Source organism: Fistularia commersonii, chromosome 24, assembly GCF_037954325.1.
Source record: "Fistularia commersonii isolate RoL2024-O1a breed Wild chromosome 24, RoL_Fcom_v1.0, whole genome shotgun sequence".
Lineage (NCBI taxonomy): Eukaryota > Metazoa > Chordata > Actinopteri > Syngnathiformes > Fistulariidae > Fistularia > Fistularia commersonii.
In genome coordinates, this window is record NC_141307.1 from 14,106,739 (window position 1) to 14,178,827 (window position 72,089).

Sequence of the window (72,089 nt, forward strand, 5' to 3'; positions counted from 1 at the left end):
TAATAAGACATTTTACTAACTTTTCACTTTTCCTGAACTTTTCCCTTTGGTCAATCATTTTTTCAATACTATATGATTTTCACATTTTTTTGAACGTCAGTGACCTTTGACATTTTTGGTCAAAATTTTCATGAATACATATACTTTGACATTTTACAAACTTTTATTTTTTCCTAATATTTTTCACTTTTCAATCATTTTTTCAATACTTGATGATTTTCAGTTTCTTTTGAACGTAAGTGACCTTATACTTTTTTGGCCAAAATTTTCATGAACACATGTACTTTGACAATTTACTAACTTTTCATTTTTCCCAATATTTTTCACTTTGTCAACCATTTTTTCAATACTTTATGATTTTTAAATTTTTTGAACGTTAGTGAAAAGTCAACCATTTTTTCAATACTATATGATTTTCACATTTTTGTAAGTTCGTGACCTCAGACATTTTCGGTCAAAATTTTCATGAATACATATACTTTGACATTTTCCTAATATTTTTCACTTTGTCAATCATTTTTTAATATTTTATGATTTTCACTTTACTTTGAACGTAAGTGATCTTTGACATTTTTGGTCAAAATTTTCATGAACACATGTACTTTGACATTTTACAAACTTTTCACTTTTCCTAATTTTTTCATTTTGTCAACCATTTTTTTAATACTTTATGATTTTGATATTTTTTCCGATATTTGTTAACTCAGACATTTTTGGTTAAAATTTTCGTGAATATACATACTTTGACAATTTACTAACTTTTCACTTTTCTTAATATTTTTCACTTTGTCAACCATTTTTTCAATACTTTATGATTCTCACATTTTTTGAACGTTAGTGACCTTAGACATTTTCGGTCAAAATTTTCATTAATACATATACTTTGACATTTTACAAACTTTTCATTTTTCCTAATATTTTTCACTTAGTCAATCATTTTTTCAAAACTTGATGATTTTCACTTTCTTTTGAATGTAAGTGACCTTATACTTTTTTGGCCAAAATTTTCATGAACACATGTACTGTGACATTTCACTAACTTTTTACTTTTCGGGATATTTTTCACTTTGTCAATCATTTTTTCAATTTTTTATGATTTTCACTTTCCTTTGAACGTTCGTGACCTTAGACATTTTCGGTCAAAATTTTAATGAATACATATACTGTGACATTTTACTAACTTTTCACTCTGTCAATCATTTTTTCAATTTTTTATGATTTTCACTTTACTTTGAACGTAAGTGACCTTGGACATTTTTGGTCAAAATTTTCATGGACACATGTACTGTGACATTTTACTAACTTTTCACTTTTCCTAATATTTTTTACTTTTTCAATCATTTTTTCAATACTTTATGATTTTCACTTTCCTTTGAATGTAAGTGACCTTAAACATTATTGGTCAAAATTTCATGAACACATTTACTGTGACATTTAACTAACTTTTCACTTTTCGTAATATTTTTCACTTTGTCAATCATTTTTTCAATACTTTATGATTTTCACTTTCTTTTGAACGTAAGTGACCTTAGACATTTTTGGTCAAAATTTTAATGAACACATGTAATGTGACATTTTACTAACTTTTCACTTTTCCTAAACTTTTCCCCTTGGTCAGTCATTTTTTCAATACTATATGATTTTCACATTTTTTTGAACGTTAGTGACCTTTGACATTTTTGGTCAAAATTTTCATGAATACATATACTTTGACATTTTACAAACTTTTCATTTTTCCTAATATTTTTCACTTTGTCAATCATTTTTTTCAATACTTTATGATTTTCACTTTCTTTTGAACGTAAGTGACCTTAGACATTTTTGGTCAAAATTTTAATGAACACATGTAATGTGACATTTTACTAACTTTTCACTTTTCCTAAACTTTTCCCCTTGGTCAGTCATTTTTTCAATACTATATGATTTTCACATTTTTTTGAACCTAAGTGACCTTAGACATTTTGGGTCAAAATTTTAATGAACACATGTACTGTAACATTTTACTAACTTTTCATTTTTCCCAATATTTTTCACTTTGTCAACCATTTTTTCAATACTTTAGGATTTTCACTTTCCTTTGAACCTAAGTGACCTTAGACATTTTGGGTCAAAATTTTAATGAACACATGTACTGTAACATTTTACTAACTTTTCATTTTTCCCAATATTTTTCACTTTGTCAACCATTTTTTCAATACTTTATGATTTTCACTTTCCTTTGAACGTAGGTGACCTTAGACATTTTTGGTCAAAATTTTCATGAATACATGTACTGTGACATTTTACTAACTTTTCACTTTTCCTAAACTTTTCCCCTTGGTCAATCATTTTTTCAATAGTATATGATTTTATCATTTTTTTTAACGTTTGTGACCTTTGACATTTTTGGTCAAAATTTTCATTAATAAATATACTTTGACATTTTACAAACTTTTCATTTTTCCTAATATTTTTCACTTTGTCAATCATTTTTTCAATATTTTATGATTTTCACTTTACTTTGAACGTAAGTGATCTTGGACATTTTTGGTCAAAATTTTCATGGACACATGTACTGTGACATTTTACAAACTTTTCACTTTTCCTAATATTTTTCACTTTGTCAACCATTTTTTTAATACTTTATGATTTTCATATTTTTTCCGATATTTGTTAACTCAGACATTTTTGGTTAAAATTTTCGTGAATACATGTACTGTGACATTTTACAAACTTTTCACTTTTCCCAATATTTTTCACTTTTTTCAACCATTTTTTCAATACTTTATGATTTTCACTTTCCTTTGAACGTAGGTGACCTTAGACATTTTTGGTCAAAATTTCATGAACACATGTACTGTGATATTTTAGTAACTTTTCATTTTTCCCAATATTTTTCACTTTGTCAACCATTTTTTCAATACTTTATGATTTTCACATTTTTTGAACGTTAGTGAAAAGTCAACCATTTTTTCAATACTATATGATTTTCACATTTTATGAACGTTCGTGACCTTAGACATTTTCGGTCAAAATTTTCATGAATACATATACTTTGACATTTTCCTAATATTTTTCACTTTGTCAATCATTTTTTCAATATTTTATGATTTTCACTTTACTTTGAACGTAAGTGATCTTATACATTTTTGGTCAAAATTTCATGAACACATGTACTGTGACATTTTACTAACTTTTCATTTTTCCTAATATTTTTCACTTTGTCAATCATTTTTTCAATATTTTATGATTTTCACTTTCCTTTGAACGTAAGTGACCTTATACATTTTTGGTCAAAATTTCATGAACACATGTACTGTGACATTTTACTAACTTTTCATTTTTCCCAATATTTTTCACTTTGTCAACCATTTTTTCAATACTATAAGATTTTCACTTTCCTTTGAACGTAAGTGACCTTAGACATTTTTGGTCAAAATTTCATGAACACATGTACTGTGACATTTCACTAACTTTTTACTTTTCGGGATATTTTTCACTTTGTCAATCATTTTTTCAATTTTTTATGATTTTCACTTTCCTTTGAACGTTCGTGACCTTAGACATTTTCGGTCAAAATTTTAATGAATACATATACTGTGACATTTTACTAACTTTTCACTCTGTCAATCATTTTTTCAATTTTTTATGATTTTCACTTTACTTTGAACGTAAGTGACCTTGGACATTTTTGGTCAAAATTTTCATGGACACATGTACTGTGACATTTTACTAACTTTTCACTTTTCCTAATATTTTTTACTTTTTCAATCATTTTTTCAATACTTTATGATTTTCACTTTCCTTTGAATGTAAGTGACCTTAAACATTTTTGGTCAAAATTTCATGAACACATTTACTGTGACATTTTACTAACTTTTCACTTTTCGTAATATTTTTCACTTTGTCAATCATTTTTTCAATACTTTATGATTTTCACTTTCTTTTGAACGTAAGTGACCTTAGACATTTTTGGTCAAAATTTTAATGAACACATGTAATGTGACATTTTACTAACTTTTCACTTTTCCTAAACTTTTCCCCTTGGTCAGTCATTTTTTCAATACTATATGATTTTCACATTTTTTTGAACGTTAGTGACCTTTGACATTTTTGGTCAAAATTTTCATGAATACATATACTTTGACATTTTACAAACTTTTCATTTTTCCTAATATTTTTCACTTTGTCAATCATTTTTTCAATACTTTAGGATTTTCACTTTCCTTTGAACCTAAGTGACCTTAGACATTTTGGGTCAAAATTTTAATGAACACATGTACTGTAACATTTTACTAACTTTTCATTTTTCCCAATATTTTTCACTTTGTCAACCATTTTTTCAATACTTTATGATTTTCACTTTCCTTTGAACGTAGGTGACCTTAGACATTTTTGGTCAAAATTTTCATGAATACATGTACTGTGACATTTTACTAACTTTTCACTTATCCTAAACTTTTCCCCTTGGTCAATCATTTTTTCAATAGTATATGATTTTATCATTTTTTTTAACGTTTGTGACCTTTGACATTTTTGGTCAAAATTTTCATTAATAAATATACTTTGACATTTTACAAACTTTTCATTTTTCCTAATATTTTTCACTTTGTCAATCATTTTTTCAATATTTTATGATTTTCACTTTACTTTGAACGTAAGTGATCTTGGACATTTTTGGTCAAAATTTTCATGGACACATGTACTGTGACATTTTACAAACTTTTCACTTTTCCTAATATTTTTCACTTTGTCAACCATTTTTTTAATACTTTATGATTTTCATATTTTTTCCGATATTTGTTAACTCAGACATTTTTGGTTAAAATTTTCGTGAATACATGTATTGTGACATTTTACAAACTTTTCACTTTTCCCAATATTTTTCACTTTTTTCAACCATTTTTTCAATACTTTATGATTTTCACTTTCCTTTGAACGTAGGTGACCTTAGACATTTTTGGTCAAAATTTCATGAACACATGTACTGTGATATTTTAGTAACTTTTCATTTTTCCCAATATTTTTCACTTTGTCAACCATTTTTTCAATACTTTATGATTTTCACATTTTTTGAACGTTAGTGAAAAGTCAACCATTTTTTCAATACTATATGATTTTCACATTTTATGAACGTTCGTGACCTTAGACATTTTCGGTGAAAATTTTCATGAATACATATACTTTGACATTTTCCTAATATTTTTCACTTTGTCAATCATTTTTTCAATATTTTATGATTTTCACTTTACTTTGAACGTAAGTGATCTTATACATTTTTGGTCAAAATTTCATGAACACATGTACTGTGACATTTTACTAACTTTTCATTTTTCCTAATATTTTTCACTTTGTCAATCATTTTTTCAATATTTTATGATTTTCACTTTCCTTTGAACGTAAGTGACCTCATACATTTTTGGTCAAAATTTCATGAACACATGTACTGTGACATTTTACTAACTTTTCATTTTTCCCAATATTTTTCACTTTGTCAACCATTTTTTCAATACTATAACATTTTCACTTTCCTTTGAACGTAAGTGACCTTAGACATTTTTGGTCAAAATTTCATGAACACATGTACTGTGACATTTCACTAACTTTTTACTTTTCGGGATATTTTTCACTTTGTCAATCATTTTTTCAATATTTTATGATTTTCACTTTCCTTTGAACGTTCGTGACCTTAGACATTTTCGGTCAAAATTTTAATGAATACATATACTGTGACATTTTACTAACTTTTCACTCTGTCAATCATTTTTTCAATTTTTTATGATTTTCACTTTCCTTTGAATGTAAGTGACCTTAAACATTTTTGGTCAAAATTTCATGAACACATTTACTGTGACATTTTACTAACTTTTCACTTTTCGTAATATTTTTCACTTTGTCAATCATTTTTTCAATACTTTATGATTTTCACTTTCTTTTGAACGTAAATGACCTTAGACATTTTTGGTCAAAATTTTAATGAACACATGTAATGTGACATTTTACTAACTTTTCACTTTTCCTAAACTTTTCCCCTTGGTCAGTCATTTTTTCAATACTATATGATTTTCACATTTTTTTGAACGTTAGTGACCTTTGACATTTTTGGTCAAAATTTTCATGAATACATATACTTTGACATTTTACAAACTTTTCATTTTTCCTAATATTTTTCATTTTGTCAATCATTTTTTCAATACTTGATGATTTTCACTTTCTTTTGAACGTTCGTGACCTTATACTTTTTTGGCCAAAATTTTCATGAACACATGTACCGTGACATTTTACTAACTTTTCATTTTTCCCAATATTTTTCACTTTGTCAACCATTTTTTCAATATTTTATGATTTTCACTTTACTTTGAACGTAATTGACCTCAGACATTTTTGGTCAAAATTTTAATGAACACATGTACTGTAACATTTTACTAACTTTTCATTTTTCCCAATATTTTTCACTTTGTCAACCATTTTTTCAATACTTTATGATTTTCACTTTCCTTTGAACGTAGGTGACCTTAGACATTTTCGGTCAAAATTTTCATGAATACATATACTATGACATTTTACTAACTTTTCACTTTTCCTAAACTTTTCCCCTTGGTCAATCATTTTTTCAATAGTATGTGATTTTATCATTTTTTTTAACGTTAGTGATCTTTGACATTTTTAGTCAAAATTTTCATTAATAAATATACTTTGACATTTTACAAACTTTTCATTTTTCCTAATACTTTTCACTTTGTCAATCATTTTTTCAATTTTTTATGATTTTCACTTTACTTTGAACGTAAGTGATCTTGGACATTTTTGGTCAAAATTTTCATGGACACATGTACTGTGACATTTTACAAACTTTTCACTTTTCCTAATATTTTTCACTTTGTCAACCATTTTTTTAATACTTTATGATTTTCATATTTTTTCCGATATTTGTTAACTCAGACATTTTTGGTTAAAATTTTCGTGAATACACGTACTTTGACACTTTACTAACTTTTCACTTTTCCCAATATTTTTCACTTTGTCAACCATTTTTTCAATACTTTATGATTTTCACTTTCTTTTGAACGTAAGTGACCTCAGACATTTTTGGTCAAAATTTTCATGAACACATGTACTGTGACATTTCACTAACTTTTTACTTTTCGTAATGTTTTTCACTTTGTCCACCATTTTTTCAATACTTTATGATTTTCACTTTCTTTTGAACGTAAGTGACCTTATACATTTTTGGTCAAAATTTTCATGGACACATGTACTGTGACATTTTACTAACTTTTCATTTTTCCCAATATTTTTCACTTTGTCAACCATTTTTTCAATACTATATGATTTTCACATTTTTTGAACGTTCGTGACCTTAGACATTTTTGGTCCAAATTTCATGAACACATGTACTGTGACATTTCAATAACTTTTTACTTTTTGTAATATTTTTCACTTTGTCCACCATTTTTTAAAAACTTTATGATTTTCACTTTACTTTGAACGTAAGTGACCTTGGACATTTTTGGTCAAAATTTTCATGGACACATGAAATGTGACATTTTACAAACTTTTCACTTTTCCTAATATTTTTCAATTTGTCCTCCATTTTTTCAATACTTTATGATTTTCATATTTTTTCCGATATTTGTTAACTTAGACATTTTTGGTTAAAATTTTCGTGAATACACGTACTGTGACACTTTACTAACTTTTCACTTTTCCTAATATTTTTCACTTTGTCAACCATTTTTTCAATACTTTATGATTTTCATATTTTTTCCAATATTTGTTAACTTAGACATTTTCGGTCAAAATTTTCATGAATATATATACTGTGACATTTTACTTACTTTTCACTTTGTCAATCATTTTTTCAATATTTTATGATTTTCACATTTTTTGAACGTTCATGACCTTAGACATTTTCGGTCAAAATTTCATGAACACATGTACTGTGACATTTCACTAACTTTTTACTTTTCGTAATATTTTTCACTTTGTCCACCATTTTTTCAATATTTTATGATTTTCACTTTACTTTGAACGTAAGTGACCTTGGACATTTTTGGTCAAAATTTTCATGGACACATGTACTGTGAGATTTTACAAACTTTTCATTTTTCCTAATATTTTTCACTTTGTCAATCATTTTTTCAATATTTTATGATTTTCACTTTACTTTGAACGTAAGTGATCTTGGACATTTTTGGTCAAAATTTTCATGAACACATGTACTTTGACATTTCACTAACTTTTCACTTTTCGTAATATTTTTCACATTTTTTGAACGTTAGTGACCTATGACATTTTTGGTCAAAATTTTCATGAATATGTATACAGTGACATTTTACTAACTTTTCACTTTTCCCAATATTTTTCACTTCGTCAACCATTTTTTCAATACTTTATAATTTTCATATTTTTTCCGATATTAGTTAACTTAGACATTTTTGGTTAAAATTTTCGTGAATACACGTACAGTGACACTTTACTAACTTTTCACTTTTCCCAATATTTTTCACTTTGTCCACAATTTTTTCAATACTTTATGATTTTCACATTTTTTTGAACTTTTAGTTACCTTTGACATTTTTGGTCAAAATTTTCATTAATACATATACTTTGACATTTTACAAACTTTTCATTTTTCCTAATATTTTTCACTTTGTCAATCATGTTTTCAATACTTGATGATTTTCACATTTTTTTGAACGTTAGTGACCTTAGACATTTTTGGTCAAAATTTTCGTAAATACATGTACTATGATATTTTACAAACTTTTCACTTTTCCTAATATTTTTCACTTTGTCAACCATTTTTTCAATACTTAATGATTTTCATATTTTCCCGATATTAGTTAAGTTCGACATTTTTGGTTAAAATTTTCGTGAGTACATATACTGTGACAATTTACTAATTTTTCACTTTTCCCAATATTTTTCACTTCATCAACCACTTTTTCAATACTTTATGATTTTCACAGTTTTTCCAATATAAGTCACCTTACACATTTTTTTTCAAAATTTTCATGAATATACATGTATTATCACATTTTGCCATTTTTTTAGCTTTTCCAATAGTTTTTACATTTTCAATATTTTTCCAAAATTCATGTTTTTTACATTTTATTCCAATATAAGTGAACTTAGACATTTTTGGTTGAAATTTTTATGAATACATGTTCTGTGACATTTTACTGACTTTTCATTTTGCCCAATATTTCTCAGTTTGTCAACAATTTTTTCAATACTTAAAGATTTTCACATTTTTTCCAATATTAGTGACCTTAGACATTTTTGGTCAAAATTTTCATGACTATACATATTTTTCACATTCTGCCAATCTTTAAACTTTTCCCAATATTTTAACTTTGTCTACAATTTTCGTCATACCTTTCAATTTTTTTTTCCAATTTGATGCCCTTTGACAATTTTTTTCAAAATTTTCATGAATATTTTCATGAATATACATGAATAAACTATAAAGTATGTCAAAAGTTCAAAAAATGTCAAAGGTCACTAACATTGGAAAAAATGTGAAAATCATAAAGTATTGCTCCCGACAGAGAGCTGCGTTCCTCCAATACAAACCTACTAGCAGTACCTATAGCTCGCTCTAAGCGATCTCAGGCAAAACTGTTCTCAGTTCTACTACCTCAGTGGTGGAACAAACTTCTGGAAGCAACAAGACTAGCATCATCTATCTCAACCTTCAAGATACAGGTAAAAACTCTTCTCTTTCAGGACTTTTTACTGCGCTGATGCCCCAGATCAGGTCAGGCAGCAAGTTAGGCTATACAGTTTGTGTTTGTGTGTGTGTGCGTGTGCGTGTGCGTGTGCGTGTGCGTGTGCGTGTGTGTGTGTGTGTGTGTGTTTGTGTGTGTGTACGTTTGTGTATGTCTTTGTCAAAAAAAAAAAAAAAAAAAAAATTACTAACCCAAGCTTACTGTTCTGTATATTTTCTGTACATCGTCTATTTGCAAGTGTATTTGCAGTCCCTATGTCCTCTATTGTAAGTCGCTTTGGATAAAAGCGTCTGCGTAATGTAATGTAATGTAATATTGAAAAAATTGTTGATAAAGTCAAAAATATTTGGAAAAGTGAAAAATTGGCAAAATATTACAATAAAGATATCCATAATTTTTTTTTTTTTAAAAGTCGAATGTCAGTAAAATTGGAAACAAATGTGAAAACCATAAAGTTTGGAAAAAAATATTGAAAATATAAAAAGTATTGGAAAACTAAAAAATTGGTAAACTGTGACAATATGGATATTCATAAATTAAAAAAAATGTCAAAAGTCATCAAATTGGAAAAAAAAAATGAAAATGACAAAAATTGTAGACAGAGTGAAAAATAATGGGAAAAGTTTAAAAATTGGCAGAATGTGAAAAATAAATGTAGTTATGAAAATTTTGACAAAAATGTTAAAGGTCACTAACAATGTAAAAAATGTGAAAATCATAAAGTACTGAAAAAATTGTTGACAAAGTGAAAAATATTTGAAAAAGTAAAAAAAATGTCAACATTGGCATATTCATAAAAATTTTGACAAAAATGTCAAAGGCCAGCTTCTTCTTCTTCTTTCGGCTTTTCCCGGCAGGGGTCGCCACAGCGAGTCAACTTTCTCCATCTAACCCTATTCTCTGGATCCTCCTCTCTCACACCAACTACCTTCATATCCTCTCTCACTACGTCCATAAATTTTCTCTCTGGTCTTCCTCGAGACCTTTTGCCTAGCAACTCCAATTCCAGCGTCCGTCTACCAATATATTCTCCATCTGCCTCCTCTGCCCATGACCAAACCATCTCAGTCTGGCTTCTCCGATCTTCTCTCCAAAACATCTAACATGTGCTGTTCCTTTGATAGACTCATGTCTGATCCTCTCCATCCTGGTCCCTCCCAAAGAGAACCTCAACATCTTCATCTCTGCAAACTCTAGTTCTGCCTGCTGTCTTTTGGTCATTGTAACAGTTTCTAGTGCAAACATCATCGCTGGTCTCACCACTGTCTTGCACACCTATCCTTTTATTCTGGCCGAAAGTCTTCTATCACATAGTACCCCTGACACTTTTCTCCACCCATTCCAACCTGCTTGGACCCGTCTCTTCACCTCTTTTTCACACTCTCCGTTGCTCTGGACTGTTGACCCTAAGTACCTGAAATCCTCCAGCTTCTTGAACTCCACTTCCTGTAGCATCACCGTTCCTCCCGAGTTCCTCTCATTCACACACATATATTCTGTCTTGCTGCGACTAACTTTCATTCCTCTCCTTTCCAGAGCATACTTCCACCTCTCTGGATTTTCCTCTACTTGTTGTCTGCTCTCACTACAGATCACAATGTCATCCGCAAACATCATGGTCCATGGGGATTCCTGTCTAACCTCATCTGTCATCACCATTGCGAACAAGAAGGGGCTCAGAGCTGAGCCCATGATGGAGTCCCACCTCCACCTTGAACTTCTCAGTTACCCCTACAGCACACCGTACCAGTGTCTCACAGCTAGCATACATGTCCTGCACCAGTCTAACATACTTCTCTGCCACTCCAGACTTCCTCATACAATACCAGAGCTAATACAAAGCTACAATACAATCGGTTCTGCAAATGAACTCTGTTTGAGAAAGAAAAGAGGATGGATTTTGTCTACAAATGATCCTAAATAATACTGCAGGTTTATCAGGTTATTATTGGCGTTTTTCATGTCTCGCAGCTGTTTGCTAGAAAGGCATTTATTGTGGCTACTGTCCGTTTGTGTGGCCAAGGGACCGGACTTTTGTTGTCCCGGTGTGTTCAGGAACTGATCAAGCAAGAATGGTTTATTCAAAGTCAGGAAATACACTTAGGAGATATCCCGGGCTAGAATGAATGTCACCCCGAGAGGATGGTTCACCCTCTGCACACCCTCTGAGACACGTCCAGCGGATGTGCAGGTGAGTAGGTTCTGGCCCCGAGCCGAGGAGGCGCCGTCATTTTATACCATCGCCTCAACGCTCAAGTTTATTTCCAACTAAGGACTTGTTTTACACACTCATGGAATTTGGGCACTTGGGGTGCCGGGCCGCGTCCCGGATAAAGCCGCGGGGTTCGCCATCGATTACGCTTTGGGGGTGTCAATGGAAGAGAACACAGTTGGGCATCCCTTTGTCGTCACGTGATGCTCTCGTGGGCGAATTTTAACACTACATGAGTTATCTATCTGCAATGCACCCCTCTTTATACTGCATTAGATGTTTGTTTTTTTTTATAGCCATATACTAATTATTGGGGGGTGGATTGATTCGGAGCACTACTGAAGGCCTCGGTGTAAAATGCACGGCCCGCCACTGAGAATCCGCCTGAATCCGGTCACCATCAGGGGTACAGAAGTGGACATTGTGGACACCTACAAATACCTGGGTGTCCACTTGGACAATAAACTGGACTGTAAACACCAACGCCATCTTCAAGAAGGGTCAGAGCCGCCTGTCTTCACAGCTGGAGTCTGTGGTGCAGGTGTCAGAGAAGCTCCTCAGCATCATGGACAACGTCCATCACCCCCTGCATGGACACTGACGTCCTGTCAGAGCTCTTTCAGTCATAGATTGATACCACCAAGGAGCTCCACTGAACGCCACAGGAGGTCTTTCCTACCTGAGGCTATCAGACTTTTTAATTCCCCTTCCTTCTGCCAAAGGGAATCTTATAATCTTTGTACTTTTTAAGACCTTAAAACACTTGATAGCCTTAACCTTGACAATTGATATTTTATTGTTTTTCGTATTCTCCCTCCTCCCTACTATTATCTATTACTCTTATGTTTTTGCTTGACACTCTGGCACAGCAATTTCCTTCGGGATAAATAAAGTTGTTCTCATCATCTCATCTCTCTCATATATATATATATATCCTTTTTTTTATTTTTTGACGTAACTATTACACTGCTGTGAAAAAGGAATTTCCCCTATGGAGATGGATACTTGATTGGTAATTCCAAGCAGCTGAGAGCGTTTAGTAAATGCTAACTGGTTGCGGTCTGCTATTGGTCCCTGCCAGGGCGCTGGCCGTGACGCAACTTCCGGATGACGTCAGAACTCTGGAGAGCCAGCTGAGCGCTGCACGTCTCTTGACGGGAGAATTGCTTTTGTGAGGGGAGGCACAATTTCGTCTTGTCTTTCAGATCCAACGCGTTTGGAGCGCGCTTTTGGTCTTGTGTTTTGCTTTTTTTTTTCTTCTCCATTTTTCTGTGATATAATTCTGCTTAGTGATGGGACGATGAAACCTCAAGGAGTGTGTTGACACACTAGACCAGGGGTCGGCAACCCGTGCGGCTCTTCCATCTTTACACTGCGGCTCCGAGTGGCTTGGTAAAATATATCATAAATATTTAATTGAAGAATATGTCATTCGTGTTAATTCCATTATTGTGATCTTAAAATATTAAATAAAATTATATTGTTTTTCGCCGCTCAAAATAACGTCACACCGGCGGAAGCCGGTAGACCCGCCAGCCGGTAAAGTCCCGATTTGCAGATGCTGTGCGCAGGAGTTCAGGAGCAGAAGTCCTATGAACCAGGTAAAATAAATATTAAGATATGTTGCAAATATTTATTTTTTGTTTACTGACAGTGTTTTTTTTTGCCCCCGATTTATTTTTAAAATTCAGGTCAAGGCTCCGCTCAACGCTCTGAAAGCCCAAAGCTCAAAATGACTTCATTACATAAATAAAATTTAATTTTCTCCGTAATACTTTGTGATTTTCAGAAGCAGCACACTTGTTTATACAAAGTATAGAGCGCGATTTCAGTGAAAGAAACCTAAAGATAGGACTAGTCAATGAAATCTTTGTGAGTGAAGCTCCAGCTGTATTTCCGGCTTTAGTTTCATCGGGGTCCCTGGAATCACCATGAGGCAGAATGGCGTGCCTCACTTGGGCGCTCTTTGCAGCTGTTTTATGATCGCTCAGCACAAGAAACTAATTCCCAACATGCAGTGGTTGCCAAAAACACTGTACATTCCAAATTAATAGTGCTTAAACATTTTAATAGTGACATAGAATTAAATGAAATCACTGATAAGTATAACCCTTTAATTCCTTTTTTTCCATTTTAGATTTTTCTCCAAGATTGCCAAGTGAGCCATAGCCTCGACTGCCTCCAAGGACTACACGTCACTGGTGTGTGTATACATACTACATGTATATACATGTGTGTGTGTGTGTGTGTGTATATGTAGGTATGCAAGGAAAAAGGAAAAGCCCAAAGGATGGAGATGTTTCCATATACATAAAGTGTGGGTGCACTTCTTGCTCATCTTCATAACAAACAGGACACATATGTATGTATGTATGTATGTATACACATGACCATCTCAGCCACCACGCCTGAGGAGACACCAACCTGTGGAGGAGCAAAAGGCCGTCTGACTGCGACTCAACATTTCCTTTGCAGTGTTCACAAGTCAACTGTTAACTGAAATAAAGTGAGACTGAATATAAAACAAAATGTGTTTTCTTTATAGAATGAGTCATGACTTGTGAGGGATACTCATGTTCAAGACAAACATCCAAAGTAATCACTGGAACTGAAATAAGTTCATCACTTTATTTTACAACACTAGTAAGAGCTCAGGTCAGGACACACATATGCACATATACACTGCTCGGAAAAAAAAGGGAACACTCAAATAACATGTCATAGATCAGAATGAAAGAACTATTGCTATGAAATGAATTTAACTGAATTTGAAGAATTCCTCTTCCCTCAGCCGCAGGGAATCTTCAAATCTTTGTACTTAAGACCTTCAAACACTTGATAGCCTTAACCTTGACACTTTATATTTCATTGTATTTCTTATTCTCCCTCCTTCCTACTATTATCTATTACTGTTATGTTTTTGCTTGAAACTCTGGCACAACAATTTCCTTCGGTATAAATAAAGTTGTTCTCATCTCAAATACTTTATTCTTTACATAGTTCAAAGTGCTGAGAACAAAGTCACACCACGATCGGGCTCGTTCGTATATGTCAAATATGACATCTGCACAAATCACAGTCGGGCGGCTCGGTGGCGCAGCGGTTAGAGCTGTCGCCTCACAGCAAAGCAACCCGGGTTCAAGCCCCACATCAACCACTGTGTGTGGTTGCCTCTGTGTGGAGTTGGCATGTTCTCCCCGTGTCCGCGTGGGTTCTCTCCTTCCTCCCACTGGCCAAAAGCATGCATTTAAGTTCATCGGCAACTCTAAAGTCTCCCTACGCATGAATGTTGTGTGACTGGCCCTGCTCCAATGCAGGGCGGCCCTATAGGCTGAGAGATGGGCGCCAGCCACCCCGAGCCACCCGCCCAGGCGGGACGCTCACGTGTGACTGTGGCCCCGATACAAAAGGAAACATTTACTTTTTACAACTAAAATACACATCACACACGCAACAAAAATACCAAAAACAAACTTTATTCAACATTTTACATACATTACATTACATTTCAATCATTTCATCATTGAAATTATCTTTAAACTTCAGACACCAAACACGAAAAACAACATATTTTACTTGCAATCCTACCCTCAGTAACCCTGAGTAATGCTTGCTACTCTATCACTCTCAACTTTGACATACATATTGCTGGGAAAAAAAAAAAAAAAAAAAAAAACAATAACCCACAACCCTCCAGACACACCAACAAAATGACTAACTTCACACCGTCACACCAACATTTACATAAACTGTCTCTTTCACAGCTCCGATTGATGAGAAACAATGATTTCCCACCACTCAATGCCAAGTGCTGGGGAGATAAACTTGCCCACTTTACCATTTCAAACTTTACCGCACTTTCGGTCCTCCTTCAATCCATCCATAAATATCCTCTTCCAAACCCTACATTGCTCTGCACTGTTGACAAGCGTACTTAGAATCCTTCTCACTGTCATTCACACACACATGTATTCTGTCTTTTGACAGCAAACCTTCACACTTCTGCTTGTTCCCTGGTCCCACTACACATCACAACCTAATCTGGGATTGTGTTGTCAAAATGCACACTCACATGCAAATACCTTGGAAACGTTTTGGCTACACACTGCTCCACAACGTCACTTCAGCACTTGCAGCATTTACATTCAATTGTCATCGATCCTTTTTGAATTGAACGTCAACAAGTCTGTCCTGAACTGACCACAGATAGCGAAGAAGCTCGATGCTAATGCTACTAGCCTCTCATCTGCTGTCCGCCGACGTCTCACCTTTGAAAGAAACAAAATTACGGTTACAAATTTCACTACCTCTCTCTGAGAGTTTGCTTTGTGTATCCGTTCATCGAACTGTAGCAATTTCATCAGGAAACACGTTGAAACGTGTTCGTCTCACGCGGGCGTTCCGTTCCACTGCTACTGCTAGCTCGCTCGGCTCCACTTCCGGTCCACGCGCTGGCCGCGCCCCTTATTTATAGGCTCGGTCGGAATAAATGCGTCATTTCCCGTGCCGAATTATTTGGACAAATGTTTGTTTGTATGTTTAAATTCCAAAGTGAAATGGAAAAAGTAGACATTGAATTGAGCTCATTCATTGTGACGAGGCAAATGTTCTGCTCAGTCAATTATTTTGAACAATTAAACGAAGGTTTAACTCATGGACACGTTTTGCAAATAGTATTATAGGAACCAACAAAATGGGATAACTTAGCAGCCACAGTCATAGTTGAGGATAAAGAACTTTCTTTTACTTCATAGACAGTGAGGAAATATGTATGTAGCTATGACTGAACCAGGAGTTATGACGGTCCTACATGAACGGTAAGAGTCAGACTGCCTGCCTGTCGGAACGAATGAACCACAAAAAGCATTTTCTCCTGTCTGATCAATAACAATGCGTTGTTCAGATTAACACTTAAACCCTGTTTGATGGTTTTAAAATGAAAACACAATATATGGAAAGACTGACCGGATTTCAATACATGTATGTAGGTATTCATGTGTGTATATATGTCTGTGTGTGTATACATGTATGATAATATATATATGTAGGTATATATGTGTCTATATATGTAAGAATGTTTCTTTAAATACACTGCTCAAAAAAATAAAGGGAACACTTAAAAAAACACATCCTAGATCTAAGTGAATGAAATAGTCTTCTGAAATACTTTGCTCTTTACACAGTTGAATGTGCTGACAACAAAATCACACAAAAATGATCAATGGAAATCAATTGTATCAACCATGGAGGTCTGGATTAGGAATCACACTCAAAATTAAAGTGTAAAAACAAACTCCAGGCTGATCCAACTTTGATGTAATGTCCTTAAAACAAGTCCAAATGAATCTGTGTTGCCTCCTGAGTGGACACTATGATTTCACACAAGTGTGATTGACTTGGAGTTACATTGTGTTGTTCAAGTGTTCCCTTTATTTTTTTGAGCAGTATATGTACGTATATATACACAAACATGTACGTACGTGCTCCTCTTTTTCAGACTCATCTTCTGCTGGCGGGGAAGAAACCCATGGTGTCGGCTTGGGCCGCAAACTCCTCCTCCTTCCTCGTTCGACCAACGGTTCCCTGCATCTTGTTGTAAATGGGCAGTACTTTTACCAATAGATGACGCTACTGCTCTATCATCATGCCACTTCTGCTCGGACGTGTCCAGTGAAGAACGGACATTCTGCGAGGATATGCCTTTAACCTTTAATGAAAATTGTGACAAAAATGTCAAAGTTCACTAACATTGGAAAAATGATGAAAATCCTAAAGTATTGAAAAAATTGTTGTTAACAAAGTGAAAAATATTGGGAATAGTGAAAAATTGGAAAAATGTCAAAATATGTATGTTCATAAAAATTTCTACAAAAAATATCAAAGTAAGTAAATTTGGAAAAAATGTGAAAACCATAATGTATTGAAATAATTGTTGACAAAGTGAAAAACATTCCGAAAAGTTAAATATTGGCAAAATGTGACAATATAGATATTCATGAACATTTTGACAAAAAATGTCAAACATCATTAACATTGGGAAATAAGTGAAAATTGCAAAGTATGATGTAAATTGTTGATAAAGTGAAAAATGTTTGGAAAATTGAAAATTGGAAAAAATTCAATAATACTTATATTCATGAAAATTTTGACAAAAAATGTCAAAGGTCAGTAAAATTGGAAAAAAAAGTGAAAACCATAAAGTATTGAAAATATTGTTGACAAAGTGAAAAATATCGGGAAAAGTGAAACATTGGTAAAATATTACCATAGAGATATTCATGAACATTTTGACAAAATATACCAAAAGTCAGTTAATTGGAAGAAATGTGAAAATGATCAAGTATGGTTGTTTCTTCAGAGGTGGGTGAGTAACACACCTTCCAGATTTTGTTGGAAATCGAATGTATAATCCCGCTGCACCGAGGACGAGTCGTGACGACACCACGCAGACGGAGAGAGAACAAGGAGTTGATACGCTGCTGATTTTTCAGCTTTTCCCACTTGCAAAGCATGTAGAGGTCTAATTTTTATCACGGGTACTCCTTTAACCGTGAGTGACGGAATCCAAAAGAAAAATCCAGAAAAAGACATTGTATGATTCGAAGTAATTCATTTGCATTTTATTGCAAGACACCAGAAAAACAAAAGTTAATATTTGTTCCAGAGAGCTTTATTGGCAATGACAGAGATCATAAGTTTCCTGTAGTTCTTGAGCAGGTTTGCACACACTGCAGCAGGGATTCTGGCCCATTCCTCCATCCAGACCTTCTCCAGATCCTTCAGGTTTCGGGGCAGTCGCTGGGCAATATGGACTTTCAGCTCCTGATGTCCTTTCACAGCTCTCTGGTCTTGGCCATTGTGGAGAGGTTAGAATTTGTTTGATTGAGTGTGTCCAGGTGTGCTCTATACAGGTAACGAGTTCAAGCTGGTGCCGTGAAGCCAGGTCATGAGTGGAGAACAGGAGGGCCTCTCAAAGAAGAACTCATAGATCTATGAGAGCCACAATTCTCACTGGCTGGTAGGTGATCAAATACTTATTTCATGCAGTAAAATGCAGAGCTTCTTCTTTCGGCTTTTCCCTTCAGGTGTCGCCACAGCGAGTCGGCTTTCTCCATCTAACCCTATTCTCTGGATCCTCCTCTCTCACACCAACTACCTTCATATCCTCTCTCACTACGTCCATAAATCTTCTCTTTGGTCTTCCTCCAGACCTCTTGCCTGGCAGCTCCAATTCCAGCATCCGTCAGAATCAGAATCAGAATCATTTATTAATGGCCACACAACAGCGTTGGTGGAATTAGTTTTGGGTACAGCGCATAATGCTCACATCTCTCCTGTGTCAGTTCCATTGTCAACAATACATACAGAAAATCATGATCAGCAGACACGATACATCAAGACATTGATTGATTCAGAGTCCGTATAGCGATTGGGAAAAAGCTGTTTTTGAATCTGACAGATTTGGTTGTGAGACCTGTAGCGCGTCCCGGAGGGCATGAGTGTGAACAGGTGACGTGCAGGGTGTGTGTGGTCTGAAGTGAGTTTGACTGAACGTTGTGTGATGCGTCTTTGATACAGAGTGTGTGTGGAAGGGAGAGTGTGAGCCATGATTCTAGATGATTTATTGATGATGCGTGAGCGACTATCCAAGTTACCATACCAGACCATTATTGATGAGGTCAGGATACTTTCAATTATGGCTGTGTAGAGCTGGCGGAGGGTATTGTGTCTCACATTGGATTTTTTTTAGTTGTCTGAGGAAAAAACTGTCTTTTGTTGGCTTTTTTGTAAACTTCCTCTGAGTGCTGTTTGAATCTTAGTGTATTATTGATGTGTGTCCCAAGAAATTTGAATGAGTGTGTGATGGCTGTAGGATCAGAGTTGATGGAGATGGGTGTTTTGGGTGGGCGAGCGGGAGAAATCAATGATCGGTTCTTTTGTTTTTGATGCGTTTAGCTGCAGGTTGTTGTTCTGGCACCAGGTGACTGCCTGGGTGACCTGCTCTCCATAGTGTTTCTCATTATTTTCAGTGACGAGTCCAATTATTGTGGCGTCGTCTGCATATTTGAGGATGGATACTGAACTGTGTGAGGATGTGAGCGTGTTTGCGTACAAAGAAAACAACCAGAGTACAAACAAATAAAATCATATTGAAATCTACTGGGATAAAATCCCTTCTACAACAATAATGGTAGTGAAATGTGTTGTGTTTGTATCAGTTCGGACACATCGACTGCTTACTTTGAGGTTTTCACTGTGAATTTGATACAAGAGCTGCAAACAGTTGTGTCCACAAGCCCCCCGTCAGAGAAGGGAAAAGTTATTTGGCCCTCGCAGGAAAAAGTTTGGTCTAGAGGAAGACCAAAGAGAACATTGATGAACATAGCGCGAAGATATGAAGGTAGTTGGTGTGTGAGAGGAGGATGCAGTCGATTCCCTGTGGCGACTCCTGAAGGGAAAAGCCCAGAGGGGGGAGAAGAAGAAGAATGTAGATATCTATCCATATGTATGTGTATATGCATATGTTTGTGTGTATGTATATATATATATATATATATAAATAAACACAAACACACAGATGTATGTGTTTATATATGTATGTAAATATGTATACATGTGAATTTATGTATGTGTATATACATTTGTATATGTGAGTATGTCAATATGTATGTGTGTATGCATGCACGTATGTGTGCATGAATGCATGCGTGCATGGAGGCGTGTATGAATGTGTGCATGTTCGTATGCAAGTCTGCATGCATCAATGCATGAGTGCAAAAGTGCATGCATATGTGTGCGCATGCGTGTGTGCGCTTGTGCGTGCGTTTTTGTGTGAGTGCATGCGTGCAGACACACATTCACTCATGCAGGCATGTTTGCATGAAATATGTGTTTATAATTATGCGTGTGTGTGTGGGGGGTTGTGTATTTATGTGATGTTTTAATATGTATGTATTTATATAGGTGTGTATGCAAATGTGTTTGTATACATTTGTGTGTGTCAATGTATGTACGTATGAATGTAAGTGTGTTTGCATACATGTATCGATGAATGTGAGTTTAGAGAAGTATATACATGTATGTCTGTATATATATGTATGTGTTCACAGATGTATGTATGTATGTATGTGCTCATACATGTATGTATGGGAACTGTGCACTGACTAAGGGAGCAGTTGAAGATGTTAGTGAATATTGGGCCTCGCTGGTGTGCACAATGATTCAGGACTACCGAACTGCATGTTTTGTTTTGTCTTTCCTTATTGCAGCCCTAAGTTGGTATTTGGCTGCCCTGTGTTGCCCCATGTCTCCCTCAGTGAAGGCACCGCATGTTTTCCTGCGTAATGCCTGAATGTCCTTTGTAAACCACGGCTTGTTATTGCCATGGATTTTCGCAGGTTTGATGGGAATGCACGTCCCGACGCAGAAGTTGATGTATGACATCACTGTGTCTGTCAGCTCGTCCAAACTGTCCGCAGCTGTGCGAAATACGTCCCAATCAGTCCATTCGAGGCAGCCTCTGAGCGTGTCGATAGCCGCTCTCGACCAGCACTGGACAACTTTGGATTGTACGCAGTGGGATTTAAGTTTTTGCCTGTATTTTGGGACGAGCAGCAGCGTGGCGTGGTCCGACCTGCCCAGCGGTGCCCTCGGAAAACACCGGTACGCATCGCTTATGGCAGGGGTGCCCAGTGCGTCGAACGCGATCGACCGGTCGATCGCATGGCATTGAAAAAATAAGGATGATGATTTTCCGGACTTCCTCATTACCGCTGTATTATACACCAACAAGCATTATGTGCATACATGCTCAACATGAAAGAGATAATGGATGTGGCAACAAAGATCGCCTGTTCTATTCGGGCCAGATCTGTTCAAAGACGGCAGTTCCGTGCACAACTGGAGAAGGCTGAGTGCGACCACTCAGTCGCTGTTGCACACCGACGTGAGATGGCTAAGTCGGGGGAAATCCCTGCAAAGATTTCGAGAGCTGTTGCCGGAGATCGAGGAGTTTTTTTCCGTGAAGGTAATGCCGTGCAGATAATGGCCAACTAAATGAGCATCAGTGGCTGCTGGACTTGGCATTTTGAACCGATCTGACCAACATGCTGAATGACCTTAATCTCGAGCTGCAAGGAAAGGACAAAACTGTGATCAATATGACCAGCTCAGTTAATGCTTTCAAACAGGACCGTGCACGCTACATAAAGCAAATTGACAGTTGTCCGTCAGAGTTCGACAGACACTTTCAAGACTTTGCTGTACTCGAGCCGGTCGCTACATTCATGTGCTACCCTTGCCAGGAAGATGCTGAGGTTGTTTCACTGGCATCAAAAGTTGCAACCCTGTTTCACCTGAACTCCTCTGGAGTGGAGGATGAGATTCTGACACTTCAAGTCGACGTTCAGCTGAAGGCCAGAGCTCATGGACAATTCTGGAACTTACTCACAGAGGACAAGCACCCCAACATCAGAAAATGTGCTTCCTTCTTGACTGCATTATTTGGCTCCACTTATTTATGTGAGTCAGCTTTTTCCCACAGGAAGATCATGAAGTCAAAGTACCGTTCCACCATGACTGATGAGCATCTGGAAGTCTGCTTGAGGCCGGCTCTCGGCAGTTACTGTCCGGAGTCTGCATCCCTGGCTAATTCCATTCAGTGCAAGTCATCGGAGTAAGGTAATGACAAAAAAAATGTACAAAGTTGTATTGTGCAATATAGGTTGATGCAGTACTGCGAGGAACACCAGCATATACTGTACATATAAAAATGATTCTCAATATATTCATAAATAATGTGTTTTGCATTTTTAGTGGGCGGTAGATCATTTTGACCCCTGGCTTATGGGAACGTAGCAGTGCTCGAGGATGTTGGCGCCTCTGCTTGGACAGGTAACTTGCTGGATATCGTTTGGAAGCTCTTTCGACAGACTGGCATGGTTGAAGTCGCCTACCACAATGACAGCCGTGTCGGGATTGGAGTTCTCAACTGAGGAGATGTAGGTTGCTAGCTCTGTTGTGGCTACGTTAGCATTTGCCGATGGTGGGCTTTAAACACCAATCAGAACAACAGAAGCAAACTCCCTGGGAAGATAGTGTGGTCTGCATTTCACAGCATTGTATTCCAGATTAGGACTGCAGAAGCTGTTAAGCACTGCGGTGTTACTGCACCATCTGCCGTGGCGTCTACCAATATATTCTCTATCCCTCCTCTGTCCATGACCCAACCATCTCAGTCTGGCTTCTCTGACCTTCTCTCCAAAACATCAAACATGTGCTGTTCCTCTGATAGACTCATTCCTGGTCCTCTCCATCCTGGTCACTCCCAAAGGGAACCTCAACATCTTCATCTCTGCAAGCTCTAGTTCTGCCTGCTGTCTTTTGGGCATTGTAGCAGTTTCTAGTCCATACATCATCGCTGGTCTCACCACTGTCTTGTACACCTTTCCCTTTATTCTGGCTGAAAGTCTTCTATCACATAGTACCCCTGACACTTTTCTCCACCCATTCCAACCTGCTTGGACCCGTCTCTTCACCTCTTTTCTCTTCTACCTGTCTCCCTGATAACACTAGCTGTAGTTGTCCAATCACCTGGAAGCTGAGCCTGACCACCCAGACCCTTTCTCAACTCCTCCCTGAAAACCATGCAACACTCCTCCCTTTTCAGCTTCCACCACTTTGTCCTCTGCTCTGCCTTTGTCCTCTTCATCTCTCTTTCAGGTTACCTCGTCTATACAAGATGTAGTCTACCTGCGTGCTCCTACCTCCGCTCTTATAAGTTACCCTATGTTCCTGTTTTTTCTGGAAAAAGGTGTTCACTACAGCCATTTCCATCGTTTTTGCAAATTCTACCACCATCTGTCCCTCTGCATTCCTATCATGGATACCAAATCTCCCAATCACTTCTTCAAAAAAAAAGGTATTTGGTCGTCGCAGGACAAAGTTTGGTCTAGAGGAAGACCAAAGAGAATATTTACGAACATAGTGCAAAGATATGAAGGTAGTTGGTGTGAGAAAGGAGGATGCAGCGAATCCTTGTCTTTGATAGAGAAGGTAGATTCCCTGTGGCGACTCCTGAAAGGAAAAGCCCAAATAAAATATTGAAAGGAAATATCCCAATATTTTTCTATAAGTCAACCATTTTTTCAATACTTTATGATTTTCACATTCTTTTGAACGAAAGTGACCTTAGACATTTTTGGTCAAAATTTCATGAACACATGTACTGTGAGATTTTACTAACTTTTAACTTTCCCAATATTTTTCATTTTGTCAACCATTTTTTCAAAACTTTATGATTTTCACATTTTTTTGAACGTTAGTGACCTTAGACATTTTCGGTCAAAATTTTCATGAATAAATATACTGTGACATTTTACTAACTTTTCACTTTTCCTAATATTTTTCACTTTGTCAACCATTTTTTCAATACTTTATGATTTTCACATTTTTTCGAACGTTAGTGACCTTTGACATTTTTGGTCAAAACTTTCATGAATACATGTACTGTGACATTTTTTTCACTTTTCCCAATACTTTTTCACTTTGTCAGCATTTTTTTCAATACTTTCTGATTTTCACATTTTTTCGAACGTTAGTGACCTTAGACATTTTCTGTCAAAATTTCAGGAATACATATACTCTGACATGTTACTAACTTTTCACATTCGATTAGCATCTGGAAGCATCTGGAAGTCTGCTTGAGGCCGGCTCTCAGCAGTTACTGTCCGGACTCTGCATTCCTGGCTAATTCCATTCAGTACAAGTCATCGGAGTAAGGTAATGACAAAAAAAATGTACAAAGTTGTATTGTGCAATATAGGTTGATGCAGTACTGCGAGGAACACCAGCATATACTGTACATATAAAAATTATTCTCAATATAATTGCTTTATGATTTTCACATTTTTTCTAACGTTAGTGACCTTTGACTTTTTTGCTCAAAATTTTCATGAATACATGTACTGTGATATTTTACTAATTTTTCACTTTTCCTAATATTTTTCACTTTGTCAACCATTTTTTCAATACTATATGATTTTCACATTTTTTTGAATGTTAGTGACCTTTGACATTTTTGGTCAAAATTTTCATTAATACATATACTTTGACATTTTACAAACTTTTCACTTTTCCTAGTATTTTTCACTTTGTCTACCATTTTATCAATACTTTATGATTTTCATATTTTTTTCCGATATTAGTTAACTTAGACATTTTATGGTTAAAATCTTCGTGAATACACGTACTGTGACACTTTACTAACTTTTCACTGTTCCTAATATTTTTCACATGGTCAATCATTTTTTCAATACTTTATGATTTTCACTTTCCTTTGAACGTAAGTGACCTTAGACATTTTCGGTCAAAATTTTCATGAATCCATATACTGTGACATTTTACTAACTTTTCACTTTTCCTAATATTTTTCACTTTGTCAATCTTTTTTTTAATACTTTTAGATTTTCACTTTCCTTTGAACGTAAGTGACCTTACACATTTTTGGTCAAAATTTTCATGAATACATATACTGTGACATTTTACTAACTTTTCACTTTTCCTAATATTTTTCACTTTGTCAATCATTTTTTCAATACTTTAAGATTTTCATATTTTTTCCGATATTAGTTAACTTAGACATTTTTGGTTAAAATTTTCATGAATACACGTACTGTGAAACTTTACTAACTTTTCCCTTTTCCTAATATTTTACACTTTGTCAATCATTTTGTCAATAATTTATGATTTTCACATTTTTTTGAACGTTAGTGACCTTTGACATATTTGGTCAAAATTTTCATGAATTCATGTACTTTGATATTTTACTAATTTTTCACTTTTCCCAATATTTTTCACTTTGTCAACCATTTTTTCAATACTTTATGATTTTCACATTTTTTTGAACGTTAGTGACCTTAGACATTTTTGGTCAAAATTTTCATAAATACATGTACTGTGACATTTTACAAACTTTTCACTTTTCCTAATAGTTTTCACTTTGTCAGCATTTTTTTCAATACTATATGATTTTCACATTTTTTCGAACGTGAGTGACCTTTGACATATTTGGTCAAAATTCTCATGAATTCATGTACTTTGATATTTTACTAATTTTTCACTTTTCCCAATATTTTTCACTTTGTCAACCATTTTTTCAATACTTTGTGATTTTCACATTTTTTTAAACGTTAGTGACCTTAGACATTTTTGGTCAAATTTTCATGAATACATATACTCTGACATTTTACTAACTTTTCACTTTTCCTAATATTTTTCACTTTGTCAACCATTTTTTCAATACTTTATGATTTTCACATTCTTTTGAACGAAAGTGACCTTTGACATTTTTGGTCAAAACTTTCATGAATACATGTACTGTGACATTTTTTTCACTTTTCCCAATATTTTTCACTTTGTCAGCATTTTTTTCAATACTTTATGATTTTCACATTTTTTCGAACGTTAGTGACCTTAGACATTTTCTGTCAAAATTTCAGGAATACATATACTCTGACATGTTACTAACTTTTCACATTTGATTAACATCTGGAAGCATCTGGAAGTCTGCTTGAGGCCGGCTCTCAGCAGTTACTGTCCGGACTCTGCATTCCTGGCTAATTCCATTCAGTACAAGTCATCGGAGTAAGCTAATGACAAAAAAAATGTACAAAGTTGTATTGTGCAATATAGGTTGATGCAGTACTGCGAGGAACACCAGCATATACTGTACATATAAAAATGATTCTCAATATAATTGTTTTATGATTTTCACATTTTTTCTAACGTTAGTGACCTTTGACTTTTTTTGGTCAAAATTTTCATGAATACATGTACCGTGATATTTTACTAATTTTTCACTTTTCCCAATATGTTTCACTTTGTCAGCAATTTTTTCAATACTTTATGATTTTCACATTTTTTTGAACGTTACTGACCTTAGACATTTTTGGTCAAATTTTCCTTAATACATTTACTTTGACATTTTACAAACTTTTCACTTTTCCTAATATTTTTCACTTTGTCAACCATTTTTTCAATACTATATGATTTTCACATTTTTTTGAACGTTAGTGACCTTTGACATTTTTGGTCAAAATTTTCATTAATACATATACTTTGACATTTTACAAACTTTTCACTTTTCCTAATAGTTTTCACTTTGTCAGCATTTTTTTCAATACTTTATGATTTTCACATTTTTTCGAACGTTAGTGACCTTAGACATTTTCTGTCAAAATTTCATGAATACATATACTCTGACATGTTACTAACTTTTCACATTTGATTAGCATCTGGAAGCATCTGGAAGTCTGCTTGAGGCCGGCTCTCAGCAGTTACTGTCCGGACTCTGCATCCCTGGCTAATTCCATTCAGTACAAGTCATCGGAGTAAGGTAATGACAAAAAAAATGTACAAAGTTGTATTGTGCAATATAGGTTGATGCAGTACTGCGAGGAACACCAGCATATACTGTACATATAAAAATGATTCTCAATATAATTGCTTTATGATTTTCACATTTTTTCTAACGTTAGTGACCTTTGACTTTTTTGGTCAAAATTTTCATGAATACATGTACTGTGATATTTTACTAATTTTTCACTTTTCCTAATATTTTTCACTTTGTCAACCATTTTTTCAATACTATATGATTTTCACATTTTTTTGAACGTTAGTGACCTTTGACATTTTTGGTCAAAATTTTCATTAATACATATACTTTGACATTTTACAAACTTTTCACTTTTCCTAGTATTTTTCACTTTGTCTACCATTTTATCAATACTTTATGATTTTCATATTTTTTTCCGATATTAGTTAACTTAGACATTTTATGGTTAAAATCTTCGTGAATACACGTACTGTGACACTTTACTAACTTTTCACTGTTCCTAATATTTTTCACATGGTCAATCATTTTTTCAATACTTTATGATTTTCACATTTTTTTGAACGTTAGTGACCTTAGACATTTTTGGTCAAAATTTTCATAAATACATGTACTGTGACATTTTACAAACTTTTCACTTTTCCTAATAGTTTTCACTTTGTCAGCATTTTTTTCAATACTATATGATTTTCACATTTTTTCGAACGTTAGTGACCTTTGACATATTTGGTCAAAATTTTCATGAATTCATGTACTTTGATATTTTACTAATTTTTCACTTTTCCCAATATTTTTCACTTTTTCAACCATTTTTTCAATACTTTATGATTTTCACATTTTTTGAACGTTAGTGACCTTAGACATTTTTGGTCAAATTTTCATGAATACATATACTCTGACATGTTACTAACTTTTCACATTTGATTAACATCTGGAAGCATCTGGAAGTCTGCTTGAGGCCGGCTCTCAGCAGTTACTGTCCGGACTCTGCATCCCTGGCTAATTCCATTCAGTACAAGTCATCGGAGTAAGCTAATGACAAAAAAAATGTACAAAGTTGTATTGTGCAATATAGGTTGATGCAGTACTGCGAGGAACACCAGCATATACTGTACATATAAAAATGATTCTCAATATAATTGTTTTATGATTTTAACATTTTTTCTAACGTTAATGACCTTTGACTTTTTTGGTCAAAATTTTAATGAATACATGTACTGTGATATTTTACTAATTTTTCACTTTTCCCAATATGTTTCACTTTGTCAGCAATTTTTTCAATACTTTATGATTTTCACATTTTTTTGAACGTTACTGACCTTAGACATTTTTGGTCAAAATTTTCCTTAATACATTTACTTTGACATTTTACAAACTTTTCACTTTTCCTAATATTTTTCACTTTGTCAACCATTTTTTCAATACTATATGATTTTCACATTTTTTTGAACGTTAGTGACCTTTGACATTTTTGGTCAAAATTTTCATTAATACATATACTTTGACATTTTACAAACTTTTCACTTTTCCTAGTATTTTTCACTTTGTCTACCATTTTATCAATACTTTATGATTTTCATATTTTTTTCCGATATTAGTTAACTTAGACATTTTATGGTTAAAATCTTCGTGAATACACGTACTGTGACACTTTACTAACTTTTCACTGTTCCTAATATTTTTCACATGGTCAATCATTTTTTCAATACTTTATGATTTTCACTTTCCTTTGAACATAAGTGACCTTTAGACATTTTTGGTCAAAATTTTCATGAATCCATATACTGTGACATTTTACTAACTTTTCACTTTTCCTAATAGATTTAACTTTGTCAATCATTTTTTTAATACTTTTAGATTTTCACTTTCCTTTGAACGTAAGTGACCTTACACATTTTTGGTCAAAATTTTCATGAATACATATACTGTGACATTTTACTAACTTTTCACTTTTCCTAATATTTTTCACTTTGTCAATCATTTTTTCAATACTTTAAGATTTTCATATTTTTTCCGATATTAGTTAACTTAGACATTTTTGGTTAAAATTTTCATGAATACACGTAATGTGAAACTTTACTAACTTTTCCCTTTTCCTAATATTTTACACTTTGTCAATCATTTTTTCAATAATTTATGATTTTCACATTTTTTTGAACGTTAGTGACCTTAGACATTTTTGGTCAAAATTTTCATAAATACATGTACTGTGACATTTTACAAACTTTTCACTTTTCCTAATAGTTTTCACTTTGTCAGCATTTTTTTCAATACTATATGATTTTCACATTTTTTCGAACGTTAGTGACCTTTGACATATTTGGTCAAAATTTTCATGAATTCATATACTTTGATATTTTACTAATTTTTCACTTTTCCCAATATTTTTCACTTTGTCAACCATTTTTTCAATACTTTATGATTTTCACATTTTTTGAACGTTAGTGACCTTTGACATTTTTGGTCAAAACTTTCATGAATACATGTACTGTGACATTTTTTTCACTTTTCCCAATATTTTTCACTTTGTCAGCATTTTTTTCAATACTTTATGATTTTCACATTTTTTCGAACGTTAGTGACCTTAGACATTTTCTGTCAAAATTTCATGAATACATATACTCTGACATGTTACTAACTTTTCACATTTGATTAACATCTGGAAGCATCTGGAAGTCTGCTTGAGGCCGGCTCTCAGCAGTTACTGTCCGGACTCTGCATCCCTGGCTAATTCCATTCAGTACAAGTCATCGGAGTAAGCTAATGACAAAAAAAATGTACAAAGTTGTATTGTGCAATATAGGTTGATGCAGTACTGCGAGGAACACCAGCATATACTGTACATATAAAAATGATTCTCAATATAATTGTTTTATGATTTTCACATTTTTTCTAACGTTAGTGACCTTTGACTTTTTTGGTCAAAATTTTCATGAATACATGTACTGTGATATTTTACTAATTTTTCACTTTTCCCAATTTGTTTCACTTTGTCAGCAATTTTTTCAATACTTTATGATTTCCACATTTTTTTGAACGTTACTGACCTTAGACATTTTTGGTCAAAATTTTCCTTAATACATTTACTTTGACATTTTACAAACTTTTCACTTTTCCTAATATTTTTCACTTTGTCAACCATTTTTTCAATACTATATGATTTTCACATTTTTTTGAACGTTAGTGACCTTTGACAGTTTTGGTCAAAATTTTCATTAATACATACACTTTGACATTTTACAAACTTTTCACTTTTCCTAGTAGTTTTCACTTTGTCTACCATTTTATCAATACTTTATGATTTTCATATTTTTTTCCGATATTAGTTAACTTAGACATTTTATGGTTAAAATCTTCGTGAATACACGTACTGTGACACTTTACTAACTTTTCACTGTTCCTAATATTTTTCACATGGTCAATCATTTTTTCAATACTTTATGATTTTCACTTTCCTTTGAACGTAAGTGACCTTAGACATTTTCGGTCAAAATTTTCATGAATCCATATACTGTGACATTTTACTAACTTTTCACTTTTCCTAATATTTTTCACTTTGTCAATCTTTTTTTTAATACTTTTAGATTTTCACTTTCCTTTGAACGTAAGTGACCTTACACATTTTTGGTCAAAATTTTCATGAATACATGTACTGTGACATTTTACTAACTTTTCACTTTTCCTAATATTTTTCACTTTCTCAATCATTTTTTCAATACTTTAAGATTTTCATATTTTTTCCGATATTAGTTAACTTAGACATTTTTGGTTAAAATTTTCATGAATACACGTACTGTGAAACTTTACTAACTTTTCCCTTTTCCTAATATTTTACACTTTGTCAATCATTTTTTCAATAATTTATGATTTTCACATTTTTTTGAACGTTAGTGACCTTAGACATTTTACAAACTTTTCACTTTTCCTAATAGTTTTCACTTTGTCAGCATTTTTTTCAATACTATATGATTTTCACATTTTTTTCGAACGTTAGTGACCTTTGACATATTTGGTCAAAATTTTCATGAATTCATGTACTTTGATATTTTACTAATTTTTCACTTTTCCCAATATTTTTCACTTTGTCAACCATTTTTTCAATACTTTATGATTTTCACATTTTTTTTGAACGTTAGTGACCTCAGACATTTTTGGTCAAAATTTTCATAAATACATGTACCGTGACATTTTACAAACTTTTCACTTTTCCTAATAGTTTTCACTTTGTCAGCATTTTTTTCAATACTATATGATTTTCACATTTTTTCGAACGTTAGTGACCTTTGACATATTTGGTCAAAATTTTCATGAATTCATGTACTTTGATATTTTACTAATTTTTCACTTTTCCCAATATTTTTCACTTTGTCAACCATTTTTTCAATACTTTATGATTTTCACATTTTTTGAACGTTAGTGACCTTAGACATTTTTGGTCAAATTTTCATGAATACGTATACTCTGACATGTTACTAACTTTTCACTTTTCCTAATATTTTTCACTTTGTCAACCATTTTTTCAATACTTTATGATTTTCACATTCTTTTGAACGAAAGTGACCTTTGACATTTTTGGTCAAAACTTTCATGAATACATGTACTGTGACATTTTTTTCACTTTTCCCAATATTTTTCACTTTGTCAGCATTTTTTTCAATACTTTATGATTTTCACATTTTTTCGAACGTTAGTGACCTTAGACATTTTCTGTCAAAATTTCATGAATACATATACTCTGACATGTTACTAACTTTTCACATTTGATTAACATCTGGAAGCATCTGGAAGTCTGCTTGAGGCCGGCTCTCAGCAGTTACTGTCCGGACTCTGCATCCCTGGCTAATTCCATTCAGTACAAGTCATCGGAGTAAGCTAATGACAAAAAAAATGTACAAAGTTGTATTGTGCAATATAGGTTGATGCAGTACTGCGAGGAACACCAGCATATACTGTACATATAAAAATGATTCTCAATATAATTGCTTTATGATTTTCACATTTTTTCTAACGTTAGTGACCTTTGACTTTTTTGGTCAAAATTTTCATGAATACATGTACTGTGATATTTTACTAATTTTTCACTTTTCCTAATATTTTTCACTTTGTCAACCATTTTTTCAATACTATATGATTTTCACATTTTTTTGAACGTTAGTGACCTTTGACATTTTTGGTCAAAATTTTCATTAATACATATACTTTGACATTTTACAAACTTTTCACTTTTCCTAGTATTTTTCACTTTGTCTACCATTTTATCAATACTTTATGATTTTCATATTTTTTTCCGATATTAGTTAACTTAGACATTTTATGGTTAAAATCTTCGTGAATACACGTACTGTGACACTTTACTAACTTTTCACTGTTCCTAATATTTTTCACATGGTCAATCATTTTTTCAATACTTTATGATTTTCACTTTCCTTTGAACGTAAGTGACCTTAGACATTTTCGGTCAAAATTTTCATGAATCCATATACTGTGACATTTTACTAACTTTTCACTTTTCCTAATATTTTTCACTTTGTCAATCTTTTTTTTAATACTTTTAGATTTTCACTTTCCTTTGAACGTAAGTGACCTTACACATTTTTGGTCAAAATTTTCATGAATACATGTACTGTGACATTTTACTAACTTTTCACTTTTCCTAATATTTTTCACTTTGTCAATCATTTTTTCAATACTTTAAGATTTTCATATTTTTTCCGATATTAGTTAACTTAGACATTTTTGGTTAAAATTTTCATGAATACACGTACTGTGAAACTTTACTAACTTTTCCCTTTTCCTAATATTTTACACTTTGTCAATCATTTTTTCAATAATTTATGATTTTCACATTTTTTTGAACGTTAGTGACCTTAGACATTTTTGGTCAAAATTTTCATAAATACATGTACTGTGACATTTTACAAACTTTTCACTTTTTCTAATAGTTTTCACTTTGTCAGCATTTTTTTCAATACTATATGATTTTCACATTTTTTCGAACGTTAGTGACCTTTGACATATTTGGTCAAAATTTTCATGAATTCATGTACTTTGATATTTTACTAATTTTTCACTTTTCCCAATATTTTTCACTTTGTCAACCATTTTTTCAATACTTTATGATTTTCACATTTTTTTTGAACGTTTGTGACCTTAGACATATTTGGTCAAAATTTTCATGAATTCATGTACTGTGATATTTTACTAATTTTTCACTTTTCCCAATATTTTTCACTTTTTCAACCATTTTTTCAATACTTTATGATTTTCACATTTTTTGAACGTTAGTGACCTTAGACATTTTTGGTCAAATTTTCATGAATACATATACTCTGACATGTTACTAACTTTTCACTTTTCCTAATATTTTTCACTTTGTCAACCATTTTTTCAATACTTTATGATTTTCACATTCTTTTGAACGAAAGTGACCTTTGACATTTTTGGTCAAAACTTTCATGAATACATGTACTGTGACATTTTTTTCACTTTTCCCAATATTTTTCACTTTGTCAGCATTTTTTTCAATACTTTATGATTTTCACATTTTTTCGAACGTTAGTGACCTTAGACATTTTCTGTCAAAATTTCATGAATACATATACTCTGACATGTTACTAACTTTTCACATTTGATTAGCATCTGGAAGCATCTGGAAGTCTGCTTGAGGCCGGCTCTCAGCAGTTACTTTCCGGACTCTGCATCCCTGGCTAATTCCATTCAGTACAAGTCATCGGAGTAAGGTAATGACAAAAAAAATGTACAAAGTTGTATTGTGCAATATAGGTTGATGCAGTACTGCGAGGAACACCAGCATATACTGTACATATAAAAATGATTCTTAATATAATTGTTTTATGATTTTCACATTTTTTCTAACGTTAGTGACCTTTGACTTTTTTGGTCAAAATTTTCATGAATACATGTACTGTGATATTTTACTAATTTTTCACTTTTCCCAATATGTTTCACTTTGTCAGCAATTTTTTCAATACTTTATGATTTTCACATTTTTTTGAACGTTACTGACCTTAGACATTTTTGGTCAAAATTTTCCTTAATACATTTACTTTGACATTTTACAAACTTTTCACTTTTCCTAATATTTTTCACTTTGTCAACCATTTTTTCAATACTATATGATTTTCACATTTTTTTGAACGTTAGTGACCTTTGACAGTTTTGGTCAAAATTTTCATTAATACATACACTTTGACATTTTACAAACTTTTCACTTTTCCTAGTAGTTTTCACTTTGTCTACCATTTTATCAATACTTTATGATTTTCATATTTTTTTCCGATATTAGTTAACTTAGACATTTTATGGTTAAAATCTTCGTGAATACACGTACTGTGACACTTTACTAACTTTTCACTGTTCCTAATATTTTTCACATGGTCAATCATTTTTTCAATACTTTATGATTTTCACTTTCCTTTGAACGTAAGTGACCTTAGACATTTTCGGTCAAAATTTTCATGAATCCATATACTGTGACATTTTACTAACTTTTCACTTTTCCTAATATTTTTCACTTTGTCAATCTTTTTTTTAATACTTTTAGATTTTCACTTTCCTTTGAACGTAAGTGACCTTACACATTTTTGGTCAAAATTTTCATGAATACATGTACTGTGACATTTTACTAACTTTTCACTTTTCCTAATATTTTTCACTTTCTCAATCATTTTTTCAATACTTTAAGATTTTCATATTTTTTCCGATATGAGTTAACTTAGACATTTTTGGTTAAAATTTTCATGAATACACGTACTGTGAAACTTTACTAACTTTTCCCTTTTCCTAATATTTTACACTTTGTCAATCATTTTTTCATTAATTTATGATTTTCACATTTTTTTGAACGTTAGTGACCTTAGACATTTTTGGTCAAAATTTTCATAAATACATGTACTGTGACATTTTACAAACTTTTCACTTTTCCTAATAGTTTTCACTTTGTCAGCATTTTTTTCAATACTATATGATTTTCACATTTTTTCGAACGTTAGTGACCTTTGACATATTTGGTCAAAATTTTCATGAATTCATGTACTTTGATATTTTACTAATTTTTCACTTTTCCCAATATTTTTCACTTTGTCAACCATTTTTTCAATACTTTATGATTTTCACATTTTTTTTGAACGTTAGTGACCTCAGACATTTTTGGTCAAAATTTTCATAAATACATGTACTGTGACATTTTACAAACTTTTCACTTTTCCTAATAGTTTTCACTTTGTCAGCATTTTTTTCAATACTATATGATTTTCACATTTTTTCGAACGTTAGTGACCTTTGACATATTTGGTCAAAATTTTCATGAATTCATGTACTTTGATATTTTACTAATTTTTCACTTTTCCCAATATTTTTCACTTTTTCAACCATTTTTTCAATACTTTATGATTTTCACATTTTTTGAACGTTAGTGACCTTAGACATTTTTGGTCAAATTTTCATGAATACATATACTCTGACATGTTACTAACTTTTCACTTTTCCTAATATTTTTCACTTTGTCAACCATTTTTTCAATACTTTATGATTTTCACATTCTTTTGAACGAAAGTGACCTTTGACATTTTTGGTCAAAACTTTCATGAATACATGTACTGTGACATTTTTTTCACTTTTCCCAATATTTTTCACTTCGTCAGCATTTTTTTCAATACTTTATAATTTTCACATTTTTTCGAACGTTAGTGACCTTAGACATTTTCTGTCAAAATTTCAGGAATACATATACTCTGACATGTTACTAACTTTTCACATTTGATTAACATCTGGAAGCATCTGGAAGTCTGCTTGAGGCCGGCTCTCAGCAGTTACTGTCCGGACTCTGCATCCCTGGCTAATTCCATTCAGTACAAGTCATCGGAGTAAGCTAATGACAAAAAAAATGTACAAAGTTGTATTGTGCAATATAGGTTGATGCAGTACTGCGAGGAACACCAGCATATACTGTACATATAAAAATGATTCTCAATATAATTGTTTTATGATTTTCACATTTTTTCTAACGTTAGTGACCTTTGACTTTTTTGGTCAAAATTTTAATGAATACATGTACTGTGATATTTTACTAATTTTTCACTTTTCCCAATATGTTTCACTTTGTCAGCAATTTTTTCAATACTTTATGATTTTCACATTTTTTTGAACGTTACTGACCTTAGACATTTTTGGTCAAAATTTTCCTTAATACATTTACTTTGACATTTTACAAACTTTTCACTTTTCCTAATATTTTTCACTTTGTCAACCATTTTTTCAATACTATATGATTTTCACATTTTTTTGAACGTTAGTGACCTTTGACATTTTTGGTCAAAACTTTCATTAATACATACACTTTGACATTTTACAAACTTTTCACTTTTCCTAGTAGTTTTCACTTTGTCTACCATTTTATCAATACTTTATGATTTTCATATTTTTTTCCGATATTAGTTAACTTAGACATTTTATGGTTAAAATCTTCGTGAATACACGTACTGTGACACTTTACTAACTTTTCACTGTTCCTAATATTTTTCACATGGTCAATCATTTTTTCAATACTTTATGATTTTCACTTTCCTTTGAACGTAAGTGATCTTAGACATTTTCGGTCAAAATTTTCATGAATCCATATACTGTGACATTTTACTAACTTTTCACTTTTCCTAATATTTTTCACTTTCTCAATCATTTTTTCAATACTTTAAGATTTTCATATTTTTTCCGATATTAGTTAACTTAGACATTTTTGGTTAAAATTTTCATGAATACACGTACTGTGAAACTTTACTAACTTTTCCCTTTTCCTAATATTTTACACTTTGTCAATCATTTTTTCAATAATTCATGATTTTCACATTTTTTTGAACGTTAGTGACCTTAGACATTTTTGGTCAAAATTTTCATAAATACATGTACTGTGACATTTTACAAACTTTTCACTTTTCCTAATAGTTTTCACTTTGTCAGCATTTTTTTCAATACTATATGATTTTCACATTTTTTCGAACGTTAGTGACCTTTGACATATTTGGTCAAAATTTTCATGAATTCATGTACTTTGATATTTTACTAATTTTTCACTTTTCCCAATATTTTTCACTTTTTCAACCATTTTTTTAATACTTTATGATTTTCACATTTTTTGAACGTTAGTGACCTTAGACATTTTTGGTCAAATTTTCATGAATACATATACTCTGACATGTTACTAACTTTTCACTTTTCCTAATATTTTTCACTTTGTCAACCATTTTTTCAATACTTTATGATTTTCACATTCTTTTGAACGAAAGTGACCTTTGACATTTTTGGTCAAAACTTTCATGAATACATGTACTGTGACATTTTTTTCACTTTTCCCAATATTTTTCACTTTGTCAGCATTTTTTTCAATACTATATGATTTTCACATTTTTTCGAACGTTAGTGACCTTTGACATATTTGGTCAAAATTTTCATGAATTCATGTACTTTGATATTTTACTAATTTTTCACTTTTCCCAAAATTTTTCACTTTGTCAACCATTTTTTCAATACTTTATGATTTTCACATTTTTTTTGAACGTTAGTGACCTCAGACATTTTTGGTCAAAATTTTCATAAATACATGTACTGTGACATTTTACAAACTTTTCACTTTTCCTAATAGTTTTCACTTTGTCAGCATTTTTTTCAATACTATATGATTTTCACATTTTTTCGAACGTTAGTGACCTTTGACATATTTGGTCAAAATTTTCATGAATTCATGTACTTTGATATTTTACTAATTTTTCACTTTTCCCAATATTTTTCACTTTTTCAACCATTTTTTCAATACTTTATGATTTTCACATTTTTTGAACGTTAGTGACCTTAGACATTTTTGGTCAAATTTTCATGAATACATATACTCTGACATGTTACTAACTTTTCACTTTTCCTAATATTTTTCACTTTGTCAACCATTTTTTCAATACTTTATGATTTTCACATTCTTTTGAACGAAAGTGACCTTTGACATTTTTGGTCAAAACTTTCATGAATACATGTACTGTGACATTTTTTTCACTTTTCCCAATATTTTTCACTTTGTCAGCATTTTTTTCAATACTTTATGATTTTCACATTTTTTCGAACGTTAGTGACCTTAGACATTTTCTGTCAAAATTTCATGAATACATATACTCTGACATGTTACTAACTTTTCACATTTGATTAGCATCTGGAAGTCTGCTTGAGGCCGGCTCTCAGCAGTTACTGTCCGGACTCTGCATCCCTGGCTAATTCCATTCAGTACAAGTCATCAGAGTAAGCTAATGACAAAAAAAATGTACAAAGTTGTATTGTGCAATATAGGTTGATGCAGTACTGCGAGGAACACCAGCATATACTGTACATATAAAAATGATTCTCAATATAATTGTTTTATGATTTTCACATTTTTTCTAACGTTAGTGACCTTTGACTTTTTTGGTCAAAATTTTCATGAATACATGTACTGTGATATTTTACTAATTTTTCACTTTTCCCAATATGTTTCACTTTGTCAGCAATTTTTTCAATACTTTATGATTTTCACATTTTTTTGAACGTTACTGACCTTAGACATTTTTGGTCAAAATTTTCCTTAATACATTTACTTTGACATTTTACAAACTTTTCACTTTTCCTAATATTTTTCACTTTGTCAACCATTTTTTCAATACTATATGATTTTCACATTTTTTTGAACGTTAGTGACCTTTGACATTTTTGGTCAAAATTTTCATTAATACATATACTTTGACATTTTACAAACTTTTCACTTTTCCTAGTATTTTTCACTTTGTCTACCATTTTATCAATACTTTATGATTTTCATATTTTTTTCCGATATTAGTTAACTTAGACATTTTATGGTTAAAATCTTCGTGAATACACGTACTGTGACACTTTACTAACTTTTCACTGTTCCTAATATTTTTCACATGGTCAATCATTTTTTCAATACTATATGATTTTCACTTTCCTTTGAACGTAAGTGACCTTAGACATTTTCGGTCAAAATTTTCATGAATCCATATACTGTGACATTTTACTAACTTTTCACTTTTCCTAATATTTTTCACTTTGTCAATCATTTTTTTAATACTTTTAGATTTTCACTTTCCTTTGAACGTAAGTGACCTTACACATTTTTGGTCAAAATTTTCATGAATACATATACTGTGACATTTTACTAACTTTTCACTTTTCCTAATATTTTTCACTTTGTCAATCCTTTTTTCCATTCTTTAAGATTTTCATATTTTTCCGATATTAGTTAACTTAGACATTTTTGGTTAAAATTTTCATGAATACACGTACTGTGAAACTTTACTAACTTTTCCCTTTTCCTAATATTTTTCACTTTGTCAGCATTTTTTTCAATACTTTATGATTTTCACATTTTTTTGAACATTAGTGACCTTAGACATTTTTGGTCAAAATTTTCATAAATACATGTACTGTGACATTTTACAAACTTTTCACTTTTCCTAATAGTTTTCACTTTGTCAGCATTTTTTTCAATACTATATGATTTTCACATTTTTTCGAACGTTAGTGACCTTTGACATATTTGGTCAAAATTTTCATGAATTCATATACTTTGATATTTTACTAATTTTTCACTTTTCCCAAAATTTTTCACTTTGTCAACCATTTTTTCAATACTTTATGATTTTCACATTTTTTGAACGTTAGTGACCTTAGACATTTTTGGTCAAATTTTCATGAATACATATACTCTGACATGTTACTAACTTTTCACTTTTCCTAATATTTTTCACTTTGTCAACCATTTTTTCAATACTTTATGATTTTCACATTCTTTTGAACGAAAGTGACCTCAGACATTTTCGGTCAAAATTTCATTCACATATGTAATCTGACATTTTACTAACTTTTAACTTTCCCAATATTTTTCACTTTGTCAACCATTTTTTCAAAACTTTATGATTTTCAAATTTTTTTGAACGTTAGTGACCTTAGACATTTTTGGCCAAAATTTTCATGAATAAATATACTGTGACATTTTACCAACTTTTCACTTTTCCTAATATTTTTCACTTTGTCAACCATTTTTTCAATACTTTATGATTTTCACATTTTTTCGAACGTTAGTGAACTTAGACATTTTCTGTCAAAATTTCATGAATACATATACTCTGACATGTTACTAACTTTTCACATTTAATTAACATCTGGAAGCATCTGGAAGTCTGCTTGAGGCCGGCTCTCAGCAGTTACTGTCCGGACTCTGCATCCCTGGTTAATTCCATTCAGTACAAGTCATCGGAGTTAGCTAATGACAAAAAAAATGTACAAAGTTGTATTGTGCAATATAGGTTGATGCAGTACTGCGAGGAACACCAGCATATACTGTACATATAAAAATGATTCTCAATATAATTGTTTTATGATTTTCACATTTTTTCTAACGTTAGTGACCTTTGACTTTTTTGGTCAAAATTTTCATGAATACATGTACTGTGATATTTTACTAATTTTTCACTTTTCCCAATATGTTTCACTTTGTCAGCAATTTTTTCAATACTTTATGATTTTCACATTTTTTTGAACGTTACTGACCTTAGACATTTTTGGTCAAAATTTTCCTTAATACATTTACTTTGACATTTTACAAACTTTTCACCTTTCCTAATATTTTTCACTTTGTCAACCATTTTTTCAATACTATATGATTTTCACATTTTTTTGAACGTTAGTGACCTTTGACATTTTTGGTCAAAATTTTCATTAATACATATACTTTGACATTTTACAAACTTTTCACTTTTCCTAGTATTTTTCACTTTGTCTACCATTTTATCAATACTTTATGATTTTCAGATATTTTTCCGATATTAGTTAACTTAGACATTTTATGGTTAAAATCTTCGTGAATACACGTACTGTGACACTTTACTAACTTTTCACTGTTCCTAATATTTTTCACATGGTCAATCATTTTTTCAATACTTTATGATTTTCACTTTGCTTTGAACGTAAGTGACCTTAGACATTTTCGGTCAAAATTTTCATGAATCCATATACTGTGACATTTTACTAACTTTTCACTTTTCCTAATATTTTTCACTTTGTCAACCATTTTTTCAAAACTTTATGATTTTCAAATTTTTTTGAACGTTAGTGACCTCAGACATTTTTGGTCAAAATTTTCATGAATAAATATACTGTGACATTTTACTAACTTTTCACTTTTCCTAATATTTTTCACTTTGTCAATCATTTTTTTAATACTTTTAGATTTTCACTTTCCTTTGAACGTAAGTGACCTTACACATTTTTGGTCAAAATTTTCATGAATACATATACTGTGACATTTTACTAACTTTTCACTTTTCCTAATATTTTTCACTTTGTCAACCATTTTTTCAAAACTTTATGATTTTCAAATTTTTTGAACGTTAGTGACCTTAGACATTTTTGGTCAAAATTTTCATGAATAAATATACTGTGACATTTTACTAACTTTTCACTTTTTCTAATATTTTTCACTTTGTCAACCATTTTTTCAATACTTTATGATTTTCACATTTTTTCGAACGTTAGTGACCTTAGACATTTTCTGTCAAAATTTCATGAATACATATACTCTGACATGTTACTAACTTTTCACATTTAATTAACATCTGGAAGCATCTGGAAGTCTGCTTGAGGCCGGCTCTCAGCAGTTACTGTCTGGACTCTGCATCCCTGGCTAATTCCATTCAGTACAAGTCATCGGAGTAAGCTAATGACAAAAAAAATGTGCAAAGTTGTATTGTGCAATATAGGTTGATGCAGTACTGCGAGGAACACCAGCATATACTGTACATATAAAAATGATTCTCAATATAATTGTTTTATGATTTTCACATTTTTTCTAACGTTAGTGACCTTTGACTTTTTTGGTCAAAATTTTCATGAATACATGTACTGTGATATTTTACTAATTTTTCACTTTTCCCAATATGTTTCACTTTGTCAGCAATTTTTTCAATACTTTATGATTTTCACATTTTTTTGAACGTTACTGACCTTAGACATTTTTGGTCAAAATTTTCCTTAATACATTTACTTTGACATTTTACAAACTTTTCACTTTTCCTAATATTTTTCACTTTGTCAACCATTTTTTCAATACTATATGATTTTCACATTTTTTTGAACGTTAGTGACCTTTGACATTTTTGGTCAAAATTTTCATTAATACATATACTTTGACATTTTACAAACTTTTCACTTTTCCTAGTATTTTTCACTTTGTCTACCATTTTATCAATACTTTATGATTTTCATATTTTTTTCCGATATTAGTTAACTTAGACATTTTATGGTTAAAATCTTCGTGAATACACGTACTGTGACACTTTACTAACTTTTCACTGTTCCTAATATTTTTCACATGGTCAATCATTTTTTCAATACTATATGATTTTCACTTTCCTTTGAACGTAAGTGACCTTAGACATTTTCGGTCAAAATTTTCATGAATCCATATACTGTGACATTTTACTAACTTTTCACTTTTCCTAATATTTTTCACTTTGTCAATCATTTTTTTAATACTTTTAGATTTTCACTTTCCTTTGAACGTAAGTGACCTTACACATTTTTGGTCAAAATTTTCATGAATACATATACTGTGACATTTTACTAACTTTTCACTTTTCCTAATATTTTTCACTTTGTCAATCCTTTTTTCCATTCTTTAAGATTTTCAAATTTTTCCGATATTAGTTAACTTAGACATTTTTGGTTAAAATTTTCATGAATACACGTACTGTGAAACTTTACTAACTTTTCCCTTTTCCTAATATTTTTCACTTTGTCAGCATTTTTTTCAATACTTTATGATTTTCACATTTTTTTGAACATTAGTGACCTTAGACATTTTTGGTCAAAATTTTCATAAATACATGTACTGTGACATTTTACAAACTTTTCACTTTTCCTAATAGTTTTCACTTTGTCAGCATTTTTTTCAATACTATATGATTTTCACATTTTTTCGAACGTTAGTGACCTTTGACATATTTGGTCAAAATTTTCATGAATTCATATACTTTGATATTTTACTAATTTTTCACTTTTCCCAAAATTTTTCACTTTGTCAACCATTTTTTCAATACTTTATGATTTTCACATTTTTTGAACGTTAGTGACCTTAGACATTTTTGGTCAAATTTTCATGAATACATATACTCTGACATGTTACTAACTTTTCACTTTTCCTAATATTTTTCACTTTGTCAACCATTTTTTCAATACTTTATGATTTTCACATTCTTTTGAACGAAAGTGACCTCAGACATTTTTGGTCAAAATTTCATTCACATATGTACTCTGACATTTTACTAACTTTTAACTTTCCCAATATTTTTCACTTTGTCAACCATTTTTTCAAAACTTTATGATTTTCAAATTTTTTTGAACGTTAGTGACCTTAGACATTTTTGGCCAAAATTTTCATGAATAAATATACTGTGACATTTTACCAACTTTTCACTTTTCCTAATATTTTTCACTTTGTCAACCATTTTTTCAATACTTTATGATTTTCACATTTTTTCGAACGTTAGTGACCTTAGACATTTTCTGTCAAAATTTCATGAATACATATACTCTGACATGTTACTAACTTTTCACATTTAATTAACATCTGGAAGCATCTGGAAGTCTGCTTGAGGCCGGCTCTCAGCAGTTACTGTCCGGACTCTGCATCCCTGGTTAATTCCATTCAGTACAAGTCATCGGAGTTAGCTAATGACAAAAAAAATGTACAAAGTTGTATTGTGCAATATAGGTTGATGCAGTACTGCGAGGAACACCAGCATATACTGTATATATAAAAATGATTCTCAATATAATTGTTTTATGATTTTCACATTTTTTCTAACGTTAGTGACCTTTGACTTTTTTGGTCAAAATTTTCATGAATACATGTACTGTGATATTTTACTAATTTTTCACTTTTCCCAATATGTTTCACTTTGTCAGCAATTTTTTCAATACTTTATGATTTTCACATTTTTTTGAACGTTACTGACCTTAGACATTTTTGGTCAAAATTTTCCTTAATACATTTACTTTGACATTTTACAAACTTTTCACCTTTCCTAATATTTTTCACTTTGTCAACCATTTTTTCAATACTATATGATTTTCACATTTTTTTGAACGTTAGTGACCTTTGACATTTTTGGTCAAAATTTTCATTAATACATATACTTTGACATTTTACAAACTTTTCACTTTTCCTAGTATTTTTCACTTTGTCTACCATTTTATCAATACTTTATGATTTTCAGATATTTTTCCGATATTAGTTAACTTAGACATTTTATGGTTAAAATCTTCGTGAATACACGTACTGTGACACTTTACTAACTTTTCACTGTTCCTAATATTTTTCACATGGTCAATCATTTTTTCAATACTTTATGATTTTCACTTTGCTTTGAACGTAAGTGACCTTAGACATTTTCGGTCAAAATTTTCATGAATCCATATACTGTGACATTTTACTAACTTTTCACTTTTCCTAATATTTTTCACTTTGTCAATCATTTTTTTAATACTTTTAGATTTTCACTTTCCTTTGAACGTAAGTGACCTTACACATTTTTGGTCAAAATGTTCATGAATACATATACTGTCACATTTTACTAACTTTTCACTTTTCCTAATATTTTTCACTTTGTCTACCATTTTATCAATACTTTATGTTTTTCAGATATTTTTCCGATATTAGTTAACTTAGACATTTTATGGTTAAAATCTTCGTGAATACACGTACTGTGACACTTTACTAACTTTTCACTGTTCCTAATATTTTTCACATGGTCAATCATTTTTTCAAAACTTTATGATTTTCACTTTGCTTTGAACGTAAGTGACCTTAGACATTTTCGGTCAAAATTTTCATGAATCCATATACTGTGACATTTTACTAACTTTTCACTTTTCCTAATAGTTTTCACTTTGTCAACCATTTTTTCAAAACTTTATGATTTTCAAATTTTTTTGAACGTTAGTGACCTCAGACATTTTTGGTCAAAATTTTCATGAATACATATACTTTGACATTTTCCTAATATTTTTCACTTTGTCAATCATTTTTTCAATACTTTATGATTTTCACATTTTTTGAACGTTAGTCAAAAGTCAACCATTTTTTCAATACTATATGATTTTCACATTTTTTGAACGTTAGTCAAAAGTCAACCATTTTTTCAATACTATATGATTTTCACATTTTTTGAACGTTCGTGACCTTAGACATTTTCGGTCAAAATTTTCATGAATACATATACTTTGACATTTTCCTAATATTTTTCACTTTGTCAATCATTTTTTCAATACTTTATGATTTTCACATTACTTTGAACGTAAGTGATCTTGGACATTTTTGGTCAAAATTTTCATGGACACATATACTGTGACATTTTACTAACTTTTCATTTGTCCCAATATTTTTCACTTTGTCAACCATTTTTTCAATACTATATGATTTTCACATTTTTTGAACATTCGTGACCTTAGACATTTTCGGTCAAAATTTCATGAACACATGTACTGTGACATTTCACTAACTTTTTACTTTTCATAATATTTTTCACTTTGTCCACCATTTTTTCAATACTTTATGATTTTCACATTTTTTGAACGTTTTCTGACCTTAGACAATTTCGCTCAAAATTTTCACGAATACATATACTGTGACATTTTACTAACTTTTCACTTTGTCAATCATTTTTTCAATATTTTATGATTTTCACTTTACTTTGAACGTAAGTGACCTTGGTCATTTTTGGTCAAAATTTTCATGGACACATGTAATTTGACATTTTACAAACTTTTCACTTTTCGTAATATTTTTCACTTTGTCAATCATTTTTTCAATACTTTATGATTTTCACTTTCTTTTGAACGTAAGTGACCTTATACATTTTTGGTCAAAAATTTCATGAACACATGTACTGTGACATTTCACTAACTTTTCACTTTTCCCAATATTTTTCACTTTGTAAACCATTTTTTCAATACTATATGATTTTCACATTTTTTGAACGTTTTCTGACCTTAGACAATTTCGCTCAAAATTTTCATGAATACATATACTGTGACATTTTACTAACTTTTCACTTTGTCAATCATTTTTTCAATATTTTATGATTTTCACTTTACTTTGAACGTAAGTGACCTTGGACATTTTTGGTCAAAATTTTCATTGACACATGTACTGTGACATTTTACAAACTTTTCACTTTTCCTAATATTTTTCACTTTGTCAACCATTTTTTCAATACTTTATGATTTTCACTTTCCTTTGAACGTAAGTGACCTTAGACATTTTTGGTCAAAATTTCATGAACACATTTACTGTGACATTTAACTACCTTTTCCCAATATTTTTCACTTTGTCAACAATTTTTTCAATACTTTATGATTTTCACATTTTTTGAACGTTAGTCAAAAGTCAACCATTTTTTCAATACTATATGATTTTCACATTTTTTGAACGTTCGTGACCTTAGACATTTTCGGTCAAAATTTTCATGAATACATATACTTTGACATTTTCCTAATATTTTTCACTTTGTCAATCATTTTTTCAATACTTTATGATTTTCACATTACTTTGAACGTAAGTGATCTTGGACATTTTTGGTCAAAATTTTCATTAAACACATATACTGTGACATTTTACTAACTTTTCATTTGTCCCAATATTTTTCACTTTGTCAACCATTTTTTCAATACTATATGATTTTCACATTTTTTGAACATTCGTGACCTTAGACATTTTCGGTCAAAATTTCATGAACACATGTACTGTGACATTTCACTAACTTTTTACTTTTCATAATATTTTTCACTTTGTCCACCATTTTTTCAATACTTTATGATTTTCACATTTTTTGAACGTTTTCTGACCTTAGACAATTTCGCTCAAAATTTTCATGAATACATATACTGTGACATTTTACTAACTTTTCACTTTGTCAATCATTTTTTCAATATTTTATGATTTTCACTTTACTTTGAACGTAAGTGACCTTGGTCATTTTTGGTCAAAATTTTCATGGACACATGTAATTTGACATTTTACAAACTTTTCACTTTTCGTAATATTTTTCACTTTGTCAATCATTTTTTCAATACTTTATGATTTTCACTTTCTTTTGAACGTAAGTGACCTTATACATTTTTGGTCAAAAATTTCATGAACACATGTACTGTGACATTTCACTAACTTTTCACTTTTCCCAATATTTTTCACTTTGTAAACCATTTTTTCAATACTATATGATTTTCACATTTTTTGAACGTTCGTGACCTTTGACATTTTCGCTCAAAATTTTCATGAATACATATGCTGTGACATTTTACTAACTTTTCACTTTGTCAATCATTTTTTCAATATTTTATGATTTTCACTTTACTTTGAACGTAAGTGACCTTGGTCATTTTTGGTCAAAATTTTCATGGACACATGTAATTTGACATTTTACAAACTTTTCACTTTTCGTAATATTTTTCACTTTGTCAATCATTTTTTCAATACTTTATGATTTTCACTTTCTTTTGAACGTAAGTGACCTTATACATTTTTGGTCAAAATTTTCATGAACACATGTACTGTGACATTTCACTAACTTTTTATTTTTCATAATATTTTTCACTTTGTCAACCATTTTTTCAATACTATATGATTTTCACATTTTTTGAACGTTCGTGACCTTAGACATTTTCGGTCAAAATTTCATGAACACATGTACTGTCTAACTTTTTACTTTTCGTAATATTTTTCACTTTGTCCACCATTTTTTCAATACTTTATGATTTTCACATTTTTTGAACGTTTTCTGACCTTAGACAATTTCGCTCAAAATTTTCATGAATACATATACTGTGACATTTTACTAACTTTTCACTTTGTCAATCATTTTTTCAATATTTTATGATTTTCACTTTACTTTGAACGTAAGTGACCTTGGACATTTTTGGTCAAAATTTTCATTGACACATGTACTGTGACATTTTACAAACTTTTCACTTTTCCTAATATTTTTCACTTTGTCAACCATTTTTTCAATACTTTATGATTTTCACTTTCCTTTGAACGTAAGTGACCTTAGACATTTTTGGTCAAAATTTCATGAACACATTTACTGTGACATTTAACTACCTTTTCCCAATATTTTTCACTTTGTCAACCATTTTTTCAATACTTTATGATTTTCACATTTTTTGAACGTTAGTGAAAAGTCAACCATTTTTTCAATACTATATGATTTTCACATTTTTTGAACGTTCGTGACCTTGGACATTTTCGGTCAAAATTTTCATGAATACATATACTTTGACATTTTCCTAATATTTTTCACTTTGTCAATCATTTTTTCAATACTTTATGATTTTCACTTTACTTTGAACGTAAGTGATCTTGGACATTTTTGGTCAAAATTTTCATGGACACATATACTGTGACATTTTACAAACTTTTCAGTTTTCCTAATATTTTTCACTTCGTCAACCATTTTTTTAATACTTTATGATTTTCATATTTTTTCCGATATTTGTTAACTCAGACATTTTTGGTTAAAATTTTCGTGAATCCACGTACTTTGACACTTTACTAACTTTTCACTTTTCCCAATATTTTTCACTTTTTCAACCATTTTTTCAATATTTTATGATTTTCACATTACTTTGAACGTAAGTGACCTTAGATATTTTTGGTCAAAAATTTCATGGACACATGTACTGTGAAATTTTACTAACTTTTCATTTTTCCCAATATTTTTCACTTCGTCAAACATTTTTTCAATACTTTATGATTTTCACTTTCCTTTGAACGTTCGTGACCTTAGACATTTTCGGTCAAAATTTTCATGGACACATGTACTGTGACATTTTACTAACTTTTCACTTTTCCTAATATTTTTCACTTTGTCAACCATTTTTTCAATACTTTATGATTTTCATATTTTTTCCGATATTAGTGACCTTGACATATTCGGTCAAAATTTTAATGAATACATATACTGTGACATTTTACTAGCTTTTCACTTTTCCTAACATTTTTCACTTTTTTGATCATTTTTTCAATACTTTGATTTTCACTTTCCTTTGAACGTAAGTGACCTTTGACATTTTTGGTCAAAATTTCATGAACACATGTACTGTGACATTTTAGTAACTTTTCACTTTTCATAATATTTTTCACTTTGTCAATCGTTTTTTCTATACTATATGATTTTCACATTTTTTTGAACGTTAGTGACCTTTGACATTTTTGGTCAAAATTTTCATTAACACATATACTTTGACATTTTACAAACTTTTCATTTTTCCTAATATTTTTTACTTTGTCAACCATTTTTTCAAAACTTCATGATTTTTACTTTACTTTGAACGTAAGTGACCTTGGACATTTTTGGTCAAAATTTTAATGAATACATATACTGTGACATTTTACTGAATTTTCACATTGTCAATCATTTTTTCAATATTTTATGATTTTCACTTTCTTTTGAACGTAAGTGACCTTATACATTTTTGGTCAAAATTTTCATGAACACATGTACTGTGACATTTTACTAACTTTTCTTTTTTCCCAATATTTTTCACTTTGTCAACCATTTTTTCAATACTTTATGATTTTCACATTTTTTGAACGTTCGTGACCTTAGACATTTTCGGTCATAATTTCATGAACACATGTACTTTGACATTTCACTAACTTTTTACTTTTCATAATATTTTTCACTTTGTCCACCATTTTTTCAATACTTTATGATTTTCACATTTTTTGAACGTTTTCTGACCTTAGACAATTTCGCTCAAAATTTTCATGAATACATATACTGTGACATTTTACTAACTTTTCACTTTGTCAATCATTTTTTCAATATTTTATGATTTTCACTTTACTTTGAACGTAAGTGACCTTGGTCATTTTTGGTCAAAATTTTCATGGACACATGTGATTTGACATTTTACAAACTTTTCACTTTTCGTAATATTTTTCACTTTGTCAATCATTTTTTCAATACTTTATGATTTTCACTTTCTTTTGAACGTAAGTGACCTTATACATTTTTGGTCAAAATTTTCATGAACACATGTACTGTGACATTTTACTAACTTTTCATTTTTCCCAATATTTTTCACTTTGTCAACCATTTTTTCAATACTATATGATTTTCACATTTTTTGAACGTTTTCTGACCTTAGACAATTTCGCTCAAAATTTTCATGAATACATATACTGTGACATTTTACTAACTTTTCACTTTGTCAATCATTTTTTCAATATTTTATGACTTTCACTTTACTTTGAACGTAAGTGACCTTGGACATTTTTGGTCAAAATTTTCATTGACACATGTACTGTGACATTTTACAAACTTTTCACTTTTCCTAATATTTTTCACTTTGTCAACCATTTTTTCAATACTTTATGATTTTCACTTTCCTTTGAACGTAAGTGACCTTAGACATTTTTGGTCAAAATTTCATGAACACATTTACTGTGACATTTAACTACCTTTTCCCAATATTTTTCACTTTGTCAACAATTTTTTCAATACTTTATGATTTTCACATTTTTTGAACGTTAGTCAAAAGTCAACCATTTTTTCAATACTATATGATTTTCACATTTTTTGAACGTTCGTGACCTTAGACATTTTCGGTCAAAATTTTCATGAATACATATACTTTGACATTTTCCTAATATTTTTCACTTTGTCAATCATTTTTTCAATACTTTATGATTTTCACTTTTCTTTGAACGTAAGTGATCTTGGACATTTTTGGTCAAAATTTTCATGGACACATATACTGTGACATTTTACTAACTTTTCATTTGTCCCAATATTTTTCACTTTGTCAACCATTTTTTCAATACTATTTGATTTTCACATTTTTTGAACATTCGTGACCTTAGACATTTTCGGTCAAAATTTCATGAACACATGTACTGTGACATTTCACTAACTTTTTACTTTTCATAATATTTTTCACTTTGTCCACCATTTTTTCAATACTTTATGATTTTCACATTTTTTGAACGTTTTCTGACCTTAGACAATTTCGCTCAAAATTTTCATGAATACATATACTGTGACATTTTACTAACTTTTCACTTTGTCAATCATTTTTTCAATATTTTATGATTTTCACTTTACTTTGAACGTAAGTGACCTTGGTCATTTTTGGTCAAAATTTTCATGGACACATGTAATTTGACATTTTACAAACTTTTCACTTTTCGTAATATTTTTCACTTTGTCAATCATTTTTTCAATACTTTATGATTTTCACTTTCTTTTGAACGTAAGTGACCTTATACATTTTTGGTCAAAAATTTCATGAACACATGTACTGTGACATTTCACTAACTTTTCACTTTTCCCAATATTTTTCACTTTGTAAACCATTTTTTCAATACTATATGATTTTCACATTTTTTGAACGTTTTCTGACCTTAGACAATTTCGCTCAAAATTTTCATGAATACATATACTGTGACATTTTACTAACTTTTCACTTTGTCAATCATTTTTTCAATATTTTATGATTTTCACTTTACTTTGAACGTAAGTGACCTTGGACATTTTTGGTCAAAATTTTCATTGACACATGTACTGTGACATTTTACAAACTTTTCACTTTTCCTAATATTTTTCACTTTGTCAACCATTTTTTCAATACTTTATGATTTTCACTTTCCTTTGAACGTAAGTGACCTTAGACATTTTTGGTCAAAATTTCATGAACACATTTACTGTGACATTTAACTACCTTTTCCCAATATTTTTCACTTTGTCAACAATTTTTTCAATACTTTATGATTTTCACATTTTTTGAACGTTAGTCAAAAGTCAACCATTTTTTCAATACTATATGATTTTCACATTTTTTGAACGTTCGTGACCTTAGACATTTTCGGTCAAAATTTTCATGAATACATATACTTTGACATTTTCCTAATATTTTTCACTTTGTCAATCATTTTTTCAATACTTTATGATTTTCACTTTACTTTGAACGTAAGTGATCTTGGACATTTTTGGTCAAAATTTTCATGGACACATATACTGTGACATTTTACTAACTTTTCATTTGTCCCAATATTTTTCACTTTGTCAACCATTTTTTCAATACTATATGATTTTCACATTTTTTGAACATTCGTGACCTTAGACATTTTCGGTCAAAATTTCATGAACACATGTACTGTGACATTTCACTAACTTTTTACTTTTCATAATATTTTTCACTTTGTAAACCATTTTTTCAATACTATATGATTTTCACATTTTTTGAACGTTCGTGACCTTAGACATTTTCGGTCAAAATTTCATGAACACATGTACTGTCTAACTTTTTACTTTTCGTAATATTTTTCACTTTGTCCACCATTTTTTCAATACTTTATGATTTTCACATTTTTTGAACGTTTTCTGACCTTAGACAATTTCGCTCAAAATTTTCATGAATACATATACTGTGACATTTTACTAACTTTTCACTTTGTCAATCATTTTTTCAATATTTTATGATTTTCACTTTACTTTGAACGTAAGTGACCTTGGACATTTTTGGTCAAAATTTTCATTGACACATGTACTGTGACATTTTACAAACTTTTCACTTTTCCTAATATTTTTCACTTTGTCAACCATTTTTTCAATACTTTATGATTTTCACTTTCCTTTGAACGTAAGTGACCTTAGACATTTTTGGTCAAAATTTCATGAACACATTTACTGTGACATTTAACTACCTTTTCCCAATATTTTTCACTTTGTCAACCATTTTTTCAATACTTTATGATTTTCACATTTTTTGAACGTTAGTGAAAAGTCAACCATTTTTTCAATACTATATGATTTTCACATTTTTTGAACGTTCGTGACCTTGGACATTTTCGGTCAAAATTTTCATGAATACATATACTTTGACATTTTCCTAATATTTTTCACTTTGTCAATCATTTTTTCAATACTTTATGATTTTCACTTTACTTTGAACGTAAGTGATCTTGGACATTTTTGGTCAAAATTTTCATGGACACATATACTGTGACATTTTACAAACTTTTCAGTTTTCCTAATATTTTTCACTTCGTCAACCATTTTTTTAATACTTTATGATTTTCATATTTTTTCCGATATTTGTTAACTCAGACATTTTTGGTTAAAATTTTCGTGAATCCACGTACTTTGACACTTTACTAACTTTTCACTTTTCCCAATATTTTTCACTTTTTCAACCATTTTTTCAATATTTTATGATTTTCACATTACTTTGAACGTAAGTGACCTTAGATATTTTTGGTCAAAAATTTCATGGACACATGTACTGTGACATTTTACTAACTTTTCATTTTTCCCAATATTTTTCACTTCGTCAAACATTTTTTCAATACTTTATGATTTTCACTTTCCTTTGAACGTTCGTGACCTTAGACATTTTCGGTCAAAATTTTAATGAATACATATACTGTGACATTTTACTAACTTTTCACTTTGTCAATCATTTTTTCAATTTTTTTATGATTTTCACTTTACTTTGAACGTAAGTGACCTTGGATATTTTTGGTCAAAATTTTCATGGACACATGTACTGTGACATTTTACAAACTTTTCACTTTTCCTAATATTTTTCACTTTGTCAACCATTTTTTCAATACTTTATGATTTTTCATATTTTTTCCGATATTAGTGACCTTGACATTTTCGGTCAAAATTTTAATGAATACATATACTGTGACATTTTACTAGCTTTTCACTTTTCCTAATATTTTTCACTTTTTTGATCATTTTTTCAATACTTTATGATTTTCACTTTCTTTTGAACGTAAGTGACCTTATACATTTTTGGTCAAAATTTTAATGAACACATGTAATGTGACATTTTACTAACTTTTCACTTTTCCTAAACTTTTCCCTTTGGTCAATCATTTTTTCAATACTATATGATATTCACATTTTTTTGAACGTTAGTGACCTTCGACATTTTTGGTCAAAATTTTCATGAATACATATACTTTGACATTTTTACAAACTTTTCATTTTTCCTAATATTTTTCACTTTGTCAAACATTTTTTAAATACTTGATGATTTTCACTTTCTTTGAACGTAAGTGACATTCGACATTTTTTGTCAAAATTTTCATTAATACATGTACTTTGACATTTTACAAACTTTTCATTTTTCCTAATATTTTTCACTTTTCAATCATTTTTTCAATACTTGATGATTTTCACTTTCTTTTGAACGTAAGTGACCTTATACTTTTTTGGCCAAAATTTTCATGAACACATGTACTGTGACAATTTACTAACTTTTAATTTTTCCCAATATTTTTCACTTTGTCAACCATTTTTTCAATACTTAATGATTTTCACATTTTTTGAACGTTCGTGACCTTAGACATTTTCGGTCAAAATTTCATGAACACATGTACTGTCACATTTCACTAACTTTTTACTTTTCGTAATATTTTTCACTTTGTCCACCATTTTTTCAATACTTTATGATTTTCACATTTTTTGAACGTTTTCTGACCTTAGACAATTTCGCTCAAAATTTTCATGAATACATATACTGTGACATTTTAGTAACTTTTCACTTTGTCAATCATTTTTTCAAAATTTTATGATTTTCACTTTACTTTGAACGTAAGTGACCTTGGACATTTTTGGTCAAAATTTTCATTGACACATGTACTGTGACATTTTACAAACTTTTCACTTTTCCTAATATTTTTCACTTTGTCAACCATTTTTTCAATACTTTATGATTTTCACTTTCCTTTGAACGTAAGTGACCTTAGACATTTTTGGTCAAAATTTCATGAACACATTTACTGTGACATTTAACTACCTTTTCCCAATATTTTTCACTTTGTCAACCATTTTTTCAATACTTTATGATTTTCACATTTTTTGAACGTTAGTGAAAAGTCAACCATTTTTTCAATACTATATGATTTTCACATTTTTTGAACGTTCGTGACCTTGGACATTTTCGGTCAAAATTTTCATGAATACATATACTTTGACATTTTCCTAATATTTTTCACTTTGTCAATCATTTTTTCAATACTTTATGATTTTCACTTTACTTTGAACGTAAGTGATCTTGGACATTTTTGGTCAAAATTTTCATGGACACATATACTGTGACATTTTACAAACTTTTCAGTTTTCCTAATATTTTTCACTTCGTCAACCATTTTTTTAATACTTTATGATTTTCATATTTTTTCCGATATTTGTTAACTCAGACATTTTTGGTTAAAATTTTCGTGAATCCACGTACTTTGACACTTTACTAACTTTTCACTTTTCCCAATATTTTTCACTTTTTCAACCATTTTTTCAATATTTTATGATTTTCACATTACTTTGAACGTAAGTGACCTTAGATATTTTTGGTCAAAAATTTCATGGACACATGTACTGTGACATTTTACTAACTTTTCATTTTTCCCAATATTTTTCACTTCGTCAAACATTTTTTCAATACTTTATGATTTTCACTTTCCTTTGAACGTTTGTGACCTTAGACATTTTCGGTCAAAATTTTAATGAATACATATACTGTGACATTTTACTAACTTTTCACTTTGTCAATCATTTTTTCAATTTTTTTATGATTTTCACTTTACTTTGAACGTAAGTGACCTTGGATATTTTTGGTCAAAATTTTCATGGACACATGTACTGTGACATTTTACAAACTTTTCACTTTTCCTAATATTTTTCACTTTGTCAACCATTTTTTCAATACTTTATGATTTTCACTTTCCTTTGAACGTAAGTGACCTTAGACATTTTTGGTCAAAATTTCATGAACACATTTACTGTGACATTTAACTACCTTTTCCCAATATTTTTCACTTTGTCAACAATTTTTTCAATACTTTATGATTTTCACATTTTTTGAACGTTAGTCAAAAGTCAACCATTTTTTCAATACTATATGATTTTCACATTTTTTGAACGTTCGTGACCTTAGACATTTTCGGTCAAAATTTTCATGAATACATATACTTTGACATTTTCCTAATATTTTTCACTTTGTCAATCATTTTTTCAATACTTTATGATTTTCACTTTACTTTGAACGTAAGTGATCTTGGACATTTTTGGTCAAAATTTTCATGGACACATATACTGTGACATTTTACTAACTTTTCATTTGTCCCAATATTTTTCACTTTGTCAACCATTTTTTCAATACTATATGATTTTCACATTTTTTGAACATTCGTGACCTTAGACATTTTCGGTCAAAATTTTCATGAACACATGTACTGTGACATTTCACTAACTTTTTACTTTTCATAATATTTTTCACTTTGTCCACCATTTTTTCAATACTTTATGATTTTCACATTTTTTGAACGTTTTCTGACCTTAGACAATTTCGCTCAAAATTTTCATGAATACATATACTGTGACATTTTACTAACTTTTCACTTTGTCAATCATTTTTTCAATATTTTATGATTTTCACTTTACTTTGAACGTAAGTGACCTTGGTCATTTTTGGTCAAAATTTTCATGGACACATGTAATTTGACATTTTACAAACTTTTCACTTTTCGTAATATTTTTCACTTTGTCAATCATTTTTTCAATACTTTATGATTTTCACTTTCTTTTGAACGTAAGTGACCTTATACATTTTTGGTCAAAAATTTCATGAACACATGTACTGTGACATTTCACTAACTTTTCACTTTTCCCAATATTTTTCACTTTGTAAACCATTTTTTCAATACTATATGATTTTCACATTTTTTGAACGTTTTCTGACCTTAGACAATTTCGCTCAAAATTTTCATGAATACATATACTGTGACATTTTACTAACTTTTCACTTTGTCAATCATTTTTTCAATATTTTATGATTTTCACTTTACTTTGAACGTAAGTGACCTTGGACATTTTTGGTCAAAATTTTCATTGACACATGTACTGTGACATTTTACAAACTTTTCACTTTTCCTAATATTTTTCACTTTGTCAACCATTTTTTCAATACTTTATGATTTTCACTTTCCTTTGAACGTAAGTGACCTTAGACATTTTTGGTCAAAATTTCATGAACACATTTACTGTGACATTTAACTACCTTTTCCCAATATTTTTCACTTTGTCAACAATTTTTTCAATACTTTATGATTTTCACATTTTTTGAACGTTAGTCAAAAGTCAACCATTTTTTCAATACTATATGATTTTCACATTTTTTGAACGTTCGTGACCTTAGACATTTTCGGTCAAAATTTTCATGAATACATATACTTTGACATTTTCCTAATATTTTTCACTTTGTCAATCATTTTTTCAATACTTTATGATTTTCACTTTACTTTGAACGTAAGTGATCTTGGACATTTTTGGTCAAAATTTTCATGGACACATATACTGTGACATTTTACTAACTTTTCATTTGTCCCAATATTTTTCACTTTGTCAACCATTTTTTCAATACTATATGATTTTCACATTTTTTGAACATTCGTGACCTTAGACATTTTCGGTCAAAATTTCATGAACACATGTACTGTGACATTTCACTAACTTTTTACTTTTCATAATATTTTTCACTTTGTCCACCATTTTTTCAATACTTTATGATTTTCACATTTTTTGAACGTTTTCTGACCTTAGACAATTTCGCTCAAAATTTTCATGAATACATATACTGTGACATTTTACTAACTTTTCACTTTGTCAATCATTTTTTCAATATTTTATGATTTTCACTTTACTTTGAACGTAAGTGACCTTGGTCATTTTTGGTCAAAATTTTCATGGACACATGTAATTTGACATTTTACAAACTTTTCACTTTTCGTAATATTTTTCACTTTGTCAATCATTTTTTCAATACTTTATGATTTTCACTTTCTTTTGAACGTAAGTGACCTTATACATTTTTGGTCAAAAATTTCATGAACACATGTACTGTGACATTTCACTAACTTTTCACTTTTCCCAATATTTTTCACTTTGTAAACCATTTTTTCAATACTATATGATTTTCACATTTTTTGAACGTTCGTGACCTTTGACATTTTCGCTCAAAATTTTCATGAATACATATGCTGTGACATTTTACTAACTTTTCACTTTGTCAATCATTTTTTCAATATTTTATGATTTTCACTTTCCTTTGAACGTAAGTGACCTTGGTCATTTTTGGTCAAAATTTTCATGGACACATGTAATTTGACATTTTACAAACTTTTCACTTTTCGTAATATTTTTCACTTTGTCAATCATTTTTTCAATACTTTATGATTTTCACTTTCTTTTGAACGTAAGTGACCTTATACATTTTTGGTCAAAATTTTCATGAACACATGTACTGTGACATTTCACTAACTTTTTATTTTTCATAATATTTTTCACTTTGTCAACCATTTTTTCAATACTATATGATTTTCACATTTTTTGAACGTTCGTGACCTTAGACATTTTCGGTCAAAATTTCATGAACACATGTACTGTCTAACTTTTTACTTTTCGTAATATTTTTCACTTTGTCCACCATTTTTTCAATACTTTATGATTTTCACATTTTTTGAACGTTTTCTGACCTTAGACAATTTCGCTCAAAATTTTCATGAATACATATACTGTGACATTTTACTAACTTTTCACTTTGTCAATCATTTTTTCAATATTTTATGATTTTCACTTTACTTTGAACGTAAGTGACCTTGGACATTTTTGGTCAAAATTTTCATTGACACATGTACTGTGACATTTTACAAACTTTTCACTTTTCCTAATATTTTTCACTTTGTCAACCATTTTTTCAATACTTTATGATTTTCACTTTCCTTTGAACGTAAGTGACCTTAGACATTTTTGGTCAAAATTTCATGAACACATTTACTGTGACATTTAACTACCTTTTCCCAATATTTTTCACTTTGTCAACCATTTTTTCAATACTTTATGATTTTCACATTTTTTGAACGTTAGTGAAAAGTCAACCATTTTTTCAATACTAAATGATTTTCACATTTTTTGAACGTTCGTGACCTTGGACATTTTCGGTCAAAATTTTCATGAATACATATACTTTGACATTTTCCTAATATTTTTCACTTTGTCAATCATTTTTTCAATACTTTATGATTTTCACTTTACTTTGAACGTAAGTGATCTTGGACATTTTTGGTCAAAATTTTCATGGACACATATACTGTGACATTTTACAAACTTTTCAGTTTTCCTAATATTTTTCACTTCGTCAACCATTTTTTTAATACTTTATGATTTTCATATTTTTTCCGATATTTGTTAACTCAGACATTTTTTGTTAAAATTTTCGTGAATCCACGTACTTTGACACTTTACTAACTTTTCACTTTTCCCAATATTTTTCACTTTTTCAACCATTTTTTCAATATTTTATTATTTTCACATTACTTTGAACGTAAGTGACCTTAGATATTTTTGGTCAAAAATTTCATGGACACATGTACTGTGACATTTTACTAACTTTTCATTTTTCCCAATATTTTTCACTTCGTCAAACATTTTTTCAATACTTTATGATTTTCACTTTCCTTTGAACGTTCGTGACCTTAGACATTTTCGGTCAAAATTTTAATGAATACATATACTGTGACATTTTACTAACTTTTCACTTTGTCAATCATTTTTTCAATTTTTTTATGATTTTCACTTTACTTTGAACGTAAGTGACCTTGGATATTTTTGGTCAAAATTTTCATGGACACATGTACTGTGACATTTTAAAAACTTTTCACTTTTCCTAATATTTTTCACTTTGTCAACCATTTTTTCAATACTTTATGATTTTCATATTTTTTCCGATATTAGTGACCTTGACATTTTCGGTCAAAATTTTAATGAATACATATACTGTGACATTTTACTAGCTTTTCACTTTTCCTAATATTTTTCACTTTTTTGATCATTTTTTCAATACTTTATGATTTTCACTTTCTTTTGAATGTAAGTGACCTTATACATTTTTGGTCAAAATTTTAATGAACACATGTAATGTGACATTTTACTAACTTTTCACTTTTCCTAAACTTTTCCCTTTGGTCAATCATTTTTTCAATACTATATGATATTCACATTTTTTTGAACGTTAGTGACCTTCGACATTTTTGGTCAAAATTTTCATGAATACATATACTTTGAAATTTTACAAACTTTTCATTTTTCCTAATATTTTTCACTTTGTCAAACATTTTTTTAATACTTGATGATTTTCACTTTCTTTGAACGTAAGTGACATTCGACATTTTTTGTCAAAATTTTCATTAATACATGTACTTTGACATTTTACAAACTTTTCATTTTTCCTCATATTTTTCACTTTTCAATCATTTTTTCAATACTTTATGATTTTCACTTTCTTTTGAACGTAAGTGACCTTATACTTTTTTGGCCAAAATTTTCATGAACACATGTACTGTGACAATTTACTATCTTTTCATTTTTCCTAATATTTTTCACTTTGTCAACCATTTTTTCAATACTTAATGATTTTCACATTTTTTGAACATTCGTGACCTTTGACATTTTCGGTCAAAATTTTCATTAATACATATACTTTGAAATTTTACAAACTTTTCATTTTTCCTAATATTTTTCACTTTGTCAATCATTTTTTCAAAACTTGATGATTTTCACTTTCTTTTGAACGTAAGTGACCTCATACTTTTTTGGCCAAAATTTTCATGAACACATGTACTGTGACATTTTACTAACTTTTCATTTTTCCCAATATTTTTCACTTTGTCAACTATTTTTTCAATATTTTATGATTTTCACTTTACTTTGTACCTAAGTGACCTTGGACATTTTTGGTCAAAATTTTCATGGACACATGTACTGTGACATTTTACAAACTTTTCACTTTTCCTAATTATTTTCACTTTTTCAATCATTTTTTCAATACTTTATAATTTTCACTTTCTTTTGAACGCAAATGACCTTAGACATTTTTGGTCAAAATTTTAATGAACACATGTAATGTGACATTTTACTAACTTTTCACTTTTCCTAAACTTTTCCCTTTGGTCAATCATTTTTTCAATACTTTATGATTTTCACATTTTTTTGAACGTTAGTGACCTTTGACATTTTCGGTCAAAATTTTCATGAATACATATACTTTGACATTTTCCTAATATTTTTCACTTTGTCAATCATTTTTTCAATATTTTATGATTTTCACATTACTTTGAACGTAAGTGATCTTGGACATTTTTGGTCATCATTTTCATGGACACATGTACTGTGACATTTTACAAACTTTTCACTTTTCCTAATATTTTTCACTTTGTCAACCATTTTTTTAATACTTTATGATTTTCATATTTTTTCCGATATTTGTTAACTCAGACATTTTTGGTTAAAATTTTCGTGAATACACGTACTTTGACACTTTACTAACTTTTCACTTTTCCCAATATTTTTCACTTTGTCAACCATTTTTTCAATACTTTATGATTTTCACATTTTTTGAATGTTAGTGACCTTAGACATTTTCGGTAAAAATTTTCATGAATACTTATACTTTGACATTTTACCAACTTTTCACTTTTCCTAATGTTTTTCACTTTGTCAATCATTTTTTCAATACTTTATTATTTTCACTTTCTTTTGAACGTAATTGACCTCAGACATTTTTGGTCAAAATTTCATGAACACATTTACTGTGACATTTTACTAACTTTTCACTTTTTGTAATATTTTTCACTTTGTCAATCATTTTTTCAATACTTTATGATTTTCACTTTCCTTTGAACCGAAGTGACCTTAGACATTTTTGGTCAAAATTTTCATGAATACATGTACTGTGACATTTTACTAACTTTTCACTTTTCCTAAACTTTTCCCCTTGGTCAATCATTTTTTCAATAATATATGATTTTATCATTTTTTTTAACGTTAGTGACCTTTGACATTTTTGGTCAAAATTTTCATTAATAAATATACTTTGACATTTTACAAACTTTTCATTTTTCCTAATATTTTTCACTTTGTCAATCATTTTTTCAATATTTTATGATTCTCACTTTACTTTGAACGTAAGTGATCTTGGACATTTTTGGTCAAAATTTTCATGGACACATGTACTGTGACATTTTACAAACTTTTCACTTTTCCTAATATTTTTCACTTTGTCAACCATTTTTTTAATACTTTATGATTTTCATATTTTTTCCGATATTTGTTAACTCAGACATTTTTGGTTAAAATTTTCGTGAATACACGTACTTTAACACTTTACTAACTTTTCACTTTTCCCAATATTTTTCACTTTGTCAACCATTTTTTCAATACTTTATGATTTTCACATTTTTTGAACGTTAGTGACCTTAGACATTTTCGGTCAAAATTTTCATGAATACATATACTTTGACATTTTTACAAACTTTTCATTTTTCCTAATATTTTTCACTTTGTCAAACATTTTTTCAATACTTGATGATTTTCACTTTCTTTGAACGTAAGTGACATTCGACATTTTTTGTCAAAATTTTCATTAATACATGTACTTTGACATTTTACAAACTTTTCATTTTTCCTAATATTTTTCACTTTTCAATCATTTTTTCAATACTTGATGATTTTCACTTTCTTTTGAACGTAAGTGACCTTATACTTTTTTGGCCAAAATTTTCATGAACACATGTACTGTGACAATTTACTAACTTTTCATTTTTCCCAATATTTTTCACTTTGTCAACCATTTTTTCAATACCTAATGATTTTCACATTTTTTGAACATTCGTGACCTTTGACATTTTCGGTCAAAATTTTCATTAATACATATACTTTGACATTTTACAAACTTTTCATTTTTCCCAATATTTTTCACTTTGTCAATCATTTTTTCGATACTTTATGATTTTCACTTTTTTTTGAACGTAAGTGACCTTAGACATTTTTGGACAAAATTTTCATGAACACATTTACTGTGACATTTAACTAACTTTTCCCAATATTTTTCAATTTTTCGACCATTTTTTCAATACTATATGATTTTCACATTTTTTGAACGTTCGTGACCTTAGACATTTTCGGTCAAAATTTTCATTAATACATATACTTTGACATTTTACAAACTTTTCATTTTTCCCAATATTTTTCACTTTGTCAACTATTTTTTCAATATTTTTTGATTTTCACTTTACTTAGAACATAAGTGACCTTGGACATTTTTGGTCAAAATTTTCATGGACACATGTACTGTGACATTTTACAAACTTTTCACTTTTCCTAATATTTTTCACTTTTTCAATCATTTTTTCAATACTTTATAATTTTCACTTTCTTTTGAACGCAAATGACCTAAGACATTTTTGGTCAAAATTTTAATGAACACATGTAATGTGACATTTTACTAACTTTTCACTTTTCCTAAACTTTTCCCTTTGGTCAATCATTTTTTCAATACTTAATGATTTTCACATTTTTTTGAACGTTAGTGACCTTTGACATTTTTGGTCAAAATTTTCATTAATACATATACTTTGACATTTTACAAACTTTTCATTTTTCCCAATATTTTTCACTTTGTCAATCATTTTTTCGATACTTTATGATTTTCACTTTTTTTTGAACGTAAGTGACCTTAGACATTTTTGGACAAAATTTTCATGAACACATTTACTGTGACATTTAACTAACTTTTCCCAATATTTTTCACTTTTTCGACCATTTTTTCAATACTATATGATTTTCACATTTTTTGAACGTTCGTGACCTTAGACATTTTCGGTCAAAATTTTCATTAATACATATACTTTGACATTTTACAAACTTTTCATTTTTCCTAATATTTTTCACTTTGTCAATCATTTTTTCAAAACTTGATGATTTTCACTTTCTTTTGAACGTAAGTGACCTCATACTTTTTTGGCCAAAATTTTCATGAACACATGTACTGTGACATTTTACTAACTTTTCATTTTTCCCAATATTTTTCACTTTGTCAACTATTTTTTCAATATTTTTTGATTTTCACTTTACTTAGAACATAAGTGACCTTGGACATTTTTGGTCAAAATTTTCATGGACACATGTACTGTGACATTTTACAAACTTTTCACTTTTCCTAATATTTTTCACTTTTTCAATCATTTTTTCAATACTTTATAATTTTCACTTTCTTTTGAACGCAAATGACCTAAGACATTTTTGGTCAAAATTTTAATGAACACATGTAATGTGACATTTTACTAACTTTTCACTTTTCCTAAACTTTTCCCTTTGGTCAATCATTTTTTCAATACTTAATGATTTTCACATTTTTTTGAACGTTAGTGACCTTTGACATTTTTGGTCAAAATTTTCATTAATACATATACTTTGACATTTTACAAACTTTTCATTTTTCCCAATATTTTTCACTTTGTCAATCATTTTTTCGATACTTTATGATTTTCACTTTTTTTTGAACGTAAGTGACCTTAGACATTTTTGGACAAAATTTTCATGAACACATTTACTGTGACATTTAACTAACTTTTCCCAATATTTTTCACTTTTTCAACCATTTTTTCAATACTATATGATTTTCACATTTTTTGAACGTTCGTGACCTTAGACATTTTTGGTCAAAATTTTCATTAATACATATACTTTGACATTTTACAAACTTTTCATTTTTCCTAATATTTTTCACTTTGTCAATCATTTTTTCAAAACTTGATGATTTTCACTTTCTTTTGAACGTAAGTGACCTCATACTTTTTTGGCCAAAATTTTCATGAACACATGTACTGTGACATTTTACTAACTTTTCATTTTTCCCAATATTTTTCACTTTGTCAACTATTTTTTCAATATTTTTTGATTTTCACTTTACTTAGAACATAAGTGACCTTGGACATTTTTGGTCAAAATTTTCATGGACACATGTACTGTGACATTTTACAAACTTTTCACTTTTCCTAATATTTTTCACTTTTTCAATCATTTTTTCAATACTTTATAATTTTCACTTTCTTTTGAACGCAAATGACCTAAGACATTTTTGGTCAAAATTTTAATGAACACATGTAATGTGACATTTTACTAACTTTTCACTTTTCCTAAACTTTTCCCTTTGGTCAATCATTTTTTCAATACTTTATGATTTTCACATTTTTTTGAACGTTAGTGACCTTTGACATTTTTGGTCAAAATTTTCATTAATACATATACTTTGACATTTTACAAACTTTTCATTTTTCCCAATATTTTTCACTTTGTCAATCATTTTTTCGATACTTTATGATTTTCACTTTTTTTTGAACGTAAGTGACCTTAGACATTTTTGGACAAAATTTTCATGAACACATTTACTGTGACATTTAACTAACTTTTCCCAATATTTTTCACTTTTTCAACCATTTTTTCAATACTATATGATTTTCACATTTTTTGAACGTTAGTGACCTTAGACATTTTCGGTCAAAATTTTCATTAATACATATACTTTGACATTTTACAAACTTTTCATTTTTCCTAATATTTTTCACTTTGTCAATCATTTTTTCAAAACTTGATGATTTTCACATTTCTTTGAACGTAAGTGACATTCGACATTTTTGGTCAAAATTTTCATTAATACATATACTTTGACATTTTACAAACTTTTCATTTTTCCTAATATTTTTCACTTTGTCAACCATTTTTTCAATATTTTATGATTTTCACTTTACTTTGAACATAAGTGACCTTGGACATTTTTGGTCAAAATTTTCATGGACACATGTACTGTGACATTTTACAAACTTTTCACTTTTCCTAATATTTTTCACTTTGTCAACCATTTTTTCAATACTTTATGATTTTCATATTTTTTCCGATATTTGTTAACTTAGACATTTTTGGTCAAAATTTCGTGAATACATATACTGTGACATTTTAGTAGCATTTCACTTTTCCCAATATTTTTCACTTTGTCCACCATTTTTTCAATACTTTATGATTTTCACATTTTTTGAACGTCAGTGACCTCAGACATTTTTGGTCCAAAGTTCATGAACACATGTACTGTGACATTTTACAAACTTTTCATTTTTCCTAATATTTTTCACTTTTCAATCATTTTTTCAATATTTGATGATTTTCACATTTTTTGAACTTTCGTGACCTTTGACATTTTCGGTCAAAATTTTCATTAATACATATACTTTGACATTTTACAAACTTTTCATTTTTCCTAATATTTTTCACTTTGTCAATCATTTTTTCGATACTTTATGATTTTCACTTTTTTTTGAACGTAAGTGACCCTAGACATTTTCGGTCAAAATTTTCATGAATACATATACTTTGACATTTTCCTAATATTTTTCACTTTGTCAATAATTTTTTCAATATTTTATGATTTTCACATTACTTTGAACGTAAGTGATCTTGGACATTTTTGGTCAAAATTTTCATGGACACATGTACTGTGACATTTTACAAACTTTTCACTTTTCCTAATATTTTTCACTTTGTCAACCATTTTTTTAATACTTTATGATTTTCATATTTTTTCCGATATTTGTTAACTCAGACATTTTTGGTTAAAATTTTCGTGAATACACGTACTTTGACACTTTACTAACTTTTCACTTATCCCAATATTTTTCACTTTGTCAACCATTTTTTCAATACTTTATGATTTTCACATTTTTTGAACGTTAGTGACCTTAGACATTTTCGGTAAAAATTTTCATGAATACTTATACTTTGACATTTTACTAACTTTTCACTTTTCCTAATGTTTTTCACTTTGTCAATCATTTTTTAAATACTTTATTATTTTCACTTTCTTTTGAACGTAATTGACCTCAGACATTTTTGGTCAAAATTTCATGAACACATGTACTGTGACATTTTACTAACTTTTCACTTTTCGTAATATTTTTCACTTTTTCAATCATTTTTTCAATACTTTATGATTTTCACTTTCCTTTGAACCGAAATGACCTTAGACATTTTGGGTCAAAATTTCATGAACACATGTACTGTGACATTTTACTTACTTTTCACTTTTCGTAACATTTTTCACTTTGTCAACCATTTTTTCAATACTTTATGATTTTCACATTTTTTGAACGTTAGTGACCTTAGACATTTTCGGTCAAAATTTTGCTTAATAAATATACTTTGACAGTTTACAAACTTTTCATTTTTCCTAATATTTTTCACTTTGTCAATCATTTTGTCAATACTTTATGATTTTCACTTTCCTTTTAACCTAAGTGACCTTAGACATTTTGGGTCAAAATTTTAATGAACACATGTACTGTAACATTTTACTAACTTTTCATTTTTCCCAATATTTTTCACTTCGTCAAACATTTTTTCAATACTTTATGATTTTGACTTTCCTTTGAACGTTCGTGACCTTAGACATTTTCGGTCAAAATTTTAATGAATACATATACTGTGACATTTTACTAACTTTTCACTTTGTCAATCATTTTTTCAATTTTTTATGATTTTCACTTTACTTTGAACGTAAGTGACCTTGGATATTTTTGGTCGAAATTTTCATGGACACATGTACTGTGACATTTTACAAACTTTTCACTTTTCCTAATATTTTTCACTTTGTCAAACATTTTTTCAATACTTTATGATTTTCATATTTTTTCCGATATTAGTGACCTTAGACATTTTTGGTCAAAATTTTAATGAATACATAGACTGTGACATTTTACTAGCTTTTCACTTTTCCTAATATTTTTCACTTTTTAGATCATTTTTTCAATACTTTATGATTTTCACTTTCTTTTGAACGTAAGTGACCTTATACATTTTTGGTCAAAATTTTAATGAACACATGTAATATGACTTTTCACTAACTTTTCACTTTTCCTAAACTTTTCCCTTGGGTCAATCATTTTTTCAATACTATATGATATTCACATTTTTTTGAACATTAGTGACCTTTGACATTTTTGGTCAAAATTTTCATGAATACATATACTTTGACATTTTACAAACTTTTCATTTTTCCTAATTTTTTTCACTTTGTCAAACATTTTTTCAATACTTGATGATTTTCACATTTCTTTGAACGTAAGTGACATTCGACATTTTTTGTCAAAATTTTCATTAATACATGTACTTTGACATTTTACAAACTTTTCATTTTTCCTAATATTTTTCACTTTTCAATCATTTTTTCAATACTTGATGATTTTCACTTTCTTTTGAACGTAAGTGACCTTATACTTTTTTGGCCAAAATTTTCATGAACATATTTACTGTGACATTTTACTAACTTTTCCCAATATTTTTCACTTTTTCAACCATTTTTTCAATACTTTATGATTTTCACATTTTTTGAACGTTAGTGAAAAGTCAACCATTTTTTCAATACTATATGATTTTCACATTTTTTGAACGTTCGTGACCTTAGACATTTTCGGTAAAAATTTTCATGAATACTTATACTTTGACATTTTACTAACTTTTCACTTTTCCTAATGTTTTTCACTTTGTCAATCATTTTTTCAATACTTTATTATTTTCACTTTCTTTTGAACGTAATTGACCTCAGACATTTTTGGTCAAAATTTCATGAACACATGTACTGTGACATTTTACTAACTTTTCACTTTTCGTAATATTTTTCACTTTGTCAATCATTTTTTCAATACTTTATGATTTTCACTTTCCTTTGAACGTAATTGACCTCAGACATTTTGGGTAAAAATTTCATGAACACATGTACTGTGACATTTTACTTACTTTTCACTTTTCGTAATATTTTTCACTTTGTCAACCATTTTTTCAATACTTTATGATTTTCACATTTTTTGAACGTTAGTGACCTTTGACATTTTTGGTCAAAATTTTCATTAATAAATATACTTTGACATTTTACAAACTTTTCATTTTTCCTAATATTTTTCCCTTTTCAATCATTTTTTCAATATTTTATGATTTTCGCTTTACTTTGAACGTAGGTGATCTTGGACATTTTTGGTCAAAATTTTCATGGACACATGTACTGTGACATTTTACAAACTTTTCACTTTTCCTAATTTTTTTCACTTTGTCAAACATTTTTTCAATACTTGATGATTTTCACATTTCTTTGAACGTAAGTGACATTCGACATTTTTTGTCATAATTTTCATTAATACATGTACTTTGACATTTTACAAACTTTTCATTTTTCCTAATATTTTTCACTTTTCAATCATTTTTTCAATACTTGATGATTTTCACTTTCTTTTGAACGTAAGTGACCTTATACTTTTTTGGCCAAAATTTTCATGAACATATTTACTGTGACATTTTACTAACTTTTCCCAATATTTTTCACTTTTTCAACCATTTTTTCAATACTTTATGATTTTCACATTTTTTGAACGTTAGTGAAAAGTCAACCATTTTTTCAATACTATATGATTTTCACATTTTTTGAACGTTCGTGACCTTAGACATTTTCGGTAAAAATTTTCATGAATACTTATACTTTGACATTTTACTAACTTTTCACTTTTCCTAATGTTTTTCACTTTGTCAATCATTTTTTTCAATACTTTATTATTTTCACTTTCTTTTGAACGTAATTGACCTCAGACATTTTTGGTCAAAATTTCATGAACACATGTACTGTGACATTTTACTAACTTTTCACTTTTCGTAATATTTTTCACTTTGTCAATCATTTTTTCAATACTTTATGATTTTCACTTTCCTTTGAACGTAATTGACCTCAGACATTTTGGGTAAAAATTTCATGAACACATGTACTGTGACATTTTACTTACTTTTCACTTTTCGTAATATTTTTCACTTTGTCAACCATTTTTTCAATACTTTATGATTTTCACATTTTTTGAACGTTAGTGACCTTTGACATTTTTGGTCAAAATTTTCATTAATAAATATACTTTGACATTTTACAAACTTTTCATTTTTCCTAATATTTTTCCCTTTTCAATCATTTTTTCAATATTTTATGATTTTCGCTTTACTTTGAACGTAGGTGATCTTGGACATTTTTGGTCAAAATTTTCATGGACACATGTACTGTGACATTTTACAAACTTTTCACTTTTCCTAATATTTTTCACTTTGTCAACCATTTTTTTAATACTTTATGATTTTCATACTTTTTCCGATATTTGTGAACTCAGACATTTTTGGTTAAAATTTTCGTGAATACACGTACTTTAACACTTTACTAACTTTTCACTTTTCCCAATATTTTTCACTTTGTCAACCATTTTTTCAATACTTTATGATTTTCACATTTTTTGAACGTTAGTGACCTTAGACATTTTCGGTCAAAATTTTCATTAATGCACATACTTTGACATTTTACAAACTTTTCATTTTTCCTAATATTTTTCACTTTGTCAAACATTTTTTCAATACTTGATGATTTTCACATTTCTTTGAATGTAAGTGACATTCGACATTTTTGGTCAAAATTTTCATCAATACATATACTTTGACATTTTACAAAGTTTTCATTTTTCCTAATATTTTTCACTTTTCAATCATTTTTTCAATACTTGATGATTTTCACATTTTTTGAACTTTCGTGACCTTTGACATTTTCGGTCAAAATTTTCATTAATACATATACTTTTTTCAATTTACAAACTTTTCATTTTTCCTAATATTTTTCACTTTGTCAATCATTTTGTCAATACTTTATGATTTTCACTTTCCTTTTAACCTAAGTGACCTTAGACATTTTGGGTCAAAATTTTAATGAACACATGTACTGTAACATTTTACTAACTTTTCATTTTTCCCAATATTTTTCACTTCGTCAACATTTTTTCAATACTTTATGATTTTCACTTTCCTTTGAACGTTCGTGACCTTAGACATTTTCGGTCAAAATTTTAATGAATACATATACTGTGACATTTTACTAACTTTTCACTTTGTCAATCATTTTTTCAATTTTTTATGATTTTCACTTTACTTTGAACGTAAGTGACCTTGGATATTTTTGGTCGAAATTTTCATGGACACATGTACTGTGACATTTTACAAACTTTTCACTTTTCCTAATATTTTTCAATTTGTCAAACATTTTTTCAATACTTTATGATTTTCATATTTTTTCCGATATTAGTGACCTTAGACATTTTTGGTCAAAATTTTAATGAATACATATACTGTGACATTTTACTAGCTTTTCACTTTTCCTAATATTTTTCACTTTTTAGATCATTTTTTCAATACTTTATGATTTTCACTTTCTTTTGAACGTAAGTGACCTTATACATTTTTGGTCAAAATTTTAATGAACACATGTAATGTGACATTTCACTAACTTTTCACTTTTCCTAAACTTTTCCCTTGGGTCAATCATTTTTTCAATACTATATGATATTCACATTTTTTTGAACATTAGTGACCTTTGACATTTTTGGTCAAAATTTTCATGAATACATATACTTTGACATTTTACAAACTTTTCATTTTTCCTAATATTTTTCACTTTGTCAAACATTTTTTCAATACTTGATGATTTTCACATTTCTTTGAACGTAAGTGACATTCGACATTTTTTGTCAAAATTTTCATTAATACATGTACTTTGACATTTTACAAACTTTTCATTTTTCCTAATATTTTTCACTTTTCAATCATTTTTTCAATACTTGATGATTTTCACTTTCTTTTGAACGTAAGTGACCTTATACTTTTTTGGCCAAAATTTTCATGAACATATTTACTGTGACATT